Below are 72089 nucleotides of genomic sequence, written 5' to 3' on the forward strand. Positions count from 1 at the left end.
CATTATCAAAGCATTGCAATATATATGTTCAGTGAAATATACTATACAATGACCTTTGGTGGGCAGCAGTACATATTGCAAGAGCCAGAATGGGGCATATCTGACAAATAGGGAATCCAAAGGGTACAGTCAGTGTCCATAGACAGAGGGTAAGAGGCTGCAATGTACAATATCCAAAAGATTACTGAAAAGTAAAGTTAAGTTACAGTCTCTTACCTGTGTGTCACTGGAAGTACTGCTGGATAATGTTTGTTCTGTTGTCCACATCTTCTTCATCTGCCTCCTCTTCCTCACTGTCCACAAGCTCCACCGCTGCCACAAGACCATCTCCAGGCTCATCCTCCTGCAGAAAAGGCACCTGACGTCTCAAGGCCAGGTTGTGCAACACACAGCATGCCACGATGATCTGGCACACCTTCTTCGGTGAGAAGTACAGGGAACCACCTGTCAGATGGAGGAACCGGAACCTGGCCTTCAGGAGGCAGAAGGTCCTTTCAATAATCCTCTTTGTACGCCCATGTGCCTCATTGTAATGTTCCTCTGCCCTTGTCCTGGCATTCCTCACTGGGGTCAGTAGCCATTAGAGGTTGGGGTAACCAGAGTCACCTGTAAATTTCGAGGGACAACTGTTAGATACACACCAACCCTCAGGGACAACCTCATGCCCAGACACCTACTTTTACTGGGTGGGGACCTTGGGCTCACCTATTAGCCACACCCGGTGCCTCTGGAGCTGGCCCATCACATTAGGGATGCTGCTATTCCTCAAGATATAGGCATCATGCACTGAGCCTGGGTATTTGGCATTGATGTGGGAGATATACTGATCCACCAAACACACCATCTGCACATTCATCAAGTGATAGCTTTTTCTATTCCTGTAAACCTGTTCATTTCTCAGGGGGGGAACAAATGCCACATGTGTACCATCAATGGCACCAATGATGTTGGGGATATGTCCCAGGACATAGAAGTCAGTTTTCACAGTGGGCAAATCATCCATCTGGGGGAACATAATGTAGCTGCGCTTGTGTTCCAGCAGGGCAGACAATACTCTGGACAACACGTTGGAGAACATTGGCTGAGATATTGCTGATGCCATGGCCATTGTAGTTTGAAAGGAACCACTTGCCAGGAAATTCAGCACTAACAGAACCTGCACTACAGGGGGTATTCCTGTGGGCTTGCGGATAGCTGAAATCAGGTCTGGCTCCAATTGGGCACACAGTTCTTGAATTGTGGCACGATCAAGTCTGTATGTGATGATAATGTGTCTGTCCTCCATTGTCAACAGGTCCACCAGGGGTCTATACACTGGAGGGTGCCGCCATCTCATCATCTGCCTCTGCAATTGTACCCTATGTAGGAGAACGGTGAGCAGAAGGTCATATTTCCACATAGAATGCACAACCTTTGCTGAATTTAGGTCACACAAGCAGTATGTGAAGTCTATTGTCAGTTGATGGGCCAATGTCTGCTCTGACGCAGTTAGGTGCCATGCCATGTGCCCCCCTGAAATGGGGTCTGCTTGCCCTGGGAGGAGGGACAAGTGGAAATGAGGTAAGTGCGCTGGCATTGTGTGCCGTCGCGGTAGGCGATCGATGACTGCCGATCAGATTCACTTTGGTTATTATTGGGTCCTAAGGGTTCCAGGAGCCAATGGCGATGTACGCCGGCGGTGACGGTATGCACCGCCGAGGACGTCACCGCCATTTTCTAACTATTCACTCACTTGATACCTCACAGTCAACAGCAGAGGACCTACACTGCAAGTGCTGCTGTGACCTGAGTCTGGAAGTGACAATGGCTAGAGTGTCTGTGGAAAGGGCCCCTGCCTTCACTGCGGAGGAGTAGGAGAAACTGGTGGATGGGGTCCTGCCACAGTACACGTTACTCTACGGTCCTCCAGACAAACAGGTGAGTACACTGCGAGCATGATGTGTGGGAAATGCATGTTTGGAGTGGTGTGGATGTAAGCCACATGTTGGGGGGTGCTGATGCATCCTGGCCTGAGTGCTGCATGAGAGGTGGTGAGTGTATGTGCGTCAGGGCATGGGTGGGAACTGGGGAGCAATGAGTATGCCGGTCCGGACGGGTGAGTAATTTCTTTTTCTGCTGTATTTTCCCTCTAGGTCAGTGCCCACTAGAAAAAGAGTATTTGGTGTGCCATCGCCAAGGAGGTGCGGACCCTGGCAGTCTACCACAGGCGGAGCACCCACTGCCGCAAGATATGGGAGGACCTGCGCTGCTGGACCAAGAAAACGGCAGAGGCCCAGCCTGTCGCACCATCACCCCCCCCTGATGTTCCGCATCCTGTCGGTGGCCTATCCGGAGTTGGATGGGAGCTTGAAGGCATCACAGCAGCCACATGGGGGTGAGTGCAGATCCTGAATCATGACTTTGCACGCTCTGGGAGCTAGCTGGGTGGGGGATGTGGGCTGTGGGTGCCCCTAGGCCAGGGCGATCAAGGATGAGTAGGTCCCTTGTGTGCCGATTCTGTAGCACTCCAAACCCAATGGTGTTAGTGGGCATCTACTACTGGGCAGGGTCCTGTGGGTGTCAGCTGTTCAGATGCTGGCATTAGGCATTGTACCCCATGGGCTTGTGACTACCTTAGTGACTGGTGGGGCATGGCCAAGCACATAGGGCAGCTCCCTGTGTGTTGTGTATGCCAACGGTGGTTTTGTTGCTGACATTGACCAAGTGTATCCTCTGTCTCTCCCCCCACCTTTTTGTTTTGTCGCCCTGTCCTTGTGTGCATTAGCATCATCTGGCGGAGGAGCAGAGGCACCGGCGACAGTGGGAGCTGCATCCCACATGGGCCTGGAGGCTGAATCCACCGAGGGTGAAGGTACCAGTGGGACGGAGGGCGAGGGGAGCACCACGACGGGGACAGGAGGGGAGACCAGTGACAGCGACTCCTCCTCCGATGGAAGCTCCCTGGCGGTGGCGGACACCTCTGTACCCACCCCAACAACAGGTACAGCCGCAACCCCTTCTACCAGCACCGCCCACCCAGCAGCCCCTCAGCGTGTTTCCCGTGCCCGCTCACCCAGGAGGGTGGGCATCTCCTTCGCCCCAGGCACCCTAGGGCCTGCCCCAGTCAGCCCTGCTGCCCTCAGTGAGGAGGTTATTGACCTGCTGTGATCCCTCACTGTTGGGTAGTCAACCATTCTGAATGCCATCCATGATGTCAAGAGGTATTTGCAACAAACAAATGCATACCTGGAAGGAATTAATTCTGGTGTGGTGGCCCAACAGAGAGCATTTCAGGCTCTGGCCTCAGCACTGATGGCAGCCATTGGCCTGTGTCTAGCCTCCCCCCTACAACTTCCTCCTCCCAGTCCCAATCCCCTCAACCCCAGCCTATCCCAAGCACACTTTCAGACCAGCATTCACCCAAATCAACACACAGAAGTGGCTCAGGCAAACACAGGCACCACACTTCATCCCACAGGTACACACACAAGCACCATGCCCATGCAGACCCACCAACATCCACTACCTCCACTGTGTCCCCCTCCTCCTCCTTGTCCACCCCCTCCCAGTAGCATCTCCACTCACACGTGCATGCACTACATCCTCATCCACTACGTCCATCACCAGCACGCCCATCACAACACAGCCCTCACGAGCAGTCACCACCCCCACAACCCTGCACACGTTCCCTGTGTCCTCTCCCAGTGTGTCTGTGACCCCTCCTCCCAAAGTACACAAACACAAGCACCCACCCACCCAACAGCCATCCACCTCACAGCAGCATCCAGCCCATGCACCTTCACCCAAACTCAGCAGACGTACACCTCCTACAACCACTCCCTCTTCCTCCACTCCCAAACCCTCTCCATCTTCCCATCCCAGTGTGTCAAAAAAACGTTTCCTAGCAAACATTGACCTCTTCCCTACGCCTACCCCCTACCCCCTTCCTTTCCCTTGGGCGAGTGCATCAAGATCCCAGGCCAGCACCTCAGCCACCAAGTCGGCGTCCGCTGTGGTGTCAGCAAGTCCCAGGTGATCAAAGGGGGCACCCGTCAGGGCTGCCAGTGTGCCACTGACCCCTGCAAAGGACCAACCCATTCCGCCACCTGCCAAGGTGAAGAAGCTGCCAGCATGCAGCAGGGCCCTCCTCCAAAACTGCATCTGCCAGTGCCAAGGTCCCAGCAGCATCTTCCAAGGTGGGGAAGTGGAAGAAAACCCAAGGCAAGGCACTTCAAACCTCGGAGCCTCCAGATGAGGGACTGGTGCACACCATCAGTACAGACAGCCCAGCAACCTGTACCGCAGAAAGCACCACCGCAGGCACCGCCATCTGCACCACCCCCTGCACCGCCACCTGCACCGCCGCTGCCACAACCACAGTCAGCAGCATCATCCCCAGTGGGCAGCCGTCCGAGGCTGCAGGAGACAGCCTGGTGTCTCCCTCCAGTACTACTATCACCTGCACCACGGCCAGCACCGGCAGCATCACTGCTGCAGACGCCGCCGCAAGCACTGCCACCTGCACCGCCATCTGCACCGCCACATGCCCAGCCGGTGCCACTACATCTGTCATCAACAGCATCCCCAGTGGGCAGCACGCCGGGGATGCAGGGGGTGGCCTGAACCCTCCACCCACCACTTGAAGCACCACCACCAGCACCGGAAATACCAGAAGTTTGCAGCCTAAGTCGCTGCTTGGTGGAGTCTGCCTCTGCCTACATGGAGTATCATGCTACCTGTTCCCTGCACACCTCGTGCCTCAGAGACCCAAGTGAGGGAATGGGAACTGCCACACCCCAGGTGCAGCATCACTGGGCACAAGGCCCCCTCCAGAACCAGTAGAGCTATGCATCCACTATCACTTTCGTTGGCAGGATGAAGCAGACTAGGCACAAGGCCCCATCTAGAACCAGTGGAGATATGCATCCACTATTACTTTCCTTGGTAGGATGAAGCACACTGGGCACAAGGCCCCCCTCCAGAACCAGTGGAAGAAGGCATCCATTTGAGAGACTGTGGCTTTGCACTCCCCTGGAGCAAGCAGTGGGCAAACCACCCACTTGCGAGTCTTGAGAGACTGTGGCTTTGCACTCCCCAGTACCAAGCAGTGGCAAACCACCCACTTGAGAGACCTGAGAGACTGTGGATTTGCACTCCCCAGGACCAGGCAGTGGGCATACCACCCACTTGAGAGACTGTGGCCTTGCACTCCCCAGGACCAAGCAGTGGGCATGTTGCCCCCTCCAGGAGCCGTGGCATAGTACCATCTTCCGGCTGAGGTGCCACCCCTCCCCTTCCCCCTAAGGTGCCTGTGTGTATTCGACCTGATGCCCCTGCAGTGTTCTCTCCGTTTTGAGGCAGGAGTCAAGTGTGGGCTTCGCCCATGTTTTTTCTGCCCACTGGGGCATGAACTTTTGCAAAGGACAGTGAACGGCCTTCTGTACATATTGTAAATATTTGTATATAATGTTATTTACAATCGTTAACTTTATCTGAATATTTCTAAATATCACTATTTGCACTCAATTCCTTTTGTCCTTGCGTTCTTCCAGGGAGTTACGGGGTGGAAATATTCTCTTGCTGCATGTGTTTGTGTGTGTGGTGTTGGGGAGGGGGAAGGGGTGGGAGTGTTGCGTGTGTGTGTCACTTTCTTTTTCCTCCCCCCCTCCCCTGTGTGCTAGGTGCAGTACTCACCGTGGTTGTCGCCGCCGCCTTCTTTGGTGTTCCTGGTGTATTAGCAGATACACCAGCATCGGCAGGACCTGTGGTTTAGGCTCCATGGCATCCTGGTTCTTCGTTGAGTGTCGAACGGTGAGTGAAACACTGGGTACTGTTTCTGCCATGCTTTTGATGGCGTTCGTACCGCCCCGGAAAAGCTAGCAGATTGGTTGGTTGTGATAGGGTGGGCGGTACATTGTCTTCCGCCTGTGTGTTGGCGGTGACCACCACAGTGTTTGTTGCTAACACTGTGGTGGTCGGAGTGTTAGAGTGGCTGTCTGTGTTGGCGATTTCTGCCGTGGTCGTGATCCAATTTTTTTACCACCGGCCTGTTAGTGGTATTACCGCTGCTTTATCACCAACCACCAGGGTTGTAACAAGGGTCAAAGTGATGTAAAGAAAGAACATGGCAACATGCCTTCTCCATTCATTTACAAAGGATCCGGAATGCCTTCTCAGTAACCATTTTGGTCATCGCAATCCTCTTCCACATTTGGAAAGAGGTGAAGACACCTCTGTTTAAAGAACGCCATATCACAACACAATAACTATCCTCTGCTCTCAGAACTCAGCTATGCTTCCTATCACTCATTGTCATTTTCTATGCTTTTGACCCTGAACAGCTCCTCCTTGCATTAGGTTTGTGCTATACAAATACCTCAAACAGTCATTCAAACTGATGAAAAGATGGCGGCATGGAAGTGTAAGAGGAGATATCCTTACTGGCACAGAGAGCTAGAGGAATAGGCAGAATCAGTGGAGATGAAAAAGGTAAGGAGCCCCAAAGATGCCAGGAGAGGTAAACAGGTTTAGAGAAACAGTACAGGAGAAGGTGGGGCAAATAGTGGAGTGTCAAGAGATGTTAAAGAGAACTAAAAATAGGTGACGTGGGCTATCACAACATGTCCAAGCAAGGTACACAGCCACAATACGAGTGGGTCAGAAACATGGCCCAGTGTTGGACTTGGCCTTTTCTGCTGGTTCATCCCCAAACTTTTTGTCTTTATCCTCCTGTTTTTTTAACCCATTTTTGTTGGCTTTAGGACTCAGTGCACTTTATCAATGATATTCGGCGCTAACGTGCTTGTGTTCTCTCCTTAAAACATGGTGAAATTGGTTTACTCCCAAGAGGCAAAATTATTTTACCTGTAAGGCCCTAGTAAAGTAGAAGTACATATATCCATGGTCTGTAAATTAAATGTTATTAGTGGGCCTGCAGCACTGCTTGTGCCACCCTCTTAAGTCACCTTTGAAACATGTCTCAGGCATGTCGGTGCAACCTGTTGTAGGAAAGTACCATCTTTCTTGGAATGTTACCCCCAATTTTACATGTATGTCAGTATGTTTTTGCCTGTCTCACTGGGATCCTGCTAGGCAGGACCCCATTGCTCATAGTTTGTGGCCTAAATGTGTATGCCTGTGTAGTGCTTAACTGTGTCACTGAGGCTCTGCTAATCAGAACCTCAGTGCTCATGCTCTCTCTGCCTTTAAATTTGTCACTATAGGCTAGTGACTACAATTACCAATTCTAATTGGCACATTGGAAACCCCTTATAAGTCCCTAGTATATGGTACCTAGGTACCTAGGGCATTGGGGTTCCAAGAGATCCTTATGGGCTGCAGCATTTATTTTGCCACCCATAAGGAGCTCAGACAAAACCTTTACAGGACTGCCATTGCAGTCTAAGTAAAATAGTGTCCACACTATTTTACAGCAATTTTACACTGCACTTAAGTAACTTATAAGTCACCTATATGTCCAACTCTGGATAGGTGCAAAGTTACTAAGTGTGAGGGCAGGGTTGCCCCCAAATTGTTCGGGCCATTTCCCTGAACTTTGTGCCTGCGGGGATACCATTTTACACGTGCACGACTTATAGGTCACCACCTATATGTAGCTGCACAATGCTAACTAAGATCACAGAATTGTCCCCCATTCCAGATCTGGTATGGGGGGGCAATCCCATGCACCCTGGGGGCTCCACTATGGACCCCCAGTACTGCCAAACCAGCTCTCTGGAGTTTTCTCTGCAGCTACAGCTGCTACCACCCCACAGACAGGGTTCTGCCCTCCTGGGGTCTGAGCATCTCAGCCCCAGGAAGGCAGAACAATGAATTTCCTTTGGGAGGGTGGTGTTACACCCTCTCCCTTTGGAACTAGGTGTTACAGGCTTGGGAGGGGTGGCCTCCCAAAGCCTCTGGAAATGCTTTGAAGGGCACAAATGGTGCCCTCGTTGCATAAGCCAGTCTACACCAGTTTAGGGAACCCCAGTCTCGGCTCTGGCACGAAACTCGACAAAGGAAAGGGGAGTGACCACTCCCCTGTCCATCACCAACTATGGGGTGGTGCCCAGAGCTCCTCCAGTGTGTCTCAGACCTCTGCCATCTTGCTTGCAGAGGTTTGTGGACGCTCTGGAGGCCTCTGAGTGGCCAGGGCCAGCAGGTGACGTCAGAGACCCCTCCTGATAGGTGCATACCTGGGTAGGTAGCCAATCCTCCTCTCAGGGCTATTTATGGTATCTCCTGTGGGCTTCTCTTGAGATTTCGACTTGCAAGAATCCACCAGGACTCCTCTGCACTTCTCTCTTCGACTTCTGCCAAGGATCAACCGCTGACTGCTCCAGGACGCCTGCAAAACTGCAACAAAGTAGCCAGAAGACTACCAGCAACATTGTAGTGCCTAATCCTACCGGCTTTCTCGACCGTTTCCTGGTGGTGCATACTCTGAGGGCGGTCTGTCTTCACCCTGCACTGGAAGCCACAAAGAAATCTCCCGTGGGTTGACGGAGCCTTCCGCCTGCTCCAGCAGGCACCAAACTACAGCCTCACCGGTACTCTGGGTCCCCTCTCCACCTGATGAACGTGGTCCCTGGAACACAGGTCATGGACCCAAGTGACCCGGGCTGTCCAGAGGTCCAACTATCCAAATTTGGAGGAGGTAGGTCCTTGCCTCCCCTCCCCAGACAGTACCACTGTGCACTGTGTAGTCTGCAGCTACAAGGGCTTCTGTGCTCATTTCCAAGAAATCCTGCATGCACAGCTGAGCCTAGGTCCCCAGCACTCCGTCCTGCGATGCTAAGCTCCCTGAGTTGACCTCCAACGTCGTGGGACCTCTTTATACAGTGTTGAGACGACCACTGTGTTCAGTCTTATTGAACCTGTGTTCAAGGACTCCTGCAGATGCTTCCCTTCTTCCAGTGTGCTCTGTACGTTTCTGAGGGCCCCCTCTTTCTCCCCTCCTGAGTGGTGACATCCTGGTCCTTCCTGGCCCCGGGCAGCACCCTTTTTCTTCAACCACGACTCTTGCGTGTAGCAAGGCTTGTTTGCGGTACTTTGCCAAGAAAACCACTCTGCATCTGCCAGCACGTTGTGGGACATCTTGTGCACAAAGCAGAACCTCCTACCTCACTCCGTTGGTGCAGAACCAGCATCTTCTTCCAACTGGGGGCAGCCATTTTGCACCTTCACCCGCGTTTAGTGGGCTCCTGCCCCCCCGACACATCAGCGACTCTTAGACGTGGTCCCCTTCATTTACAGGGTTTCAGGTCCAGGAATCCGTCTTCAGTGCTTTGCAGTCTTGTGTGGTCCTTGCAAAATCCTCTATCATGACTAGTGTGTTTTTGGGGAAATAGTAGTACTTTACTCCTGCTTTCCAGGGTCCAGGGCTGGGGTCTCCTCTATACCCTTGTTGTTTTCTGACACTCCCAGTGACCTTCTACCCACTACACTTGCCTAGGGGTGCATTCATGGTTCGCATTCCACGTACTTAGTATAAGGTTTGTGTTGCCCCTAGGCCTATTGCATTCTATTGTGTTCTACAGCGTATGCACTATTTTCTGATTGTTTTACTTACCTGATTTGGTTATTTGTGTATATTCTGTGTACGTTACTTACCTACCAAGGGAGTATATCTACTGAGATATTTTTGGCACATTGTCACTAAAATAAAGTACCTTTATTTTTAGTAACTCTGAGTATTGTCTTTCTTATGGTATTGTACCTATATGATATAGTGGTATTGCAGGAGCTTTGCATGTCTCCTAGTTCAGCCTTGGCTGCTCTGCTATAGCTACCTCTATCAGCCTAATCTGCTAGAGCACTTCTACACTCTACTAATAAGGGATAACTGGACCTGGTATAAGGTGTAAGTACCATTGGTGCCCACTACAAACCGGGCCAGCCTCCTACACCTGTGTATGCCATTTTAAACTGCCATTTCTGCATGGCAAGATAAACCGTTGGATGAGTCAGAGAGAGTCCAATGTTCTTCCATTATAATCCTTATTTCTTCAAATGCCTTATTTCACTCAGAGGCAAGAATTCAAATCTTAAATGTTGATGCAATGCCCATCCAGGCCTTTATCATCAGTTTTTAGAATCCCCGTACCACCTTATGCACCCATATCCACATATACTCAATGCATTTCTGTCTACACACCCTTCATCAGGGGTAGCTGAAAATATAAAAGGGTACTTTTCAAAGACCTTATATGATCTCGTAAAACAGAAATGTAATACAACAATAAACCATTGCAACATAAACCACCACCTATTGTACCACGAAGTTTGTGCACTATAAAAAACTAAGGGGCATATTTAAAAGAAACTGGCGCATCAGCACTGATGCTTCAGTTTCGTTGCATCGCCCTTGCCCCACCCAACAAAACCATGGGTGTTATAATACGGTGCACCATGGCAGTCGTTAGGGCAATAGTGTCAGAATGTTTAATGCTATTGTGGCGCTTTGGAGCACTAGCGTCAAAATGTTAGACGCTAGTGCATCAAAGTGCAAGGAGGCCCATAGGTTACTATGGGTGTGTCCTTTTAATGCCTGCTTTGATCAGTGTTAGAAAATGGGTCTTTGGTTGGCATTCAGGTTACGCCCTGTCCAAGCAAGGAGCCTCACTCTAGTCAGGGTAAAGGAGAATCACCTTCAGTTAACCCCCGTTCGCCCCCTTGGTAGCTTTGCACAAGCAGACAGGCTTAACTTCAGAGTCTAGGTGTAAAGTATTTGTACCAACACACACAGTAACTCCGTGAAAACACGGCAAAATGACACAACACAGGTTTAGAAAAACAGGTAATATTTAGCAAACAAGACAAGACCAAAACATCAAAAATCCAACATACACAAGTCAAGTTATTAATTTTAAGAGCAAAAGAACCTTAAAACCTTGGGGAAACCGTAAAAACACTGTTAGCGTTGAAAAGTCCCTGGGTAGACTCAAAATAACATGCGCATACGAGTGTGCATCGGAAAAGGTAAGCAATGCATCGATTTCTCACCCGCAAGAGAGACCGTGCGTCGTTTCTCCTCCTCCGGTCAGCTCAGCGTGTGTCCTTCTTCCTCTCTGCAGGAGAGCGATGCATCAATCCGGGCAATCACTCAAGGCCACGTAGGCTTTGCATCATTTTTCCATGCCCAGCGAGGTTTGCGCTGAAAATCCTGCCGCACGGTATCAGAAAAACCGTGCTATTTGGGTTGCGACATTTTCAGCATCTCTCAGCGGGTGTGGCGAATCGTTTCTACTGCTGCGTGCGTCGATCTTCCAGCCGCGAAGTCGGCGCGCGTCATTTTTCAGCCACGTCTCAGAAGGTGCGTCAATATTTTCCACCCACGGCAGTCTGTGCGTGGATTTTCAATCTTGGTCTGCCAGCTTCACTTGTTAAGGCCCCAGGAACTGGATAGGGCACACTTAGCAGTGCAGGAGTCCAGATGCTGGCAGGAGAAGTCTTTGATGACCCTGAGACTTCAACAACAGGAGGCAAGCTCAGGACAAGCCCTTGGAGATTTCATCACAAGCAGGAGTGCACAACAAAGTACAGTTCTTGTCCCCTTGCACAGGCAGAAGCAGCAACTGCAGGATTGCTCCACAAAGCACAGTCACGGGCAGGGCAGCACTTCTCCTCAGCTCTTCAGCTTTTCTCCTTGGCAGAGGTTCCTCTTGATTTCCAGAAGTGATCTAAAGTCTGTGGCTTTGGGTGCTCTTCTTATACCCATTTTGGTCTTTGAAGTAGGCCTACTTCAAGAAAGTCTCTCTTGTTTGTGAAATCCTGCCTTGCACAGGCCAGGCCACAGATACACACCAGGGGGTTGGAGAATGCATTGTGAAAGGGCTGGCACAGCCCTTTCAGGTGTAAGTGAGCACTCCTCCGCTCCCTCCTAGCACAGATGGCTCATCAGGATATGAAGGCTACACCCCAGCTCCCTTATAAGCAAGAAAATGCCTACTTTGTAAAAGTGGCATTTTCAAACACACAATCTCAAAACCAACATTACTAAAAGATGCATTTTTAAATTTTGAGCTCAGAGACCCCAAACTCCACATGTCTTCCCGCTCCCAACGGGAATCTACGCTTTAATCATGTTTGAAGGCAGCCCCCATGTTAACCTATGAGAGAGAGAGGCCTTGCAACAGTGAAAACTGAATTTGGCAGTATATTACTGTCAGGACATATAAAACACATTAGTATAGGTCCTACCTTAAACATACACTGCACCCAACCCATTGGGCTACCTAGGGTCTACCTTAGGGGTGTCTTATATGTAACAAAAGGGAAGGTTTAGGCCTGGCAAGTGGGTACACTTGCCAAGTCAAATTGGCATTTTAAAACTGCACACACAGACAGGGCCCGGTATGAGCCATGTTTACAGGGCTACTAATGTGCGTGGCACAACCAGCGCTGCAGGCCCACTAGTAGCTTTTGATTTATAGGCCCTGAGCACCTCTAGTGCACTGTACTAGAGACTTACTAGTAAATCAGATATGCCAATCATGGAAAGCCAATTAACAATACCATTGTATACAGAAAGCATATGCACTTTAGCACTGGTTAGCAGTGGTAAAGTGCCCAGAGTTCAAAAGCCAACAAAAACAGGTCAGAAAAAATAAGAGGAAGGAGGCAAAAAGATTGGGGATGACCCTGAAAAACGGGCCAGGTCCAGCAAGCAGGCTTTCAAAATGATGCCAAAAATGGTGCAGTGAAATGTTGTCAATTTCACAGAGCCATTTTTGCGGGTCTCCTAGTTTTGGAATGCCACCCTTGCATACATTAGTTGTGGCACAGGCATTATGTGGCGCAAGGGGTGCAAAGTGGCTCACTGAATGCATTGCACCAATTTGTAAATACGGTGTGGCATAAATTCCTTCTTAATGCCACATTAGCGTAAAAAAATTACGCTAATTGTGGAGCGAGGAGGCTCTGGGATATGCCCCTGAAATTGTGTTAGTAAATAGAAAATAGGTGCTAACTACATGTTCTGTTACACCAATGCAACATAAATAAAGTGTCATCATGCTAAACAAAACCATTGGTGAATAAATGTGCAAAAAAACAATCATAACCAAGCCACTGAACTCACAATGCTCAGAATGTGTAATCTGCACCTCCAATCTCTAAGTGCTGGAACCAGCAGCATGATCTCTCCATATAACCTCTAAGAAATCCTCACATTCAAGCAACAGGGACAGAGAAGGTTCCATTCACCTTGAATCCAGCACCTAGACTCTGTCTGCTGTGAATCGTGTCCTCCCCAAGTAGTGGAACCACACTCCTTGACCTCTGGAAGTGGCCTGAATGTGCTCTGCCAGGCCAGCTATGCTCAGGTGGTTGTAGCCCATTTGGGATACTATAATGACATTTACTCTGTACTACATGCTGAGACCTCTATTGTTCTCTTAACAGTCATAGAGATGTTCTCTAACAGTCAAAGAGGTCAGAACAATATAGCCAGGCTTGATCTTCAGTTTCAAACCACAATAACGTGGCTCATATGTAAAAGACCAATAACACATAACTGTCGATTATTGAATGATAACATTTGAAGCGTTCATGGCTCATTTAGAGTTGAAGGAGCTGCCAAATTTCTGCAGCTGGCTTTGCCTTTTGAAATTCCTTGACAGTGGTCCTTCAAGTCATTCAAAGCCCTGTCATGTTCATGCTGTTCACAAACGGTCTCAACCATGGGACTGACACTACCCTATCCAGGGCTGGACAAACATGTTTTTCTCATGAATGCAAATTTGCTCAGTATATGAGTCCATCACACCCCTGATATCATAGTAAAAGCTTGTTTTTTTTCCTTTATACATTTTTGCTATCTACATGAATTCTCTGTTGAACCAAAAACCTCTCAATGTCTTCAGAGCTGTTGCACTGGCTAAGATGACTTGAATAATATTTGCACTATCTATCTTTTAGGTTAGTACTTGGAAAAAATGGTGAGAGGATAGGTTGCATGGCGTGGAGCTCTGTGCAACCAATCCTCTGCCTATTATACTGTGAGGCTCCTCTAACCACCTTGGGTATGACCTGCTCTTCTATATCAACTGCGAGGATGGCTGGGTGACAGGGGTCTATCTGCGAGCCTGAGGCAGTCACTTGGAGCGGCCTGGCATTGAGGAGCCTAACACTAACAGTGGTGCCACAGATCGAAGTAGAGTCAAGGAGTGCCGGAGCCGCATACCTCAGGAAAGCAGCTGGCTGCTGCTGGGGCCACTACAAACAACTTCTTTGTATTTACTCCCAAAGCTGAATGGGGAGAGCCCTGGAAAGGCAGTTCAGGCTCTGGATGAGGCATCTCCTCTCCCAGCTTTGCGCAGCATGATTGGGGATGACATACAGCCCACACCCGAGACTCAGGCTGAATGCATTTCTGATTGTGGCTCTGGACCTCACAACTACCTGGGGGGGGGCGTTGAGACCCCCTCCACCATCTCTCCCAGCTGATCACTGCTTGAGAATATTGACATTTGTGAGGTTTGGAGACTACCTGGCCATAAACAGTGATCCTGGGTCCAGCTGCACCTATAGGCCAACAATCCCACAACCCTGCATACCGCAAGTGGAGAAGGCCCTGTGACCCCCCCCTTCTAGCGGCATGGTGACCCACAGAATGGGGGGCCTCAGGGATTGGAGGTCCCTCCCCGACATCAACATTCTGGCATACTGGTGATTGCAGTATACAGAAGATGTCAGGCTGTTGTGGGGCATAGACCCTTGCTGGCCGTCTTTTTTTGCTTCAGGACCCTTCAAATGCTAATCTAACTGGTACTTGCGACCCCCTGCTGTCACCCTGTCCCTCCCCCCTCCTCCTTTGCTTCCATTAGAGTAGGGGAAAACTGAGTTCGATCATTACCAAGGATCCAGGTTGAGATGAGAAGCTGGGTGCCCTGAGATTCTTATGGTAACGGACACACCTGCCTCCCACCCCTCTACCACATAGTTTGGCGAAAACAAAACAAGGCCTTGGAGGCAATGGCCGATGTGAAGGACAGCAGAATGGCGGGTGAAGCTCCACATATCAAAAAGGTGACACTCGACAACATGCTGTTGGACTATTCTCATAAATTTGACTACATCCTGAAGGCAGTCATAGACATCAAATCCACCCTGGAACCCAAAATAGATGACCTAGGGATAGACATGAAGGACCATAAGAATGTAAAGGACCAAGATGAATCAACCCTGCTGTGCTCAGGCCGGCAGTGGTGGACACAGTGTCATGTATTAAAACTCTACAAGGAAAAGTCAGTTACCTGAGGATTAGGAAGGCTGTTTTCACCCAATAATGTGAGGATACACTGAAAGCCCTAGAATGGAGCTTTACCTCAAAGGCTGACTTGCACAGTCAGTGCTAGGGTGCAAGCTATCTTCCGTCTTCTGTGTGGAATGAGTCCCCAGGGTGCCAGGGAGACCACCCCCTCCCAGTGCTCCCCCGAAACCCATAGTTACCCGCCTCTTTAACTACTGGGTCAGAGACCATATGCACAGGTGGCATGCACCAAGAGATCCTGGATGATTGGCAATCCTCAAGTAAACATATTCCCTAACTACACCATGGAGGTTCAGAGGCTGCAGACCTCCTTCCTGGAGATGAAATGTCAACTCCGCAACCATAACATTGAGAGTGTTTGCAGGTTCCTGTTACCCTTAAGATAATACACGAGACCGCATCATCTTCTGCGCTGCTCCTGATGAGGCCTGGCCATGCCACAAATGAAGAGACATCGCCCTACATCCCATGGGAGAGGGGTGATCAAATGACTAGAAGGTGTACCATCAGAGCAGGCCCAGCAGTAGAGGCAGGAAGGCAGGCCCTTAGAGAGAGCCCCAGAGGTCACTGTGGCAGAGCGATACAAGCAACTCCATCTCCCCCTGGGACTGAGGAGGAGGGACCCAAAAATGATGCTTCTGAATCGGAGCTGGCTTTGGCAGACTCCATGTTATGGGACAGTCCAATCACCACTCTCCTATCAGCATACAATTTTATCTAGGTCTCCCAACTTGGTCATGAGCCTTGCCTCGCCTGACAAACTAAGTACTGTGAATGGAAGGTCAATGGGGGACTGCTAACTCAAGCCGTCGACTGGACACATAAGATCCTCATTCGAGTAGACACATTGACGTGCACTACCCTAGCCCTGATTGGTACAGTGGCTACTATAAATTACTGTTACATTTTTGTGATTCTTTGCATCAAAGTGCAACTGGCTGGGCACCCGTGGGTGCACTGGCCTGGGATAGAATGTTGGGTAGTTGGATTTACCTTTCTTTGGTACATATGCTTTTTGTTTAAGTATAGATATGCACAGCTGTGGAGTGGGGGGAGGGTATGGGGTGGAGGAGGTGAGCAGGATGGGGGGATGGGGATCTCAGGTCATATCACATGCACAATGCAGGAATGAAAACTGCTAGCTGGAACAAGGTACCAGCCCATGGCTTGGAATGTTAGAGGGATGGCGGGCTATATAAAGAGGTATCACATACCTTAGTACTTAAGGAGGTAAGGGGTACACTTAGGCGCTTATTTATAAGCTCCTTGCACCACCATAGCATCACTTTGTTTTTACACTGCAGCAGTGCAAGCAGTCCTTTACACTGCACCACATTTACAAACTGGCACAATGGGACCATTGCCCCAGTTTGCAAAGCCTTGCACCACATTATACCGGTGTCAGGTATAATGGATATCATGGTAGCGTTCCCCCATATAAAGCCAAGCAGAACTGGAGCATTGAATCCTACAAGACTTCACTGCGTCATTCTGTGTCTTCACAGCATCAATATTTTAATGCCTGCTCAGACAGGTGTTAAAGTGACGCTGGGCTTTTTTACATTGGACTCCCTCTCATTCCTGGAGTAGCATCATTTTTCTGGTGTTAGTCCAGCAATTAATTGGTTTAGTGCACAGATGCATCTGAATTTCTGATGCATCTGTGGAAACGTGTGCCATGGAGCACTGTATCATAAATACAGTGCTACCATGATGTCGTTAGGGGGTCCAGGGCTGTCGTGAGAAAACTGGTGCATAGATTCCGATGAACCAGTTCCTTGTAAATGAGCCCCTTAGTCTTTCTTCTAGAAACCCACCTCACTGTTCCAGCTTTGGAGGGGGTGTGCAAGAGATGGCAACCCATGTGGCTCCTGGCTTGCCAATCTCAGTGCTACACATGCAGATTGACTTGGATGGGACAAGTGTGATCCTGGAGGGCTCATTAGATGGGCTTCCCATTCTCCCTCATTTCTTTGTATGCCCCTAACTCCAGTCAGGCACTCTTTTCTCACTCCGTAAACGCCTGCATTGTTGCAAGACACATTGACACCTTGGTACTGGGTTGGGGAGAACAACTGTGTTCCAGAGGTGGGGTTGGACCACTCCCATTTGCTGCTCCCTGGAACACAGTCCACTGCATTATTGAAACACCTATGACAATGGACCTCTTACACCCAAGGAACACTTGACCAGGAAGCACTCAGAGGGTGACAGGGCAGGCAGGCTTTTGGTTTGGCTCCTTTGTTGTGATTGCCCCAGGGTCCCTATTGCAGCTATACTGGGCGTGACAGGCACAATAGTCAATTCTCAGGATGCAATTAACTTCACCTTCCAAGCCTACTATACTATGCTACACGCTATCCCAGTGGCAGCTGATACTGCAGTGGTACAAGTAATCCTGGATACTCTGCATAAAGTACCAGCATCTCATTGCACGAACCAGGAGGTCCCACTAACAGAGGATGAAAAAGCCCAAGCACTTAAACAGTTGTCACGAGGCAAGGCTCCTGAAGCGGATGGGTGGCCTGTGGATTTCTTCTCCACCTTTGCATCTCGACATACACCATGCCTTCTTTGAGTTTTCAACTCATTATACATGGCAGGCATACTGCTCCCCATCCCAGCAGGAAGCAGTGGTGGTGATCCTCCTCAAACCAGACAGGGAACCCTTGTTGTTGGAGTCATATTGTTCCCTCTCCCTTTTGAATACCAATTACAAGATCCTTGGGAAGGTACAAGCCTATTGGCTGGTACCTGTAGCACAGCACATTATAGACCCTGACCAAAACGACTTTATGCCCGGTGGGAATATCTTTTTAACCTCTGCCACCCCATCATGCTTATGCATAGGGTGAAGACATCAGGAACCAACCCCTGGGTCACCTCCCTGCATATAGAGAAGGCATTCAATACATTAGGGTGACACTACTTAAGGACTTGGCCATAGCCTTGGAGAGGGACTGAGGTTTCTGAAGTTGATTGCAGTGCTGTATAATACACCACTGGCACAGGTGAAGATGGGTGACACCATCTCTGACCCGCTCTACATTGAGCAAAGCACACAGGGAAGGTTGCTCCCTATCCTCAATTTTCTTTGTTCTGGCTATGGAACCCCTTACATGTGCACTCCGCATGAGGGCACCAAAATGGGGGTATTCCAGTTGGTGACAGGTATCATATTATGTCATTGTATGCTGTTGATGTGCTGGTGTACCTCTGCAAAGGAGAGGACAACAGTCACCAACTGATGGAACTACTAAACCTATTTGGAGATGCCTCTGGCCTGGAGGTGAATTTGGACAAGTCCCATCTTTTTCCCTTGACAGAGACTTTGGGTAAACAGAGGTGGAGATTCCCAAGTGCCTCTTTCCGCTGGAGCTACAACACCTTTAAATACCTGGGGATCAGACTGTATCATAATGACAAAGATTTAGTAGACAGTAACATAGGAAAGGCACTGACTGAAGCACAAGGCTCCACACCATTCTGGATGTCCCTCCCGCTCTCTCCTGTAGTACAAATAGCCATAGCTAAAATGTTACTACTCCTGTAATTGCTATAATTCTTCACAGACATCCCTGTCCTAACACCCAAAACGTTTTTTTTCTTTTTACAAAGCTTCACTCGCTCCTGATCACCCTGATACGGGGAAAGGGAAGAAGACGGGAAACAATATCTGTATTATATGCCCCACTAACTGAGAGTGGCCTTTGGGTACTGAATTATGAGTACTATTATGCTGCAGCAAAGCTGCAGTGGCCGACACACTGGCTGGTTGGAGACAACTTTTCTGAACAGAGAGGCACTGGCAGTGATATTAAGAAGGCTGTCAGGCCCTGAAGCATTGGTCTCCAAGAGGAGGGGAAATATCCTTATGAGAGTAGCCAGGTCCTGTTAGAGATCCTAAATGGTAAAGCACCATACACTTGTTCTATATGCACTGGGCCTGCCCCTCTGGGCAATGGTGGGGTGCGTTATGCTTCAGTTGAGGCAAGACGTAGCCAAGTGGGCAGAGGCCTGCGTCACCACATGCAGAGAACTTTTCAATGATAAGATTCTATACACCTTTGAGGGCTTGTTTAGGACTAGGGTATTCCACTCTTTTTTTTCCTCATCTACACTACCTCTATGTGCCCCCCTACGTACCCCAGATTTGGCACGGGGCACATGATAAGCCAGAGGTCTCACAGTTTCTATGGTAATTCTTCACACATGGCTGGACCCATTGAGCGGTCATGTGCCTGCATGGCTCATTCTGCACAGACAGAGCAATACACTGCTTACAACCTTATGGACATACTGGTACATTACACTATCAGTCATACTTACAAACAAGCAATGTACATAGTGTGTGGGTATGCCCAAATGGTCTCCACCAATGCTAGGCTTAAATATATCCAGTTCAATGATCTCCAACATACCTATTCCCCCCTCCCCCCCAGTGGATAGCACCGATGTACACGGGTGCCGGAGACACATTGTCCTCAGTGCTCCACCCCTGAGGCAGACTTCACACACATGGTTTGGTCCTGTCCATTGGCCACTGTTTGGAAGCCCTGGACTCCCACCTCCAAAAAGATGTGCTCCATTGTCTACTGGGCCTCAGCATGTGTATAGCTAAATGAAACACTCCCAAAGAATTCATCAAGTTGGCCCTAATTCTCACCAAACATTCAATAGTTGTGAGTTGGAAGTCAGCTCTCACCCCCACATACTGTTGTGAATCTGATCTGTGGTCTAAGGTACTGACTGAATAAGACACACTGAGCAAGGCAGACGTGGCATGTGTTGGTTCATCCACATACCCAGACTGGGAATGGTACTTAATCACTGTGGTGGTCAAGTCACACGAGTGGCTGTCCTGAACCCTCGGTCCCTGTATTAGCCATGAGTGGCCACCACCTCCCGTAGATCCTCCCCATCACCCAATCACATCACCATCAAGTAGGTCCTGAAGCATTGGTCTCCAAGAGGAGGGGAAATATCTTCATGAGAGTAGCCAGGTCCTGTTGGAGATCCTATATGGTAAAGCACCATACACTTATTCTATGTGCATTGGGCCTGCCCCTCTGGGCGATGGTGGGGTGCATTATGCTTCAACTGGGGAAAGACGTGGCCCAGTGGACAGAGGCGTGCATCACCACATACAGAGAAGTTTTCAATGATAAGATTCTGTACACCTTTGCCTTGCTGTAGTCCTTGCCTCTAAGGGTAATAATTCCAGGACACATAGAATTCCTGCTGTGACAATTTGCACCTCCCCCACCCCTTTTCACCAGGATCCCTGCACTTGGCTCACCCCACCAGATGTCATGAACCCTGTACTACTTGCCCTCATGGTGGCCTCTCCCAACTTTCCCTCTACCGCTTAGATGTACACTCACATCTGCATACCTCTGTTTGTTTAACTCAATAGCTGTTGATTTTAGTTAGAAAATAGTTGACTAGATTGTGCATGACCACGGAACACGAATGATGATACCTACAAAAGGTTCAAAGAAGGGGGATTCTATAATTCCGGTAGTGAGGATATGCAAATGTGGTTCTTCCTCCATGTCATGATATTTATGGAAATGGATAGCTTTTGCTTGACCTCTATGATGCTGGTGTAAAATCTGTACCTGGTTTTAGATGTTGTTAATGCATGTGAAGATTTATTCAATTAAAGAAAACAATCTTTTAAGCGCAAATCTAGAGTTATCATGTTTAGAAGATTATGGTGTCCACATAACAATAAATTTGACTTAGCCTACTTTTGGTGGCAGTTACTGCATCCATTGGTGCCCCAGGCCGCTGTGCACCTGAATATCAAAATTACTTTCACTCTGACTGGATCATTCTGGAGTATGAAAATACCCATCGGTGCCAACTGTTGATCCATATATTCTTCAATAATCAAAGATTATTCCTGGATGTTGCTTGGCCTTAACTTTGTTTCCATGGATCTAACACACCAGGAGAACTGTGTGCCTTCCTAGGGTTGCTCCTACCCTCACAGGGTGCAGAATAATGTTGTGTGTAAATTTGAGTCCCACTGTTTCTGACAATAAATAACAATGTGCTCAGACAGAATGCAAAGGTGTACCTTTATTCTGCATGAACTGCAGCTCTTTACACATTTTGGCTGTATAACAGCCCTGCTGACGGTCAAGAGGTGTCACGATGCCATCACCCATAAGTGTACAGTGAAAATGAAAGTCGACTTACAAAATTCATAGCTGGGCACCATTTTGGAACAGAGCAGAACACATATTGAATGACAAAATGTCATTGTAAACCTAGAGGCAGATAATCATTTGAATCTGGACTGTGAGAATTGCCAACAGTAATGTTAACAACAACTCATTGTGAATTCATTAAACATTGTCTAGGTCGAGCCCAAATTGGCAGACATTGTGTGATTTCTTATGTTCCTTTGTACATGGTTTTAGCTTACATACAAGTATCTAAAATTGAATACTGCTACGCACATTCTCCTACAGGCTTCTGACAATACAGACAGGCAGTTTCTAGACTGCAAGAAGAAATTAGACATGTATGGTTAGGCTGTCTCTTCAAATAATCTATGTATCAAGAAAATTAATGTACAAAAATTGTAGATAAAGTTTCAGGCGATCAACCTCTTTAGAAGGTAGAATGAACCTTAGTAGGTATAACATATGAGTAAGCTGTGGTCCTACTCCATACTCCCCAGTTCAGACGAGTTACCCTAGTGCTGGTAAATAAACGTTATCATAGCAAAATATTGTCCCAGCAGGCATAATATCTCACACGTGGTCACGGGACGCTATTAAAAAATATCCCACTAAAGCTATTGCTTCCCCACCACATGAGTGTCTTTATATCAAAACAAACAGGAGCGTATTCTAAAATGCCCAGAAAACATACATAGTGAAAACTAGTTTCAAAAGGTTAAAAACATGTTCCCGTTTCCTTATTCTTTACCATAGGGATGTCTCCACCCTGCTGGTGGAAAAAATAAAAAAGCGGGAACGGTAAAAATGTTTATGAAACTTGAAGATTTGTACAAAAAGTTTTATCTTAAATATTAATGTAAATTACTTTTGTATATTTATTTTAACTGTGAAAACAAAAAAGTGCTACAGCGCTATTACATGTATTTTATTTAAAAATTGAATTATTTTCAAAATATTAAATTAAACTAAAATTAAATTTCTGAAGTTTAAATTGAAAGGAAAGTCACACCTAATGTAATAAAAGTAATATGTTTAATTGTGTATTAAATGATTAAACGTTCATTTAGAATTAATTAAAAGTCATTTAATCACATTTTAATCAAAATATTGTTTACATTATTCATTCAATTAAAAAAAGGTTGTTAAATATTCTACAATAAAATGATTAATATACTTGAAGTCACTTAGTGCTCTACTGTACTGGTTTCCAACCTGTTGTCCGGGGACCCCTGGGGGCCACAAAGCCTCCTCAGGGGGTCCGCAACTGCTCAGAAAATTGAATAACGTTAACTGATTAGGACCTCAGCTTTCAGTAATGACTCCGCGGGGGCTCCCCGTATTCCAAAAATGATTCAGCAGGGGTCCCTGGGTTCCAGTAATAATAAAGTGGGGGTCCACAGAAGTCAAAAGGTTGGGAACCACTGCTCTACTCATCAATTTCAGAATTAAAAAGTCACCAATATGCTGATGATATGCAACTCTATCCAGATATCTAAAGTCTCAAACAGTGTCTGCACATCATATAGACCTAGATGTTCAGCACCTACCCGAAGCCCAAAAACATCAAGACAGAGGGCCATATTTATAAGGAGCTTGTGATGCCGCTGCATCATTGTTTTTGAAGCAGCGATGGTGCATTCAATGCTCCATATTTACAGGAGTGGCACATTCGGTGAAATGTGTCACTTTTCTCTGTCCTGTGCCGTTTTTTACTTGTGCAACTACCAACTGAGTTAGGTAACGTTAATCATGTGCAAGGTAGATGTTCCCACTAAAATCCCACACAGAAGTAATGCATCCAAATTTACAAGATTTTATTAAAGTGACGTATCGCTGGCAAATAACACGCAGACTCCAAAATATGTCAAAATTCCTGCGCATCGGCAACCAAGAAATAAACATAACGCATTGACACTGGTACATAAGCAGAACATACCCAAAACACACCAGCAAGCAGCAGCAACTACACCATAGAGGTACTCCTACTCTAGCTCCAGCTCAAAGCACCGAGAAGAAGACGGCCACCACCCCCAACCCCACAGAGGCAGTGCAGGAGAAGGGATCAGATATGCTGGCAGAGGACTACCCTCATTGAATTCAGGGAGGAGGACGTCATCACCTACTATAGGCTAAGCAGGGAGTCCATTGTCCAGCTCTTACACCAGATTGCCCCAAAGCTGCAGACATCACAGAGGTCATCCAACATCCTTCTGCAGGGCAATGTGATGGCAGTTTTACACATTCTGGTGTCTGGCTCATTCCAATCCACAAATGCCGAAGTGGCAGGATTATTACAACCATCATTTTCTGCATTCCTCCACTCCATCCTAGATGCCATCATACACTCACCCAACTACAGTAAATCATGTTGCCTAAAATTGCCATGTTTTTCTTGGGTGAATGAAACAGTGTATATGTGGCAGGAGTACGCCTCATACTTGAAGAAAAACACATGGCTCAGGTGCAATATAACCATACAAGTCACACATGCCAAGACCTGTGAAACCACTGTGTGCTTCATGTACAATCCTGTACTGCTGGGGTGTCCATTTCCATGACGCTCCGGTGAGGCAGGTAATCCGAGCTGAAATATGAGGCAACGCAAAGTCACCCTATGTGCCTTTGCATAGTCTCATAGATATGGACAAAGGCAAGGCATTGCAAAATGCTGCTTTGTCTTACTCAGCATCAAGGATGTGTCCCATGGGCCTTATGTTGAGTTTACCCATGCAACATCTAATGCATTTAAAACAATCCCAGATGCCAAAAATGTGTGCCTGCCCAGGGTAGGTGTAAGAAGAGTAACATAACTTAATTTTCATTGTTAGTCACTCTTCCTGTGTGTGCTGCATTCTGCTGCACACATACAAAGCATCAAAAGCCCACCATGTTTGTCCGTGTTCAGGAAAGATTCCCTTACGGCAAAAAAACAACTGAGCCCACAATGCAGACACATCAGCACTGTGGTGCAAGGGGGCATGTGTTGTCACTATTCACCATTCGGTGATATTGTGCATCCAGAAGAAGCACAAGTGTGCCATATTTCATTTATATGACACATTCATGCTCTTTTCTTTTGGAGCTAAGTGGCTCCCTGTCTGTCTTGTGGCAACAACCTGGAAATGAGGCCCTGTGTGTGTTTCAAATTGGTGGCAAGATCCTGAACAACGCAACAACATGTAAACTGCTGTGTTTCAATATCAGGTTGAAGGAAGGAGCTCAATTTTTGATGTCTGTGTGTCCACAGGTAACTCCCATGGCCATGGGGCATATCATGTGACCAATACCTGTGAAACCTAAAGAGGATCAATTATTTGACCATACTCAGCTCATGTGCACTATGGAAAATTACCTTAATCATCATATTAACACACCTGCCATCCTATGTCTGGCCCATTTTGTGATACAAAAACCTACTCAAATAGTCAATCAAGGGTTCACAGTGTGCAGCAAGGTATGCCCTTGTATACAAAGCTTAGCTAATAGACTAGGCAGCTACACATTCACCATTCCCATAATGTGTCTTTCTTGGTGCTATGCTGGCCATTATCTGCAAGTGCAGGTGGAAAACCGAGGACACTGCACCAGGTAAAAACATGTTTCCTACACTGTCCTCAATCAGTGAGGCAGTGAAGTTCTGAGAGTTTGACAGTTGCACTGTACAGTGCAAAACTCCAAGTAACCTCTCCCCTTTTGTACTGTTAAATCAGTGGGCATAGTCACTGCCATGTGTAGACTATCATGTACCACAATGTCATGCACTCATGAAGTTTACATGGCAGTAGCTAAAGAACAACAGTGACTACTACTATCATATCCAGAAATGTGTGAATGAATGGAACAGCATCATTTGCACTGGCTACACCTTGAAAAAACAGCCATGTTTGAGTTCAGAAATGCCAACAATAGTCCCAAAAAACATAATTTAGAAGTGTGAGAGAAGTGTCTGCTCAATGGCTAAATTACTCTCCCTTCTCTCCAAGACTCACCATGGTCATATCATTGCCACTCACAAGTTAGACCAATAGTAAGTGTAAAACACAAGACATTACACTTGTATGTGTAGTACAGTGTCAGTCATAACAAAAATGAAAGTGCATGTGTCAAACAATGCAAGTATACCTCTCATATTGTTTGAAAAGTGATTGGTTCATTCCGGACAGAAAACAGTATGTAAATGAGTGTGGGCACAGCAACCATTATGAACACTGTCTAATAGTTTACCTTCTGTCTTTACAGCTGACCAAGAACATGGTCAGCAGCCATGGGTCATTACTCCATATGCACATCCCCAGACGGAAGCACAGCACAACTACAATCATTTCCTCAGCAGGACCCGGTTCATTGTTGAGTGGACATTCGGACTACTAAAATCATGCTTTCGCTGTCTTGATTTGTCAGAGGGGAGCACCCCAACATGTAAGAAAGGGAGTTTCCTGTGGGCAGAAACCTTGTTTACGAACAGCATGATGTCAACAAATGAAGAACATTCCTGGCTAGATCACCTACCATTATGTGTCATCATTGCATCCATGCTGTTACACATCCATTGGACGAAATGTCCAAATACAATCCAAAAGCCAGGGAAGGGGCAATCTGACACACCTTGTGTGTGCCTAAAAGACATTTCTAAAAATCTGCGTCAAGTGCTGCAATGCATTACATATCGTTCTGTAAGGCATTCCAAAAATGTTACCATGCATGTCCCCTTATTAACACAAGGGGCTGTATCAGAGAAGTGCTGCTTTGGTACCCCCCCAGGACACTTTGTAAATCCCAGAGGGGCAGCAAACGTTAATGCAGCCCTTTAAGAAGGAGTAATATACCTGGGCCATTTATGTTAATAGTGCTATCAACAGATGGTGGTTAATCTTTTGCAGGGGTATGTGGCCCTACACAAATGAGCGAATCACCTTGCCACTGCATATGTGCTGTATCAAAAACGTTAGAGCAGAGCCAAAAAAGGTGTCATGCAGTGTGCTGACAGTTCACTCCCTGTTTATGGCTCTCTGGAAGGGGTGAAAGTGGTTCCTATGGCCCCACCCAGACATACACTTGCAGGTGATTGTCGTCACTAATTGTACTTGTCTGCAAGGTATAGGAAAGTCCTCCTTTTTGCCCTGGTCACCCCCAAACGTTTTGGACAGATACTGGTGGTTACTGACTCTGGGCTTTGCCCTGGGTACTGCTCACCAGTCCTATAGCCAGTGATCTGTGTAAAGTGGATATGCAAATTAGTCTAATTAAAATTGGCAGTATAAACCTACATGTAAGTCCCTAGTATATGCTAGGGCATGTAGGTTTAGGGATCCCAGCATAAATAGTGCACCCATGGGTACACTGCTGAGGTGCTCAGTGTCATTTTAAAGGCAGGCCTGCCTTGCTGGCTGCTTTTAAACTAAAGTTATATGCAAATTTGACTTTGGAATTAAAAGTACTTCCAGAGTCTTCAACTACCCTATGTTTACATATAAACCACCTTTAAGGTATGCCCTATGTGCCCTTAGGGTTGGGAGTAATTATAAGCAGGGACCTTATCGAAATTGTTTTAAAAGCACTGGTGAGGTAAAATAGCCAAATTTGTTTTTCTCTCACTGTAGTGAATGGCCTCCATTGGCTAAAATGTTAATTTTAATTAACAAAGTCCCCCTAAGTGTCAGTTTCCTCAAGTTTGGTATCCAATGCATTGTTATAATACATCCCACAACTTATAATTATTGGATTTAAGAAAACTAGTTCAGATAAAGATTTTTAAACTCTACCTGAAAAGTTGCCAGCTTCAACTCTGTAGTTCCCTTCTCTGATTGGCCAGCCTCTGGCAGCCTGGCCAGGCTGCCATGAGGAGGTGTGAAGTGGCCTAGGCTGAACACAAAGGATGTGCCTGGAGGAGGAGATCTACCTCAGTCAATGGGGAAGCAGTAAGGGGGGGCTGTCAAACTGATTTTCAAATACGGGAAGGACACTTGGAGCAACCCAGCACCTCCCTCTTTGATGAATTTGGCTCCCTGGGATTGATTTTTGCCACACTTTCCAGGAAGTGGTCATCACAGGGGGAAGGGCCCTGCATTTGATTGGAGAACTAGGACCCCCCTGTTTTTCACCCAGGAGCAAGGATACAATTGGCAGAGCTGTACCTACACCTCAGATTCCTACAAGAAAGAACATCAGAAGAAGAAGGACTGCCCTGCTGGACCCCTGACCAGCACCTGGACACTGCACTCTGAAGGACTGCACTAGCTGCACACTTGGTCTTCAACACAAGAAGGACTTTGCCTGGCTTCAACTCCATAAAGGGACCTACTCACCCTGGCAACTCTAGCCGGCTTGCCTCAACCATGACCCGGCTTGACTTGCGGGTTCATCCCGCTGATAAAAATCTCTGAAAAAGAGACTAAGTCCGAACGTAGAAAGTTGACCTGGACCTCCCAGGAAGTCTATCAGAAGAGAGCTCCAGGGACGTCGGATCAAGATTCAGGTTTGCTCCAGTCAGATCGGACTGACGACTTTGCCCTGCTGAAGAAAATCTTCAAGAAAATGACTAATTCCGAAGGTAAACTTTTGACTGAGGCCTCCTGCTTGCTGTAGCCGAGCAGGGTTCCATCGCAGTCAGCCTCAAACTTTAACTTTCCCCCGGTCGAGGTGCAACCAGATGACCAGATTGGTGCCATTCGTTTCTAAGCGCTAAAAAACACTAATTTTATTTGTTTTGGTGTCATTTTAAAGCTAAAAATATTTCCTATTTTTATAAATTGGTTTCTGATTTTTAAACTGTTTCCTGTGTTTTATTTAATTATTGTTTTGTGATACTTGAATGCTTTACGCATTTGTCTCGTAAGTTAAGCCTTGACGCTCGTTACCAAGCTACCAAGGGTTGAGTTGGGGTTAATTTATTGAGACCTAAATGAACCCATTTACCTGCCCTTACCAATAATCCACTTTCCAACACAAGGGGATCTGTAATACCCTATGACTTTGCAGACAGGGGCTGCAAGCACAGTGCAACATGGAGTTGTTACTAAAACTGCTCCATTTAACAATTCAATGTGCAGCCACCAGGGCAATGTAAGTCTCCCCCAAACCTGGGGATAGTGCAGAAATTAAATTGTGTGCATTTTTAGCACAGGGCACACCTCTTGTAAGCTGTGTAGTCACACAAACAGAGGACATTTCCACTATAGGGAGTGACTCACCAGTAATGCAATGCCACACATATGTGCACTCTCAACATGCACATGCAACACATTCATATACATCAAGCTTGTCCCCTCCAATAGCCCCATGCAACACATTGATCTATGTAATTGCCTACATGCATTTCAACACATACTACACTGTAAAACACACATTTGCCCCATTGCATCAAAATAAAAGATGCATTAGTTTAATGCATGATTTTCTTCACCCATTCGAGTCTGGCAGATGCGATGCTTCCCAGCTCAGGTGTCAGAACTACTTCATGGTGCCTTGTCACTTGTCATGCCTTGTGTGAAAATCACACATTGCCCATTTTACCATTGGAAGCATAAAAACATGGGGCATTTGGTAAAAACGTGATGCATACACCCAGGAAATGATGTAATGGCTTTGCCATGCTGCAAACCAGGATGTGTGAAGTTACTTTCACTTTGCCGCCCAGTCTTTCTGTCAGTGCTTGCTAGAGGTTACATGTTATCTTTGCTGGAGAGTGTGTTGGTGTATTTTGGTACTGTTATAGTGTGCTGTCCCTGCTCTGTCCCAAAAGTTTAAATTGTGTTTTGTAATTGTTTCTTGTATTGTTTTGTCCTGTATATTGTTGGGTGTCTGATTTTTGAGGGTTTATTATTGTTAGAGGTAGTTGTGTTTTTTTAAATATTTGTGGACATTTTGGGGTAAGATTGTGTTTGGGGAGGGACATGTCTGGAAAGAGCGATCACGAAACGTGGACGATCAGGAGTTTGATGGGTTCCTGTGGCTCATCACACACTACATCCTGAACGTGATAGTCAGTGGTGGCCGGGTCTTATAGAGCTACCCAATGCAGGAGAGGAAGACTAGATGGGAGAACGTGCGGTAGCACATGATTCGGCTATTCAAAATAGAGTGGACAATACACCAATTAAAGCATCGCTGGATGGATGAAGTCAGCTGGGAGGGTAACCTCCTGAGTTACATTGGAGTCACAGTTGGTGGAGATGTTTGTAAGCACACATAGGCCCTGATTTATACTTTTTGACGCAAACTGTGCTAATGCAGGTTTGCGTCAAAAAGTATACTGCCGGCGACCGCCAAACCTAGACTCCAGCCGGGCATCATATTTAAGGAATTATGCTAGCTGGCGCTGAGGCCCTGTTAGCATCAAAATAAATCATGATGACTGGGTAGGGGAGGCGTAGGGGAGACTGGAGGTTGTGTGTCAAAGAATGGCGCTAGTCAGGTGAGCTTCAACAATATTGATTCCAACCTGACTAGAGTCATTTTGTGATGCACAACCCCCAGGGACATGAGTCCTGTCTTAGCAAAGACAGAAGTCATGCCCCCCAGCCCAATGTCCATGCCCATTGGACTTATGTCCGCTGGGCATGGCATTGGGCACAGTGCCATGTAGGGGGGCCCCAGTTAGGCCCCCCCTATGGCACTTTGTAAAACAAAAATAAACACTTGTCGGGACTTACCTTGGATGGGTCCCCCATACTTGAGTGTCCTCCAGGTGTGGGTGGGGATGGCTGGGGTGTGCCTAGGGGCAGGAAGGGCACCTGTGGACTGCTTCCATGGTCTCCGACCAAGGAAATGTGCCCACAGTTCCCATAATGCCTGCCCTGACCCAGGTGTTAAATAATGGCACTAAACAGGCTTAGCACCAATATTTAAGGCCCTCCTCCTCCCGTGCATGATTTTTGCACAGGAGGATAAATAAGGCGCAAAGGCCTAAGAGTCATTTTTTGCCCGGGAACACCTACCTTGCATCTCATTGACGCAAGGTAAGTTTCCACTGTAAAAAAATTACGTTAACTCCAATATTTTGATGCTAGACAGGTCAAAATATAAATATGGAGCCAGGTTTGCACCCGATTTGCGTAAACAAAATTCCGCAAATCCAGCGCAATCATAGTATAAATATGCTGCATATTCTGTAAGTTCTTCCCCGTGTCTCATTTGCCTATAGATGCGTTGTATTCAATGCATCTGTGGCTCACATAAGTTTTAGACTCAAAGTGCCATGCCCCCATCAAACTATGTATAAGAGACAAAGCATGCCACAAAGTCATTAAAACACTGGGCTGTCATTAGCCCACACAGACCAGTGGCGCTTTTATACATAGGGCACACTTTCTTTTTTTGCATCTCGGCACACCTTAAAACAGGTGTGTTGTGCGCAAACAGATAAAGTGTGCCCTATACATGTAATGTGCTGCCTAAACAGCAGCTACAAACTTGTGCTGCTCTGGAGGCATCACTGTTTAGTGAAAAATTGAGCTGCTTTAAAGCAGGCACTCTGTGTGTCATTTTGCAACGGCAAGAGACCTACAATTTTAAGGGAGTTTTGAGATCCCCTTGCAAGTGGGTGCAGCGACTGACTTCACCTGCCTCTGAGGTGGTGTCTGTGGGGTCCAGAGGACCACCTTTACCTCCTCCAGAAGGCCGCCATCAAATGTGCACTGTCAGTGCATCTCCTAACAAGTGCCTGCAGCCCTTTTGGTAATATGAAAGTGTCCCGGGGCATACAAAGCAGCTGCGCATGCCCAATGGACCCACGGGATACTTCCATGTTCCAAACCAGGAAGTGCAGGGCAGCCCCAGAGGAGCATCTTGCACCACAAGCATTTGGCAAGTAGTGTTGTCACTGGGCATTACAGATTATATCTGACACACAAATGTTTCTGCAAAAGTCAGTGGCAGCTCAATTCTCATTTTATGGTGCAGGACAGTTCAACAAGGCTTCTGGCTGTGCTGGCCAGCATCAAAATAAAAGTGCAGGATTGGCCTGTAGTCATGAAATATGAGGCATTCCTATAATTTCTGCCTGCACAGGTGCCCCAATTGGTGGCTTTAGCGAACACAGGTACCCTTGCAACACGGTGCAGGGGTTTCTGCATTGCTGGTAAGATTGTTAATGTATAAAAGGGACCCCTTCCTCCACAAAAACATTTAATGGATGTGTTTTCCTTTTTCTCAGTGTGCAGTGGAATGCAGCCAACATACAGTACTGAAAACACAAAGATAATTGCATATGATCCTCCTCGTTATGCTTCACCTGGGCAGGCATGCAGTATTGATGCCTTCCCTGGTTTAAATAGTCTTGCAAATCAGAGAAGGTGTCAAGGCACGTTTTTGTTATTTTTGGACAGCAATCACAACACACATGAAATACCTCCTTGATGTAGAGTATGGCTAAGCTTTTCTTTGCACTGCCTAGCCTTACTTCATACCTATGAAGGCATGCCAAGCCAAGCAGGGTGGTTTTCCATGGCCTCATAGATATGGTTGAGAGGGCGGATCCAATGGAGCTGTAAATATAAATAACACTCCAGTTGTTCAGGCCTCTTGTAAAGGAGACCCAATGTATTTTACAGGTGAACTCAATGACATGTAACTATCTCCAAATCTCTGACAGGCTGATTGAGAGACATCAGAACATATCTCATACATGATGGTGTTCAAATTTTTGCTATTCATCGTTGGACCTTCAGAAGGCATGGTTGGACAATATCTGTTACTATGCAGCACCTACAGGTACTGCCCTCAGCTAAATCAATGAACAAGGATGGCTACTGACTGAAGTCTATAGCACTGTCATGGACATGTAAAGATATGTAAAAGGCACAGGTATTGTAAAACATTGCATAGTGTGGTATGTAGGTTCATTAGGTGCACAAAACCATGAAAGTCAGGTATCCTTGTGTCATTTTGTAGTGGTGAGGTATTTGAACTGGTTCCACAATCTGGCCAGTAGATGCATCATTTGGCTCATCATATGTGTGTACACTTCACCCTGCCTTACCTATGTGTATCATTAATGCATGTCAACTGTGCTCTTTGTTTCTTTACAACCTGAAGACTTACATAGCCAATTGCTATTGATAAGTACTGTGCTTCTCTTGTCCACAGTGCATGTGTTCTACATTCACAGTGTAATGTATCATGCTATGCCTTGTAGGTAGACCAGACCCATACAGAATGAGTGAGGTGGAGATCTTCAAAGATCCAGATATTACTCGTGAGTGTCATCCTGAATGCTTATTGCGTAGTGCAAGGATTGTGTGTGATGTGGGATGATGTTTGCAATGCCATGTTCAATGTGAATCCCTAACCTAAAGAAATCATTTGTGAGAGAAAAAATACTTCATAATTCAAAATTTCATTTGTCGCATGTGCATTCACATCTGACTAATGTCAAGGTACCAATGTCAAGGTAGTCAATGTCAAAAATACCTTGCCAATCTCATCTGGACCACATGATAGATGGGCTGACAGAGGAGTCATAACCAAAATGTCTTAGTCTGTGAAAATATGTGACAGTGGATTCATAGGTGAACGTGGCTGGGGATGGTTCACCTTCGAAATGTAAGTCAGATGCACAATTCTACTGTCTTTGCTCACATTGCATTCTTTGTCCAATTTGTATGGCATGCATGCATTCACACCACAGTGAAGGAAGAGAGAGTAAAGGCGATATATTCATGTTTTTGGCGCAGGGCAGCACCACAAGCCTTCTTGCTGTGTTGCCCTGCATCCAAAGAAAAGGTCAGGAATGCACTGTAAGTATAAGATACAGCACAGTCCTGTCATTCTCCCTTGCACTGGGGCACAGTGGGCTGCCATGTGCCAATGCAGGTGCCTTTGCACCATGGTGCAAGGATGTCTGCATTGCAGGGATGGTTGTTTTGTGCAGGAAGGGACACTTTCCAGGACAAAAACAATCAAGAGAGGTGTTTTCCTCTTTCTATGTGTGCTGTAGCACACATAGAACAAGGTAAAACAAGGAGTAATAAAGGTATTTCTCCTTGCTGACCCTGCCTTACACCTCCCCTGGGGAGGCGTAGGATTTTGACACATTCCCAGCTTTATAAAATATTGTAAATCTGGGAATGCGTCAAATGCCCTGGGGGTTACTCTGGAACACCCACCGTAACACCCACGTCACGCCTCCCTGTCGCAGAGGGGGGTAACACAGCGACTTGAGCTGTGTTACGTCAGTCTATATTTACAAGGCCATGAAAAGCCACACAAGATGGCTTTATGTGCCCTTGTAAATATGGGCCTGCAGTGTGCATCGTTGGACCGTCAACTAAAAGTGACATTCCAGCAGGGCAGAGGGGCTTATACATACGCCCATAACTATAGCAGGCCTAGATGACACCATTCCACACATGATGTAGCATTTGAAGGCTTCACTCATGTTGTCAATTGCCCCATACTCAATTGTGGATACATAAACATACTTTGCCCTGTCCTCATAACAGAAAAGATGTGTTTGACCAGAGGCATGTCTGCACAGCATAGTCAACCAAAAGGCCATTGCCCAATCCAACTTCTGGTTCTGTTACCATTGATAGTCTTCCAAATTTTTCACAAACAGGTTTACACTTTGGACCAAAATTGCTAATCACATCACATGATACCTGGGCAGATGAGATGTATAGAATGCACACAAACATCCATCACATGGATGCGCTGAGTGCTGATGTGCAGCAAGATGACATAAATATCTGACATGTAGGGATAGCCACTAGGCTGTGTAGAGGGACACATGCTATTACATTGACTGCATGTAATGACCAATGGAGTGGTGCACCATGGGATTATATCAGTTTATAAATGAGATGTTTACTATATCTTTGATGAGAGTTAGCTATTCACCTTCCATTCTTAATTCGAATACCTGGGACATGGTAAGTCTATGTAGCAACGTATCCATACATGTGTCCATGCCATAAAAGGTACCCAATGTTGTGACGTAACATATGCACTTTGCAGGCATTGCTCATCTTACTTTGGGCAATGCCAATGGACTCCAGCCCATTGCAGGCTACAGAAGGGACACTAACGATCAGTAATAATGATATATGTAGCATACCATGTGTATACAACAACAGCAGTGCTCCTATGCATCCTCTCTAATGACATGGTTATACCTAGATGTGCCAAGATTATGCAATTGCTTTGGCCAACATTTGCTAAGCCTTGGTACTCTGGCCTTAGTGAATTTGGAGATTAGAAATATTAGGTAGATATATGTTCACTTTATCCTTACAGATCATTTTTGGGTTTTGGCAATGAAACATGTGATGTTTGATGCTAATTTGATTAGCATGATGATTGAAAACGTTCCTGGTTACCCTTTGTCTGACAGATTTTCAGTCTACTCAAACAGTCAGCATGACCCTGGAGCAGAAGAAGGCCCAACTCATTCATGCAGAACGGTATTGCCACATAGGGCTAGTTGCCAAGTCATACAAGGGAATGGGAAAACTTTTTTTGAAGGAGGGGGAAGCTGGAAAATCGTTCCTCACACCCCAGGAACTATCCAAACCTGAAAAGCCAAGTAAAGTTCAGGATGTCACAGATGACCAGGGTGGCTGTGCCAAACCTATTTCTAGTACCCCACCAGCCAGCCTACAGGACCAGCATTGCCCTAGGCACAGACCCCTGGACAGGGTATACCCTTTGAGCAGCTGATGTTAAAGGACATGTCCCACCTCAAGTTACGGATGGCAGGCCTTGAGTACAAGATGGACAAAGGCATTCGGGTACAACAAAATTTTAGATATTTTTAGGATAAGGTAGCGTTGTTTAGATAACATAGTTTAGATTAGGCGTAGTTTATTTAATGTAGGTTAAGGTATTGTAGATTTGGTAGTTTTATATAGGCTAAGTTTTAAATTTACATTAAATGTTGTTCAATTCTACATAAAAGTGTACCTCATGTTTACTGTGTTTAGCATATGTGCCTATGTAATGTTAACTACATGCATCTGTCTTTGCTAGCAGTGTTTTAGACATGTGTGACTTGGTGAAAGGCCTATGGAGAGGAATATGTCAGGTTGAGCATGGAGTGACATTAAGATTGGCAAACATAGTTGTGCTCTGTAAGTGGCATTCTTAATGTGAAAGGGGAGACAGGCCAAAACAGGTTTTCCCATTTTTTTTGCTGTATGTATGTCTGTCAATCTGAGGCCTTGGTCAGTGTCACACTAAGTAGTTTGCTAACACTGATAATCATCCTAGTTTACACTTACCAGATTTGACTATATGCATAGGATGACACATCCTTCAACTCATGGCCACTCACTTGTACATGTACAGGCCTCCTCTGCCAATCCTCATTTAAGCCCAGGGACACAACGTACTGCCACAAAGTGATTTAACCCAGGTCATACATTGACTCTCATGTGCCTACAACAGCAACAATATGTCTGACTGTGTTCAATGTATTGACATATCTGACTATAATTATGGGCTGTGGATCAAACTGTACCCCAAATGGTAGTAGGGCTGGAATTAGTGACATGTATCTACCCAGTTTTGCAACATGACTGGTCACATCCACCTCAGCCTCCAACCATTGCTAACTCATGCCCTTTGTGTTGGAAGACTAGTTTTTCATATCCGTTGACAGATCTCTACTTCACATCCTCTTATCAAGACAAATGTGGCAAGGTGATTCAATTTCCCTTCAGACTCCTTCAGGCCAGATGCTACATCTTCACTGAGGTTCACATGACATGTAGGAAGTTGTACCCCAATAGACTCTTGTCTGTCATCCCTTCCCAGCTGCAACACAAGTGTGACTGTCAGACACAGCAGTGCACGTGCATTGGTTAGCTTATCTGGTGGAACACATATCCATTTTGAGCTAATTGCTATGCAGTGTCTCCACATTCAGACATAGTGACAATACCACCTACTCAATTATCACTTAAAATGCACTGCACAACCATGGGCCCACCAGGGCCACATATCATGTTTGGTTTCAACTCACATGGTCCTCTGATGTGCATCACACATTTACGCTGACCCAGCCAGATTTAGAGCATGGCATTATTTCGAATGGGCTCTACCATGGCAGCTGACACCTGCGTGGTCTCACTAGCACACCCGGGCAGGTGTGTGCTATGTATTGCCATTGTATCGCCATGCCAGTCAATGCACATGAGGCTCTTGGTATGTTTCCTATGTGTTCATACTTCACATACACCACACCTGACCAACATCTCAGGTGAGCTGAATCTCTTTTCTTTATTAATGGCAGGTTGTATATAGGTCATATGTCCATGCATGATGTGTGGTTTCAGTCCCATGGGGCATATGTTGATGCAGCTTCCACTGCTGCCACCTCACTTTTTGTGACACACCAGCGGCGCAAACTGAAGACCCATTTCTACAAGGCCACAAGAGGTCACTTTGCACGGTTTTCCTGGAATTTGAGATGTGGAGTGAGCAAGGCAGCACAAGTCACGGTGTTGCCTTACTCTGCATCAGGGTGGCAAAGCATGGGCATTGTGGTGGGATTTGAGATGCAAAACACATGGGTTTAGTTACAGTTAGGATCACATTTCAAATGTAGAAAACCATAGAAATTCACCAGTTATAGTAAGAGTTACCTCAAGTAACTATAACTCGTACCCTAAGATAACTATAACTCTCGCCCTCGCCATGCACTGCTAATTACCCTACAAACTACAGCACTAAAGACATCTTAGATAATATCATTGATAATGTCAATATAATAAGCACATTTTTTAAAAAAATACAAAAAAACATGCATGGCAAGGGCACGAGTTACAGTTACTTAACGTAACTCTAACTATAACTGGTGAATTTCTATGGCTTTGTACGTCTAAAATGTGAGCCTAACTATAACGTCCCTGTAACCTTTGTTTTTTTATGTGAAAATATATTATATATGTATATATACACATACATATATTCTCTTTTTTATCGGCTCCCGCTTGATGGATCCCCCAAAACTTCCCATGCAGAAACTATCTAAAAAGCAGCAATTTTTTTAAAGTTTGGTGGCATAAAATAGAAAAACTAATTGAGATTCCTCAAATGGTGCCAAAGTTATTAGCAACACAAAATAACCTTTTCCTTTGTAACAGCAGACGTAGCTATAGCTATCTAGTAGTGACTGTATTGTGTGGTTAGCAGGCTGATAAGAGTATGTAATGAGGTAAAGTGGTCCGCTACTTATAATATTTAGAAGGTGGTGGTTAAATTGCAACTGAAAGTTATAATTATAACTTTTGTGTAGTTTCAATGTGGTTTTAATAGGGAAAATACATTTTCCGGACCATAATTAAACTTTAACCTTTGTTTTCTTACAGATTCCTTCGTAAGAGTGAAAAACGGGCACCAAAGCCCTGTGAGTCTTTCGAACTGTAAATGATGCATGCGTGAGGTGTACCCTCATGGACGTTAGAACAGGCTGCGTAAGGAGCAGCATCTTTGGTAGAATTTTAAAAGTATATATATATATATTTATATATGGATATATACATATATATATATATATACATTCAATTAAAAAAACAAAGGTTACAGGGACATTATAGTTAGGTTCTGATATTACTCACACAAAACCAAAGAAATTCAGCAGTTATGGTTAGAGTTATTTCAAGTAACTATAACTCATGCCCTAGTGTAACTATATCTCAATCTGTGAGCGCCTGCCAAATCAGAGCAAACAGCTCTATCCCAGGGGTGGGCACTCTGGGACATAGCAGGAGCCGTCCCTAGGGCCATCAGTAACTTTGTGACGGGGCCGTGTGGCCTCCTTCCAACATTTAAAGTATCCCTGTTGAGGTGGCGATCCCTGGAGCAGGGTGTCCTCAATAGACCACCTATCTTATCTTAAGTCAGCCCCGGGGATGTGGTGGTCCCCAGAGCTGCAGTGGGGCAGGGTGGCCCCTTGCATTATTTAAAGCCCTGGGGAAGTAGTGGTCCCTACGGCTGCAGGGGCCCACCAAGCCCCTGACATTATATTAATTTAAAGCCCCAGGGAGGTGGTGGTCCCTGGGCTGCTGGGGGGGGCCGCAGTCCCCAAATTCATTTATTTAAAGCCCTGAAGAGGTAGTGGTACCCGGGGCTGCGGGGGGGCCAGGTGGTCCCACCCCACTTTTAATGAGATTTTAGCCCGGGGAGGTGGCAGTCCCTGTGGCTGCGGGGGATGGCGGCACCCCATACATATGATCTTTTTAGCCCCTAGGAAGTGGTGGTCCCTGGGGATGGTGGAGGGGCATAAAAATGCCCACGGGACTTAATTCACTTGAGGGCTTCAGAATTAACAAATGCGGAAGACTGTGTTTATTTCTTTTTTTGTTTGTTGCCGCAAATCCATGAATTTGTCACAATTTCGCAGCAACATTTTTTTTTCAAAAGTGTGTTTTTTCCCTAGGGGTTCATCCCTAAACTTTCCATGCACAACAAGATTCTCAAGAACACTTTTTGGGAAAAGTTTGTTAAGATTCGTCAAACGGCGCCAAAGATATAGGCAAGTCAAAAAATGCTTTTTCTACGGAAACATGGCCCTACCTATGAGTACCTATTGGCAAACGCCAGTAGGTTTTATATATAAACATATATATATATGTGTATATGTGTATATGTATCCTCACTTAGGTAGGTTCACTTCCACCCAAAAAAGCTGCACCATGGGGTCAGATTCCACATCGTGGTCTTTTTTCACCAAGAACATGAAAATGCAGAACTCGATAATTTCATACATTTATTCAAAGATAGTGCTTCCTCAGACAAAAAAGTCAATGTTTTTTGGCAAAAAGCCTATTCCACTATCGATATTCTCTTAAAAAACAAAAGTTACAGGGACTTTATAATTAGGCTCCCATTTTAAATGTACAAAACCATAGAAATGCAACTGTACGGTTAGAGTTATCTCAAGTAACTATAAGCCATGCCCAAGGTGACTATAACTCGCTTCCCTGCTATGCACAGTTATCCCATCAGTAATTTTACTCCAGATGTTACAGTTATATTATCAATGATGTTATCAAAGATGTCACGAGTGCTGGAATTTGTGGGGTTATTAGCAGTGCATGGCGAGGTTGGGTCTCATCAGCAATTGACAAGAAAGAAACCACTCGTCACAGTCAGTACATGAGTTATTGCTCTCAATTTTTTTATTATAAACAGTTGCTCCAGGGAGGTGGCGGTCCCCGGGGCACAGGGGCAGCTGCACCGCCTCCCACATACATAAAGAGCACTGCCCTAGGGAGGTGGCAGTCTCTGGAGCTTTCATAAGCTCCAGGAGAGGGGCCCGATGTGCCCCCTCCTATTTTTATGCTCACCCTGTGCAACCTGGCCCACCTGAGGGCAAAAGAAAACCAAGCACGAGAGGCTGCCCTTGCTTTTGAAAAAAAAAAAATCTAAGCAAAATTTGACACAATTTTCTCTGTGATTTTTTAAAAAGAAAATACTTCTAAGCCTTGGGGGTGGAGGGCAGGGTTCTTTGGGGACCCATTCATAAAGGGTATGGGGGTAGGGTAAAAGTACCTTGCCCCCTTTTCTTCTTTTTTTTCTTTTTTGTGAGACACGACTAAAGCCGAGTTTCAAAGTGGCTGTCAACACTTCCGGGTTGAAGTGTTGTCAGCCAATCAGATCTCTGCACGAGATCAGTAGTATTCGCAAAGCCTTCACTCCTTCAGATATTCATATTTGGTTTTCTTTTATTAGTCCAAAATCTCCTGAACCTACTTATACCAAGAAACCAAAAGCACAAGCTGCGTACCAAAATTGACCTTTCTGCCAAATTTGGTGAAATTCCGTCTAGCAGTTCGAGCTGTAGTCGCGTTAAAATCACTATTGGAATTGAAATGAGAAATGCACATTTTTGACCCAACCTTTTTCTCAGCCCCTGCTTAACGGATCACCCCGAAACTTCACATGCACAACAAGATTTCAGGGCTCACCTTTTTTGGAAAATTTTGTGAAGATTTGTAAAACGGTGCTAAAGATATAGGCAAGTCAAGAAACACTTTTTCAGTGGAAACTAGGTCCTAACTATAACTACCTATTGGCAAACGCCAGTATGTAATATATATAAATATAAATATTTGTGCATGAGTCCATATTTGTGACCTTTACATAATGCTCCTGTTACTGGCCACTCGTGCTAAGGGCTTACATCCACAGAAAGCCGTAATCCAAAACCATGGCCCAACCTGCAGAAACACAGTGTTGATCGGGGTTCAGATACATTGGTTTTGGAATACCATATTTTTCCCATGTTTTACTGGTTTATTCATTTACATTTTCTATATCCCTTTTATACCATTTCATATTGCCACATGCCCTTTTCAATTCACAAATGGTTACTAACACTTTCATTATTCAGTACCAAACATGTTTTGCATTGTTTGTCAGCTGTTTATTTATAGAGCTGATGGACAAACTTTTGTGTTTTATCTATTAGGAATTATATGGTTAGCTATAAAACAACACTGATTGTAGATTTCACATTTTCTTGCTTTCCTATTATCAGTTTGGCACAGATGATTACAGGTGTTATACACAGCCCCCATTGCAATTAAAATATGATACAAAGCATAGAGCTAGATGTGTAAACAGCTGTCATCTTTTATAGCACATTAAAGATTTACACTTTTGTTTGAAATGAGAAAACTCTGCTAAGAGATATAAAGGTAGGAGGCAAAGCAAATTGCTTCTGCAGCCTCTTTATTATTCTTGGAGCATTGCAATCTTGCGCCAAGCCTGCAGTAGTGATTGTTGTGTATATTTTGTTCAGTATTTGTTGACAGGAGTGAAATAGTTAACCTAACTATTGATACTCATTCTTACTGAAACTCATCATTATATTCAGATTGTCATTGGTCTGTTCGCACATTAACTTGTATTGCTTTGCATGCATTGTCAGATAGTTAGTATCAGATTTGTAACACCAAATATAATCAGTATTTCAGTTTCTTTTGCCCTCCTCCTAGGTCATAAAACGAAAGGAATACAAAATTAATGTATGGACATGTATGTACAGAGATACATGGTTGCTGGTAATATCACCTACTTTACACTCTACTTTCCTAGCTAGTCACTCATTAGTCTATCTGACACCCCCTTTTCACTACGCACACCTTCCACCCGTCTTTCCCCCATTCCCTATTGGTAAAAAAGCATGCATTACCATGACCTTTGCACCTGATGCCTAGCACCTTAATCTCTTATAACACCACACCCATCAAGAATGTTATAATGTGCACACCACTTTAATTACCTGCCTCTCTCCTCCACTCACCAACCCCCACACCAAACATGCATCAGACACACCACTCAGGCACAGATGCAAATCCTACTCTCATCAAAACCTGCCTTCGTGAAAAGTCAGATCCCTCCTGTTTAACCCTCCTAATATCCATGGGCAAGTGTTTTATCCACATTGTGTTGATCTGCTGGAGGTTCTACTTCATCAGCCTTAACAGGTGCAAAATTTGCACTTCAGGTTGCTGGAGGACTGAAAAGAAGTGAACACATTACTTCAACCGGAATCAGCTTCCATTGGCTTCCTTCAAACTGCAGAAATTTTAACACCCTTCAGCTTATACACAAGGAGGCATATTTACAAGCCTCTTGCTCCACCTTAGAGCCTCCATAGCATCATTTATCTTACGTTTAGGTGGCTTTTCTGCCGTCCCATTGTTACAAAGTGGCACAATGCTTACATTGTGCCACTTTGTGACGCCTTGCACCACATTATCCCTGTGTCAGGGATAATGTATGCAAGGGGGGTGTTCTGGCACAGGGAGGCCCAAAAAAATTGGCGCTGTGAAATTTATGGTTCACTGCGCCATTTTTGCTGACATTTTTAACGCCTGCTCAGAGCAGGCATTAAAATGATGCACCCCTTATATTCAATGGGCCTCTCTGTGCTTTGCTGCACTAGCATCAAGATTTTTTATGATAGTGCAAGAAAAGTGCCACAATAGCGTCCAAACTTTTGGACACTATTGTGCTAACGACCACCATGGTGCACCGTATTGTAAAGGTGCTGGAAGGGGGAGCAAGAAAAATGGCTCATCATCTTTGATGTACCACTTTCTTGTGAATATGCTGCAAGGTTTATTATGAAACTGAAAAGTCTCCTCTGGTCGCTCTGCTTCAATTTTACACACCTCCCCCAAATCTTCAGCCTGGAAACACTATCGGATATATTTAATGCTAATGCTAATGCCACCAGAACATCACTTTTTGTGATGCTCCGGTAGCACTGTGCACTGCACTATATTTACAAGGTGGCTCTAAGCCACATTTTGTGGCTTAGCGCCGCCTTGTAAATATGGGACCCTCTGATCCAGTTTTCTGCAGCAGAAGGGTGTGCAATAGGTGTTGCTGTGGGCGTTCCACTGCAACATCCATTGCTTTTGATGCTGCCCCAGATTTACAAGAATTCTTAAATCCATGACAGCACCAATCACTAACAGCACCTCAGGGGTGGTGTTAGCATGGCGCAATGAGGAGAAATACTTTTATTTCTCCTCCTTTTTGATTTATCTCTTTGTGAGCTGAATTCTGCAGCACACACAGAAAGAGCAAAATGCCATGAATGATTGTTTATGTGCAGGAAGGTGTTCCTTTCTGCACATAAACAATCATTCAATAATGATAATTGGCTACTTCTATGTGTGCTGCCTTCTGCAGCATACATAGAAGTAACAAATTGCCATTGTAGATTGCTTATGTGCAGGAAGGGACACCGTCCGGCACATAAACTATCATTTCCTTCAATGGAGACACCCTTGCACTATGGTGAAAGGATGCCTGAGTTGGCACTGGCAGCTAAATTTAGCACCAGCGCTAGGGAAACACAGGGGTGCGCCGTATTGTTGTAAATATGGCTCATCCCTGCATTTCAGAAGTGGTGCTGTGCTTTCAATGTTGGCGCAGCGCCACCCTGCACCACTTCTGTGTAAAAATGCCCCCATGTTCTTCTCAGTTCCAAGAGTGAGGAAAGCTAGAATTGACAAAAGATCATTAGCTAATCGAGGTCATCAGTTGTGGAATGCTTTATTGATTAAGTTAAAATACATTGTTTATCACATTAATTTAAAGAAAGCTTTAAAAGTATATCTCTTTTTCTACTAGGTCTTGCTGCATCCTAGCTCTCTAAACGGTTCTTATTCATTAATCCATTATTCATTCAGTAAGCAGGAATGGCTTGACAGTTCAAAAGAGGGCATGAAAGATCTGATGCACTTAGGATGAACTTGGGAAGAAATGCACAGCACCACAATGCACCAGTGAGAATACACAAATATTTAACTGCCTGCCCCTTGCAGACCAACCAAATAAACTTGGGGCCTGATTTAAGAAAAGTGGCGCTGATAACTGTGCAGTGCCACTTTGCTTGTGCCCAATATCGCCCCCCTAACGCCACCATGTGTGCGCCGTATCTAAGATATGGCAGACCATGGCGGTAGTTTGGGGAACTAGCCTCAAAATTGTTGACATTATTTCTGAGCTTTACAGGATTAGCGTAAATTTTTTGATACTAATCCTACAAAGCCCATTGAGTCCCATTATAAAAAATGGTGTGCCTCCTTTTAACGCTTGCTCTGAGCAGGCGTTAAAAGTGCAGAAAGAAATGACGCAAAGAAATCTCTCAGATTTCTTTGTGCCATTATTTTGGCCCTCCCTAACCGAGCAATGCCCCCTTTGCATACATTATGCCTGGTAAAGGCATAATGTAGTGTAAAGGGTTAGAAAGTGGCGCTATGCCTGCCTTGCGCCACTTCGTAAATATGGCGCAGTTTTGGCCATCTAGCGTAAAGCAATGATTCTGATGTGCCATTAGTATGGATCAAGGGGCTCTTAAATCAGCCCCCTATTCTCCTAACACTTAGGTGAAACAAAAAGCTACAACGGTCTTACTAGACCACCAAAGAAGAAAATGTTTTACTCGCCTTGTAGGAGGACCAAACAACAAACCCGTTTCTGAAACCACTGATATTACACACTGAAGAGTTCAATATACCATTAATGGCAAACATTCCACTACATGAACAACCAACATCATACTCTGCAAAAAACAATAACTTCAACAAAACACTGAATGGAATGGCACATTCACTCTAAACATGGGTTAACCTAGTTAAAACAGTAACTAAACGTGATGAAAGAATTAATTAACTAATCTCAGCTCCAGGTAAGATCCTAGGTCATGTTCTAAGCCACTATTTTTGCTCATTTTTCAAACTACCTCGAGAAATCTACGATTTGCAAATCAGTGTTGGCCATTTCTCCTCTGTAGTCTGCAAATAAACTCAAGCAGGGACAATTCAGCATTGTTGGGTGTCATCTGTGAGGTACAGTTTAATTTCTGTGTCACTGTGACCTGTGGGATCTCTATACCTGCATACACTTCAAACAAAGGCTTAGTCACTGAGACGAATACAAAGGTGTGCATAAAGTATAAAGCATTCTATCAAAAAGTTTATTTTATTTGATCTTTTTCGGATAGTCGTTCCTAGGCAGCAACCAGGAAAGCGGGTTTGTAGCAGGTCATAGATCTCAGAGCTCGCCGTTTCATAGTCACCTAGGTTGCACCTCTGTGACATAGCCCAATGACGACAAAACTGGTCTCGAGTTGCTGGTATTTGCATTTAAAGGAGAGATGAGATGGCCTACCAATTTGCAGCACTGGGTTACACTCCTGGATTAGTTGCGCGCTATACAAATACACATAACACACCATTTCGTAGGCTGCCAAGTCTAGGACAAGGTCAATAACGAGTTTATTATATCTGGTTACTATCTCTAAAAACCCTGTCAAAACAATGATTGATTTGTATGCTACTCCGTGCAATGTTTCTGTAATGGTTCCTTTATGCATTACAGCAGCGGTTCCCAACTTCAAGTCCATGACACACCTCCAGGAGGTCCGCAGGCTGGGCCGGCAGGAAAGCACTACCCCAGCTGCGGCCTTTCAGAAACACTTCGTGTTTTTACATTATTTACTTTGTGCAGCAGTTTTAAAAGCTCTACTCATTTCCTTGCACATCCTGCAGCTTTTGGACAAAAATAAATGCACAGTATAACTCTAGTGATTAATATTCCTGCTGTAGAGAGATGGTCGTTATTTCTAGTGGCGGTTTTGACTCATCTAGTAGCAGATGGTTAATATGCCTGCTGCAAAGAACGTGTATCATGCAAAGAACTGTATTTTATATGCATAGCACAGTGGGTATTGCTTTTGTGACAGATTCTTCTGTCACTGTGCAGTTCAAAAGTTACAATCGTAATGTAGCAAGGTGAGCTATGATCTCCCATCAAAGAGCTGCATGCAAACTACATGGCACCAATTAGCAGTATGGACCTCATTATGACATTGGCGGTAATTCCCAATTACCGCCGCATGGTGGCCGTCAACATACCGCCGCAGTGGGAAATATCCATTCGCATATTATGACACACACACACCAATCCGACAGAATACTGCCACATACACAAATCTGCCAGCCCAAAGGTCAGTGCTAAAGTGGCGGTACCAGCACCCATACCGTTACACCAACAGAACAAAGCCTACCACATTATGACCCACAAATCACCACAGCGGACATTCAACGGCGGTAAACCATTGGCGGTACATACCGCCGCGCTTAGGATGGACACCCAGATACAAAACAACACCACATTGGGCAATACTAAATACACACACCTGACACTCATGCACAAACCACATGCCCACCCACCCACCCACAGCACTATAAAACACACACCCACATTACCCACAACCCTTTACAAACAATTACTGCCAGGAGATTGACACAAACAGCAAAGAGACAACTAGACACACACACCACATACACCCATACATCCCTCATGCACCTCACATCACACGCCCCACCACATTACTCAACGCACTCTCACCAACACACCCCACACAACACCTAAGTCCCCACAAAGGCACCCCCGTTTCACTGATGAGGAGTTAAAGGTTATGGTGGAGGAAATTGTCACTGTAGAGCCACAGCTGTTTGGAGCAGAAGTACAGCAGATATCCATTGCCAGGAAAATGGAGCTATGCCGGAGAATCGTGGACAGGGTGAATGCCGTGGGACAGCATCCAAGAACAAGGGACGACATCAGGAAGAGGTGGAATGACCTACGGGGGAAGGTATGTTCCGTGGCAGCAAGGCACCAGCTCGCCATACAGAGGACTGGTGGTGGACCCCCACCTCCTCCCCCACAGCTCACAGCATGGGAGGAGCAAGTCTTGGCATTACTGAGGACTCACTGGAGTAGCTGGAGGACTGGACATTGGCAAGTCAGCTTTTACCATTTATCACCCCCATACCTGCATACCAACACACCCCTTCACCCTCACTCCCATCACTCCACTCCACCCCACACACTGCACCAACGCAGGTGACTAACCCCAATGCCAAGCCCTGAATGCCATACCAATGCATGGACAGCCCTCCCAGCCCTCCATGGACACCCATCACCAAAGCATGCACAGCATAGGGAAACTAATAATTACACAATACATCACCATACACAAACAAAGGTGGCAGGGCAACAGCAATGATAGAGGGGAAGTCAGGGATGTAGCAGATACCTCACTTACTTCCGCACAGGTGCCCCAGCCAGTCTCAGCAGAGAGGAGGTGCCACGACTATCCAGTCCCCCAACAGAAGATGCCCCCAGTGATGACAGTAACTCTGGACTTCAGGATCTGGACCAACAACCTGGCCCATCAGGGACCACTGGACAGTCAGTCACCCAAGCCCACTCACAGTCCACCACAGAGCATTCCCCATCATTATCCAACACCACAGCGCCCACCCAGCTTATCTACACCTCTGTCTCCAGGACACGTCAATCAGCAGTGTGCTCACCAGTACAGGGACACCAGTCTACACCTCACCCCCAAGACAATCATGGACCTAGGGTCAGTGGCAGTGGGCACACCATTCAGGGGACAGAAGAACAGGCCAACAGGGACACTGGGAGGACTGCCGTGTGCCAGGGGGAATACAGGACAAGGGAACTGACTCTCCAGGAGGCACTCACTGAGATCCTGGGAGCCTACCAACATTCCCAGGACATGATGGGCCAGATCCTTAACAACATGCAGGAGAACAGGCTGCTGCTGGAGGAACAGTATCAGGGGATCAGGGAGGACTTGCAGGCCAATAACACCACCTTGATCTCTATAGTAGGGGTGGTGGCAGACATGGCCAACATCATGAGAGAGGCAACAGCACAGCAGCGGGCCCCTACCATTAGCCAGTCCGTTGACCACCCCTCCACTTCCGTTGCAGCTAGTGGGAAGGAGGCCCTGCCACAGGACCCACAGGTCACCAGCACCCCTCCCCCTGCAGAAGGTGAACCACCCACAAACATTCCCTGCAAGCCAGATAGATAATTAGATTCTTCTGATTGCCCCCGTTGTGTCCCACACAGTCATCTTGTCCACTTTGAACTGCCTTTGCTCCCCTTCCTATGGCCCCTTGGACACTGGACCTGTGATACAAACAGACTGGAACAATGCCCTGGACTTTCCTTCATCATCACCCATTCCATTGCACTTTTCCCTCAATTTCATAGCACTGCAATAAACACCCTTGAACACAACTTGACTACTAGTATTTTATGTGTTGAAAATGTGCATTTATGGAAACAGTCACATCTAGTGCAAATTATCTGAACACTGTGAGAGCATAGAAATAAGGACCTGTAGCTGTCTGTAGTCATCACATAAGTACACAGTTGTTATCTCACCAGTATCTGTAAAATGACAAGCTATAGGTGACAGTAAGTTGAGATGCAATGGAAGTTAATGCCATCATGCTACAGCCACACAGAAAACATCAATAATCAGAAGAATGGTCAGTTGCACTGTCTCACCTGTGTGTCACTGGAAGTATTGATGGATAACTGATGTCCTGTTTTCCTCATCCTCAGTCTCCTCATCCTCACTGTCTTTAGGGTCCACTGCTGCCACAGTGGCATCTCCAGTCTCCTCCTCCTGCAGAAAGGGTACATGCTGTCTGAGGGCCAGGTTATGCAATATGCAGCATGCCACTACTCTCTTGCAGACCTTCCCAGGTGAGTAACACAGGGATCCACCTGTCAGATGGAGGCACATGAACCTGGCCTTCAGGAGGCCAAAGGTCCTCTCGATGGTCCTTCTGGTGCACCCATGTGCCTCATTATTACGTTACTCAGCCCCTGTTCTGGCATTCCTCACAGGGGTCAGCAGCCACGATAGGTTTGGGTAGCCAGAGTCACCTGCAAGTATTGAGGGACAACATTTAGCCTCACACAATGATTTGGGGATGACACCTGAAGGCATACACTAACATACAGCGGTGGGGACCATCGCTCTCCTATTAGCCACACCCTGTGACTCTGTAGTTGGGCCATCACATTTGGGATGCTGCTATTCCTCAGAACAAAGGTATCATGCACCGAACCAGGATACTTAGCATTGATATGGGAGATGTACTGGTCCGTCAGGCACACCATTTGCACATTCAGTGAGTGGAAACTCTTCCGATTCCTGAACACCCGTTCATTCTGGTTGGGGGACTAATGCAATATGTGTCCCATCAATGGCCCAAACAATATTGGCTATATGTCCCATTGCATAGAATCTGGCCTTCACAGGGGCCATATCTGCGACCTGTGGGAATGCTATGTAGCTGCACATGTGTTTCACCAGGGTAGACAAAACTCTTGCCAGCACGATTGAGAACATTGGCTGTGTCATTCCTGCTGCCAAGCCCACTGTCATTTGGAAAGATCCAGTTGGCAGGAAATGGAGCACTGATAGCACTTTCACAAGATGGGGGATCCCACTCAGATGACGAATGGCAGGTGTAAGGTCAGGCTCAAATCGGGCACACAGCTCTGTGATTGTGGCCCTGTCCAGTCTATAGGTGAGTATAATGTGCCTGTCCTCCATTGTAGCCAAGTCCACAAGGGGTCTGAACATGGGGATATGTCTCCTCCTCCTATTTATCCGCAGCGGTAGCTAACTAAGGGACACCAGAGTGAGTAGGCTGTCACAATTTGAACAATGGAACCACAATCTCAGTGTACATAGTGCATTTATGTGATGGGACAGTGGGAATGGCGAGGTATGTGCTAATCTAGGCTGTGACACAGTTAAGGTTGATATGACCGTTGTCCGCCACCATGAAGTGGCGACCACCTGTCCTGTATGTAGGGACAGGTGGAAGTGAGGCAACTCTGCTGACGTTGGGTGTCATGGCGGAAGGTGGTCTTGCACCACCATGCAATTCCTCGTTGGAAAATATGAGGCTCTTTGAAGTTCAGTGGCCAATGGGGATCTACGCCGGCAGGATGGTGTACACCATCGCGGACGTGACCGCCATTTTCTATCTGATTCCTCACTTGTTTCCTGACCTTCAACAGGAGAACACCTACACTGTGTGTGCTGCTGTGACCTGCGTATGGAACCTACCATGTCCCGTGTGACCGGGGAAAGGGCCTCTGCCTTCACTTCAGAGAAGTTGGAGCGATTGGTGGATGGGGTCCTACCCCAGTACAGACTGCTGTATGGGTCTCCAGACCAACAGGTGAGTACACCTTGGGCACTATGCATGTGTGAAGGATGCATGGAGATGTGTGTGCAAGCATCATCTCATCGGAGGGGTGAATGTCTTGTGGTGGTGTACATGGTGTGCGCCAGCCGATGTGTGTGCCAATGGTGATGGCAACTGGATTGGTGGGCCATATGTGTGACAGGCTGGATTGTATGTGTAATGGTGTCCTCCTGTCTGTATTACTTCTGCAGGTTAGCGCCCATCAAAAGAAGGGATTATGGTGTGCCATCGCCAAGGACTTGTGGACCCTGGATGTCTATTGTAGGCGGAGCACCCACTGTCGGACACAGTGGGAGGACCTGAGATGCTGGGCTTGGAGGACCCGGAGGCCCAGCTGGGGATGGCCTCCCAATGAAGAAGGGGTGCCCATCGGAACCTGGCCCACCTGATGGCCCGCATATTGCGGTGGCCAACCCAGAGCTGGATGAGTGCTTGAGGGAATCACAGCAGCCACAAGGGGGTGAGTACTGTGGGCATTATTACAATAATTGGCATGGGATCCGGTTGGTGGATGTGAGTTAGTGGGTGCCCCTACGGCCAGGCCAGACCAGACATTGCAGCGTGATTCAACTCAAGGGTAATGGGTGTATGGCAAATGCAAGTAACCTAGCTTGTTAGCATTCCATGTAAGTCAGGGCTTTGTGGGTACCAGGAGGGGTGCAGTTGGGGGTGTGTGGCCCTCATCTAGCCAAATCACTGGCAGTGCAATGCATAGTGCTCAATCCTGATGCTTGTGTGTGATCAAGCTGTGTATGCCAACTGTGGTGTTGGTGCAGTAATTGACCCAGTGTTTCCTTTTTCTCTCTCCCCCCCATTTTCTTCTGTCATCCTGTCCATGAGTGCATTAGTATCATCTGGCAGAGGAGCAGGGGAACCAGCGACTGAGGGAGCTGCATCCCACAGGACCAGGGAGGCAGAGTTCACTGACGCCGAGGGAACCAGTGGGACGGAGGGCGAGGGGAGCACCACAGCAGAGATAGGAGGTGACAACACAGACTCTGATACCTCCTCCGAGGGAAGCTCCCTGGTGTTGGCGGACACCTCTGTGACCACCCCAGCTGCAGGTACAGCCACCACCCCCGTACCAGCACCGCCCTCTCAGTACCCCCTCAGTGAGTTGCCCGTGCCCGCTCTCCCAGGAGGGTGGGCATCTCCTTCACCCCAGGCACCTCAGTCCCTTCCCCAGTGAGCCCTGCTGCCCTGAGTGAGGAGGCTATTGACTTCCTGAGATCCATCTCTGTAGGGCAGTCAACCATTATGAATGCCATCCAGGGGCTGGCATCCCAGATGCAGCAGTGCAATGCATTCCTGGAGGGGATTCACAGTGGATTGGCGGCCCAACAGAGATCGATTCATGCTCTGGCCTCCTCTCTGAGGGCAGCCATTGTCACTGTCCCTACCGCCCTCCCCTCCAACTACCACTTCCCAGTACCAGTCTCCTTCTAACCCCAACCCATCCCATGCACACATACAGACAAGCATTTACACAAGACAACACAATAGAGTGGCACAGTCAAACACAGGCACCACACTTCATCCCACAAGCACTCACACAAATACCCGACAGTTGCAGACATAACAACACCCACCGCCTCCACTGTCTTCCCCTCTTCCTCCTCCTCCACCTACCTCACACTCTCATCCACACTCACACCTGCATGCACTGCATCAACATCCACCACCAGCATCACCACACCAAGCAGGACACACACCTCACTTGCAGACACCTCCACACCATACATGCACGCATCACCTGTGTCCTCTCCCACCCTGTCCTTACCCCCTAAAGGACACAAACACAAGCACCTACACACCCAACAGTCATCCACTTCACATCAGCACACTGTCCATGCACCTGCACCCAAGTCCAGCAGACGTACACCTCCTACAACCACTCCCTAAACCTCCACTCCCATCCCTCCTCCCTCATCCTGCCCAACTGTCCCTAAGAAACTTTTCCTTACCCAACTTGACCTCTTCCCTCCCCCATCCTGCTCGTAAGAATAGGGTCCCAATGACCCAGCCAGCACCTCAGCTAAACAGTCCATGCGGACAGTGGTGGCACCACCTAGTCGTGGTGGCAAGTCAGTGAAGGATCCCACTCCACCAGCCACGAAGGTTAAGGATCCCAGACCTCCTGCCATGAAGGGGAAGGAGCCTGCACCTCCTGCCATGAAGGGGAAGAAGCCCTCGACTCCTGCCCGGAAGGCTAAGGAACACGCACAACCCGCCATGAAGGGGAAGAAGCCCTCAACCCCTGCCAGGAAGGGTAAGGATCCAATGCCTCCTGCCATGAAGGGGAAGAAGCCTTCGACTCCAGCAGAGGCTGTCAGGGTGACACCACCACCAGTGGTCACGGAGCCCCCATCGCCAGCTGAGGAAGTGCATCCCTCACCTCCAGCAGTGACTGCCCAGGATGCACCTCCACCTGCCAACACAGTTGAGCCCTCACCTCCAGCAGAGGCTGCCCAGGAGGCACCCACCTGCCACCACAGTTCAGCCCTCACTTCCAGCAGAGGCTGCCCAGGAGGCACCTTCACCTGCTGACACTATGTAGCCCTCACCTCCAGATGACACAGTGCAGCCATCACCACCAGCAGAAGCCATGCAGGCCACCCTCCAGGGACTGCTGTACAAGGGGCCCCATCCAGGAGCAGTGGGCATGTTCCCACCCTGAGAGATTGTGACCTTGCACTCCTCATGACAGAGAAATGGACATGGAGCCCCCTCCAGAACCAGTGGTAAAGTCACCCACTCCAGAGACTGTGGCCTTGCACTCCCCAGCACAGAGTAATGGACGTGGAGCCCCCTCCAGAATCAGTGGGAAAGTCACCCACTCCAAAGACTGTGGCCTTGCACTCCGCAGCACAGAGTAGTGGGCATGGAGGCCCCTCCAGAACCAGTGGGAAAGTCACCCACTCCAGAGACGGTGGCCTTGCACTCCCCAGGACAGAGATGTGGGCATGGAGCCCCTCCAGAGCCAGTGGGAAAATCACCCACTCCAGAGACTGTGGCCTTGCACTCCCCAGGACAGAGATGTGGGCATGGAGCCCCCTCCAGAGCCAGTGGGAAAGTCACCCACTCCAGAGACTGTGGCCTTGCACTCCACAGGACAGAGATGTGGGCATGGAGCCCCACCCAGAATGTGTGGGCTTGGTGCCGTATTCAGCTGAGGTGCTCCCCCAACCCCCATCCCCCGAGGCGCCTGCCCACTTTCCAACTGATGCCCCTACAGAGTTCTATCCGGATGAAGTCAGGATTCGAGTTGGGCCTTGGACCGTGCCCTGTGGCCACGTGGGACCTTAGTACATTGAACTGGGCATTGGCCCTTTGTGTACATTTGTACATATCTGTTTCTCGTACAATTGGTTTATTTGGTAGCTGTTTATATCAATACATTCTCATTACTGCATTCTTGCTGTCCTTACATTATTCTGCTGTGTATCGTGTGCCATTGTTTTTCTTTTGCAGCTGCTTGTGTGTATGGTGCGTGTGTGTTAGGTGCGTGACGTGTGTGTGTGTCACTCTCGTTTTCCTCCCTCCCTCCCTTGTGTGATAGGCAGCTGTACTCACCGTCGTCATCTTCGTCGGCGTTGGTGTTTCAGGTGGAGCATGACGTAGATGAGCATCAGGAAGACTTGTAGTTCCGGTTCCATGGCGACGTTGTACTTCCCTGTGTCTCCGATGGTGAGTCTTAGCTCTTCTGTGCAGTGTTTCTGCCAGGCTTTTAATGGGAATTGTGGCAGATTGAAGGGTCAAAGTATGGTGGGTGGTACTTTGTCTTCTGCCTGGCTGTTGTTGGCTACCGCCGTGGTGAGTGTTGTTTACGCCCTTGCGGTTGGTGTGGTGCATTGGCTGTCTATGGGAGTTTTCTCCGCCATGGTCATAATTTGACGGTAATTACCACCAGCCTGTTGGCGGTATTACCACCACTTTATCACTCACCAACAATGTCATAATGAGGGCCTGTGTATTTTTCACCGTCTTACATTATCCTTATGCTGCTGAAAAAAAGGTTGGCTTGTGCAGAAATACATTATTATTATTAAAGTCAACTCTGACCACCGTGGAATGTTCTGAATCCTGAGTTTGTGCTTTTCCAGACCAAGCACTCTTAGAAAATGCCTACCAGTATGGATGACCTGTATATCATACAGCTTGTAGAACCCTGTAAAGTTCTCTGACACCCTACGCTGTTATGAAAGGTGCTATAAAACAAATGAGTTACATTTGACGGAGAGGTTAGGAGAGAAGAGAGGCCCTTATGGTTTTACTTCCTTTCCTCACACATATTTATGTGAAAAAGCTTTCTTATATCTTATTTACCTAAAAAATAAAACAGAAATCACTTGGGAAATGTAGAGTCTGACCTGAGGATTCAGCTTTCCTAAATAAAACCAAACATTGAAGTTAGTAATTGAGGTGCAGCGCCAACGTTCCAATTAAGGTTTTTTATTTTTGTCTATTTTTTCAATATTAAATAATTTTATTTTTTTAGTAATTCGAGTATTTGTTTGGTGAGTACTTATTTGTGTATTTTTTGTGAATTACTGTTTTAATGTTTGTAGTGTAAATCATACAAATTGTTTGAGGGTCTGCAGCTTCCAGGAGTGATTCAGTGGGGATCCTCAGGAGCCAAAAGCTTGGGAACCACTGCATTACCAAAATCATATTTTAATATTACATATATTGAGAGTTTTATAGGTGACACCCTACAAGACATGATCATAACCTAAAATGAAAGTATAAAAGGAATGCAAGCTGTGCCTTACTTATGAGGTTCATTTCAGTGTTAGCTGAACTTGCTTGTGCTATTGTTCAGATGAGCTCTGGTCCTGCAGTTTAGACCACTTCACTTCTAAAACAATAGAGTAGGGGGAAAGCATTAGAAGACGTAGGCTTATTGCATAATTTTTCAGCTAGAAAAGTTATTATGAACCACAAACAAACAAGAGATATTGTGGCCTCCAGTTCCAGACTAGAGATTGCACAAATCACCAGAGCTAAAATGGATCTCAAGGAAAGAAACACATAGAGCGTCGGTCCACTAGTTACAATGTTTCAAAACCTGGAACCAATCAGGAAATGCATGTGAAAAGCTATAGGCCTGGGGACCTTGATATTACTTACCTAGTGGTGCCTGACAGCAAAAGCTCTCACAACAGACAACATTAAAGATGAATGATAGAGCACCTTGAGGGCCTGATTATATGTTGGGTGAAGCAAAATTCCTGAGTGCAATTCCACTTTGCCCGATCAACACTGGCCCATTCTTGCCACACTCATGTTTGAGTGGGTGTAGAAACAATACACACAATTTTACTGGCTGGAACTTCTTGCTGGGAAAATTGGTTGAGAATTTGGCCTCAAAACCCATCCCCTCTTTACTTTTTCCTCTGTCAAAAGAGGTGCATTAAATGCTGCCACCTGCCAGAACTATATTTCCCCTTCCCTCCGCTACATGCCCTGCCCTATCACCCCACCCCTGTGCCACACACATACTCCCCCACACCTTTATATCATGCTTATACCTGGTGTATAGTGTGTGAGTTAAACCCTTCAGAACATGTAATACCGAGCAGAATACCTCATGGTAATTCCATGTCTGTGCGGTTATTCCTCAGTGCATTGGCTTTAACCTGTAATTGCACAATACCTTTGGAGAGTTACCACAAAGTACCAGTAACTACATGTGCCGAGTTTATGCACAGACAGTAAAATGCACTGTTAATCAGGGCCTATGAATGTCCTCACCTCTTAAAGTTCCAGATACTTGCAACACTTACAAATAGGTGATTGCTGTTTGTGAATGTTTGCACTTTACTATGATATGCAGGGAAAGAGAAGACTCCCACTACGATCCCACATGGAAGATACAGTATAAACACACCTTGTTTTTGTGAATATTTATAAGAGATATACTGTTTGAGGTTGCACTCAAGCCTGTGCCCCAGGACAAAAAACACTACTACTTGAGCGTCTGGATGCCCCTTGGGTGAGAAGTGTGCTATACAAATCATCTTAACATGACATTGAGCTATTTTACAATGAGCCATGTAATTGTGATGCAAAATGGATCAGCCCTCAAAAGTGGGGCACTCTCTTCATGCCTTTCTAAATGAATCCTTCAGAGACACGGAGACAAACCTGGCCGGAGCACCCTACCCTACCCCCAGGAGCTGTGGGTAAATAGTAAGAAACAATATAATCCATGACTACAATTGCTATGATGTAACTTACAAAAAATGCACATTTAGCAGTATCAACCTTCCAAGGCTCCCACTCTACACTTGTGCATGTGTCAACAAGCCTCACATTGCTGACTGGGGCACGGACAGTCTGCAAAACGATAGTTGATAAACTTTGAGAATCAATTTGTGAGACTGCTTATGGCTGTATTGACTTTCTTCTGCAACACATAGCTTTAACCAAGTTCTTTACAGTGACTGATCTTATATATTGAAATGTATTCAAAGATCCCAACTCTGCCTCCCTAAGTGTGCTAATTATTCCTCTGACTTTGAGTTACAGTTTTACACCATTTTATCTTTCCGCCATAAAGACTTATTAGCTAATTTGACACAGAGTCCCGCACAAAGAAGACCTGCAAAGTATAGAAACATCATAAGTGATAAACTCAAGAACACGGACAACCATAATATGACCTTGGCTAAGAGAGCTGAAACTGCAATGGCCCTAGGATTGTGTAGGCAGATGTTATACATGAGGTCCACAATGCCAGTGAGGCAGTGGGTTTCATCATGTGTTTTAGGAACAATCTCAAAGTTGAGCGGAAATCATGGTTCAGGCAAAGACCACAGACAGCACTATGAAGGGCTGAGTCCACAGATATCAAGGGAGTAAAGCACAGACATGGAGTGCTCTGAAGGAGACAAGGATGGTGAAGCTCACAAAAGGCAATGTCTAGATAAATAGCCAATGTAAAGGGTTCTGAGTACTGTAGCAAACCAGAAGAACAAGACTGTTGGGAGATGGCACAGCAACAAACACAATAGGAGTCAGCAGTTCAACGTTACAATATGTAACATAAGGAACAATCAGTGAGACTCATGAAGCAGTGACTGCAGGCACACATTTGATAGACATGGTTTTGGATGTCAATCCAGAGATTTGCCGGAATTGGAGGAAATGCTTGATGGACTGTGAAGGCATATGGGGAGAGACAGGTTCGTTAATTTTATATTGTCAGCAGGTATTCTAAAAATGAATACAAACATAGTGGTTATTCTGTTGCCAGCAGTTTCATGGGTCCTTGTGCATTTTTAATGTTATGAATCTGCAGATCTAGTGTGACTGGCAGACCCTGATGACCAAATTTCCTTCAAGTCAGCCCTCATCGAGTACCACCAATGCATCAAGGACACTAAATGAGAGCTGTGGTGGGTTCTTGTAGGCACATACACACATAAATGGTGTAATACCTAGTAGCTGTTTATTGGAGCATCCAATTGTCTTCACAGCCAGATCCAACAGACCACCAAGACTTAGAATTTAGAATGTTCTTTGAACAACCACAAAGCTCAACTGACAGGGCACACAGTAATTACATTACATAGATTCATACAGGGAAGCATGAATGTTACCAACTACAGAATGGACAGCAGCCTATACTGTAGCTTATAGCTTACTGCAGACCTCCCTTCCACATAAAATACAAAAAAGGATTACAAATAAATACATACTTAAATACAGTATTACAAAGAATCAGTACATAACAAAATCCTCAAATTTCTTTGGCAACTTAGGGCCAGATGTAGAAAGCATTTTGCATGGTGCAAACTGTGAAAATCGCAGTTTGCGCCATGCAAAATGCCTTTTGCGATGCACATTCACAATTTGCGAGTCGGTACCGACTCGCAAATTGTGAATGCGACTCGCAAATATGAAGGGGTGTTCCCTTCCTATTTGCGACTCGCATCGCATCGCTATGCTAAATTGCTTTGTGACCGCAAATGCGGTCGCAAAGCAATTCGCAGTTACCACCAGTGTCACACTGGTGATAACCCATTCGCAAAAGTGAAGGGGTCCCCATGGGACCCCTTCCCCTTTGTGAATGTTGCCAATAAGGGTTTTTCAGAGTAGGCAGTGGTCCAACGGACCACTGCCTACTCTGAAAAACCGAAACCAAAAGGTTTCGTTATTTTTTTTATTTTGCAACTCGTTTTCCTTTAAGGAAAACGGGCTGCAAAATAAAAATAAAAAAATGCTTTATTTAAAAAGCAGTCACAGACATGGAGGTCTGCTGACTTCAGCAGGCCACCATCCCTGTGAGTGCAGGGACTCGCTATGGGGTCGCAAAATGTGACCCACCCCTGCTTGCAGGTAGGTCGCTCCCGCTTTTTGCCCACCACGCCACCACCACCTATTGCTGTTCTCTCTTGCTTCCCTCCTTTTTCCCAGCCGCTGCATCCCCTGCGGCCCCTCCCGCCTCCCCCATCGTTCTCTCACTGATTTCACTTCCCTTTCCCAGCCGCTGCATCTCCTGCAGCCCCTCCCGCCTTCCCCCTCGTTCTCTCACCAATTTCACTTCCCTTTCCCAGCCGCTGCGTCCCCTGCGGCCCCTCCCACCTCCCCTCTCGTTCTCTCACCGATTTCACTTCCCTTTCCCAGCCGCTGCGGCCCCTGCGGCCCCTCCCACCTCCCCCCTCGTTCTCTCACCGATTTCACTTCCCTTTCCCAGCCGCTGCGTCCCCTGCGGCCCCAGCCCTCTCATTTGACGAACCCTCCCACCTCCCACCTGCCACTCCCACCCTCCCCTCCTCCTATGGCAGCCGCGGCGTGATAGCAGGGAGCAACCTTTGACCCTGCTTGCAGGTAGGTCACTCCCGCTTTTTGCCCACCGCGTCACCACCACCTTTTGCCGTTCTCTCTTGCTTCCCTCCTTTTTCCCAGCCGATGCGTCCCCTGCGGCCCCTCCCACCTCCCCCCTCGTTCTCTCACCGATTTCACTTCCCTTTCCCAGCCGCTGCGTCCCCTGCGGCCCCTTCCGCCTCCCCCCTTGTTCTCTCACCGATTTCACTTCCCTTTCCCAGCCGCTGCGCCCCCTGCGGCCCCAGCCCTCTCATTGGACGGACCCTCTCAGCTGCCACTCCCACTCTCCCCTCCTCTTATGGCAGCCGCGGTGTGATAGCAGGGAGCAACTTTTGACCCTGCTTGCAGGTAGGTCGCTCCCGCATTTTGCCCACTGTGCCACCACCACCTTTTGCCATTCTCTCTTGCTTCCCTCCTTTTTCCCAGCCTCTGCGTCCCCTGCAGCCCCTCCCGCCTCCCCCCTCGTTCTCTCACTGATTTCACTTCCCTTTCCCAGCCGCTGCGTCCCCTGCAGCCCCTCCCGCCTTCCCCCTCGTTCTCTCACCAATTTCACTTCCCTTTCCCAGCCGCTGCGTCCCCTGCGGCCCCTCCCACCTCCCCTCTCGTTCTCTCACCGATTTCACTTCCCTTTCCCAGCCGCTGTGGCCCCTGCGGCCCCTCCCACCTCCCCCCTCGTTCTCTCACCGATTTCACTTCCCTTTCCCAGCCGCTGCGTCCCCTGCGTCCCCAGCCCTCTCATTTGACGAACCCTCCCGCCTCCCACCTGCCACTCCCACCCTCCCCTCCTCCTATGGCAGCCGCGGCGTGATAGCAGGGAGCAACCTTTGACCCTGCTTGCAGGTAGGTCACTCCCGCTTTTTGCCCACCGCGTCACCACCACCTTTTGCCGTTCTCTCTTGCTTCCCTCCTTTTTCCCAGCCGCTGCGTCCCCTGCGGCCCCTCCCACCTCCCCCCTCGTTCTCTCACCGATTTCACTTCCCTTTCCCAGCCGCTGCGTCCCCTGCGGCCCCTTCCGCCTCCCCCCTTGTTCTCTCACCGATTTCACTTCCCTTTCCCAGCCGCTGCGCCCCCTGCTGCCCCAGCCCTCTCATTGGACGGACCCTCTCAGCTGCCACTCCCACTCTCCCCTCCTCTTATGGCAGCCGCGGTGTGATAGCAGGGAGCAACTTTTGACCCTGCTTGCAGGTAGGTCGCTCCCGCATTTTGCCCACTGTGCCACCACCACCTTTTGCCATTCTCTCTTGCTTCCCTCCTTTTTCCCAGCCACTGCGTCCCCTGCAGCCCCTCCCGCCTCCCCCCTCGTTCTCTCACTGATTTCACTTCCCTTTCCCAGCCGCTGCGTCCCCTGCGGCCCCTCCCGCCTCCCCCCTCGTTCTCTCACTGATTTCACTTCCCTGTCCCAGCCGCTGCTTCCCCTGCGGCCCCTCCCGCCTCCCCCTCATTCTCTCACCGATTTCACTTCCATTTCCCAGCCGCTGCGTCCCCTGCGGCCCCACCCCCCAGCCCTCTCATAGGACGAACCCTCCCGCCTCCCAGCTGCCACTCCCACCCTCCCCTCCTCTTATGGCAGCCACGGCGTGCCAAAGGCAAGCCCGTCTGCGCCCGTCCACGCCTGGACCGCGCCCAGCACCACCCCCCCTGGTCCCCGAGACCCCTGCGCCTCCACACACCGCTACACGGCCGACCAACTCATCGCCCTCAACCCCAGCAGCACCACAGCATGCTCCAAGTCCTCACCAAGGACCACCCACGGACCCTTCGCCTGCCGCGCCTGCAAATTCACCTGCGACAGAACAAGGAATCCTACAAAGACCGGAACAAACCACCTCCACTGCTCCACACCCGCTCCGCACGCAAGCACGCCATCGAGCTCTGGGACCTTCTCGACTCCACCGCCTCAGACGTAGCCTTCCTGACCGAAACCTGGTTGAACGACTCCTCGGCGCCCGACATCGCAATAGCCATCCCGGACGGCTACAAGATCCTCCGTAGGGACCTCAACAACGGAACTGGAGGAGGCATAGCCATCGCCCACAAATCCTCCCTCAAAGTCGACACCCACACCCACGACTCCCTCAAGACCGCCGAACACCTACACTTCCGCATCCACACCAACCCCAACACCACTCTCAGAGGAACGCTCATCTACAGACCCCCCGGACCACGAGCACCATTCAGCAAATCCCTTGCCGACCTCAGCAGCACCCATTCACTCACCTCAACGGATTACATCCTCCTCGGAGACCTAAATTTCCACCTGGAGAACAACAACGACAACGACACCAACACCAACTCCACTACTCTGATCGCCAACCTCGCCAACCACGGCCTCAGACAACTCGTGAACACACCAACCCACATCGCCGGCCACACGCTTGATCCCATCTTCTCCTCAAGCGCCCACATCACCTTCAACCATACCACCGTACTCCACTGGACCGACCACCACTGCATCCACTTCACCTACAAAAAACATACCGAGCACCATCGCACCCAACAACCACCTCGCCGATGCTGGAACAAAGTTACGGAAGACCAGCTTACGAACGCCCTCGTCCAGAACCCGCCCCCGACCCCACCGACCCAGACACCGCCGCCAACAACCTCACCCAGTGGTTCAACGACTGCGCCAACACCCTCGCACCACTCAAAAAACCCACCGACAACCAAGCCAGAAGAAAAGCCACCTGGTTCACCAACGAGCTGCTAAATTCCAAACGCGACTGCCGAAAGCTGAAAAAGGAATGGCTTCTCAAACGCACACCCGACAGCCTCACAGCCCACAAGGACACCACCCGCAAGCACCACCAACTCATCAGACAAACCAAACGATCCCACTTCAAAGACCGCCTGGACAACAACGCACACAACAGCAAAGAGCTCTTCAGCATCGTGAAAGAACTCTCCAACCCCAGTGCCAACGTCAACGACATCCCTCCATCCCAAGAACTCTGCAACGCACTGTCCACCTTCTTCCACCAGAAGATCATCGACATCCACAACAGTTTTGACGCCACTCCCAAGCCAGACCCCACCCCGAACACTCCACCTGTGCAAACCACCTGAGCTCCTAGACCAACGTGAGCGACACAGAGACACGCAAGATCATGAACTCCATCCACTCACGATCTCCGTCAGACCCCTGCCCACACCACGTATACAACAAAGCCGACGCCACCATCGCCCCCCAACTACGGAAGGTCATCAACATCTCCTTCGAAACAGCGACATTCCCTGAAAAATGGAAACATGCCGAAATGCGCCCTCCTCAAGAAACCCAAAGCAGACCCCAACGACCTCAAAAACTTCCGACCCATCTCCCTGCTCCCCTTTCCAGCAAAGGTGATTGAAAAAATCATCAACACACAACTAACCAGGCACCTCGAAGACAACAACATCCTAGACCCCTCCCAGTCCGGCTTCAGATGAAACCACAGCACTGAAACCGCCCTTCTCGCAGCCACAGACGACATCAGACACCAAATGGACAACGGCAAAACATCAGCCCTCATCCTCCTGGACCTATCTGCCGCCTTCGACACAGTCTGCCACCGCACCCTGGAATCACGCCTCCACAAAACCGGAATTCAAGGAAAAGCCCTCGACTGGATCATTTCATTCCTCTCCGGCAGAACCCAGAGAGTCCGCCTCCCCCCCTTTCTGCTCCGAAGCCACCGACATCATCTGTGGCGTCCCCCAAAGCTCATCCCTCAGCCCGACGCTGTTCAACATCTACATGGCCCCCCTCACACAAGTGGCCCGACAACACAACCTCAACATTCTCACCTACGCCGACAACACCCAGCTCATCCTCTCAGTCACCAAAGACCCGCGCACCGCCAAAAACAACCTCCACGAGGGGATGAAATCCATCGCCGAATGGATGAGAATCAGCCATCTGAAACTAAACTCGGACAAGACGGAGGTCCTCATTCTCGGATCCACCCCCTCCGCCTGGGACGACTCCTGGTGGCCCACCGCATTAGGAACCCCACCGACACCGACCGACCACACTCGCAACCTGGGCTTCATCATCGACTCCTCCCTCACCTTGTCTAAACAGGTCAACGCAGTTTCCTCCTCCTGCTACAACACACTCCGCATGCTCCGCAGAATCTACAAGTGGATCTAGACAGAAACAAGGAGAACAGTGACACAAGCCCTCGTCAGCAGCAGGCTGGACAATGGCAACGCACTCTAAACAGGCATCCCGGGGAAAGACTTACTACGCCTCCAACGCATCCAAAACGCCTCCGCCCGACTGATCCTCGACATACCCCGCCACAGCCACATCTCCCAGCACCTGAGAAACCTTCACTGGCTCCCCGTGGACAAAAGGATCACTTTCAAGCTTCTTACCCACGCTCACAAAGCGCTCCACGACACCGGACCAGCCTACCTAAACAACAGACTCAGCTTCTACATCCCCACCCGTCAGCTCCGCACCTCTAACCTTGCCCTCGCCGTCGCCCCCCGCATCCGAAGAAAGACCTCCGGCGACAGATCCTTCTCTTATCAAAACCTGGAACACCCTCCCCACCAACCTGCGACAGACCCAAGACCTACTCACCTTCAGAAGACTCCTCAAGACCTGGCTCTTCGACCAGTAACTCCAGCTCCTCCCCCCCCAGCGCCTTGAAACCCTCACGGGTATGTAGTGCGCTTTATAAATCCTATGATTGAATAAATCCTATGATTGATTAATATTAATGAGGTGGGTCATTGAGACACCGTACTGCATCCGATTTTGCGAATCGGAAATTGCGAGTCTCACCGACTCGCAATTTCCGATTCGCAAAATCGGAAATTGCTACATCTGGCCCTTAGTGTTTCTATTCTCCTTGACCGCTTCTGGTACAACAACATTTTCTGGTGCACAAATAAATACAGCATTACAAAGAATTAGTACATAACAAAATCCTAAACTTTCTTTGGCAACTTAGTGCTTCTTTTCTCCTTGATCACTTCTGTTATAACACCATGTTCTGGTGTACTTCTTATATTTTAATAATGGCTATCATTTACCATCGCAATTGATCCACTAGTAAAATCAGAGTGATTTGTAAAATCCAGTTGATTATTCACATTGGTAACTTTATTATCTGTGTTGAACTCAGCCAACCTATAAGCACCGAACCATTCATGTTTGGTGAACATAAAGCAGTCTTAATATGCCAAATTCCTACACTTTTAAAATAACCATTCAGTTTGCTAGACGTAAATTGTGTTCCATTATCAGAAACAATGGTAGCTAAGAAAACCTCTCTCCTGTAGGTATCTTGAAGAAAATAGGCAACTGTTTCAGCATTGGGTTGGGGAACCCATTTAAATTCCACCCACTTTCAGAAATAATCAAATACAACTAAAATGTATGTTTTCCCAGGACCAACATGTTTGTACGGGCCCAATAAATCAATAACCAATTTTGACCAAGGTATCTCTGGAAGTGTCATTTGTAACAAAGAGGACTGTTGTGCCTTCAACACTTTTTCTGAATTTCGGCATAAAGGACATGTTTCCATAAATTTGATGATATCACCATCCATATAAGGCCAGAAGAACAATTCCCTAACTTTTGTAATAGTACTAGTTTAATTCACATGTCCTAAATGAGCAATAGAAATCAACTTGTTTCTAATTCCTGCAGATGGAACAAAAAAATCCCCTTTAATAATCACATCATTTTCCAAGAATAAGTCATCTGACTATCCAAGATACTTGTAGTTCTTTGGACAAATGTTTCTCCAAAGGCCATCTTTTCAGAACATACTCTTTCGGTTCTTTCAACTTATCATCAGTGGAACTTGCCATTACCCATTCATCTTATCTTTTTACAAACGTGCCCTACAGACAACACTACATCTTACACTGTGGCCACAACACATTCTTCCTGTGACTATTCACTGTTAGCAACTTGAGTTTTACCTGTTAACCTCGATAAACAGTCAGTTTTAAAATTCTGGATGCCTGGTAGATACATAACCCTAAATTTCTGCTCATATAACTTGGCCAGTGACCTAACCAGTCTAGAAGATGCTTTGCCCATTCCATGTTTTGGCAATAATGAAATCAAAGGTATGTGGTCCATTTTCAAATGGAAGGCCTTACCGCACAAGTACATTTCAGTAAGCTCCACTGACTAGGTACATGGTAATGCTTCCCATGCTATTGTGGAATATCTGGATTCAGCAACTGTCAATGGTCTGGATGCAAAAGCACTAGTGGGTTCATCTTCATCTTTAATTTGACTAAACACAGCGCTGGCATCCACCATGATCACATTCACAGCATTGTGGGCGAAAGGAAATAAAGGTTTGGATTGAACAATTTTCTCTTTCAAAATGCTGAAAAACCCCACTCGAACTTTGTTCCCTTCTTGAGAAATAACCATACAGGATGCATAATATCAGCAAAGTTTTTCACAAAACTAGTATAATATTCACACAACCCAAATATGATTTGAGTTGGTCTTTATCAATAGGACTTGTTGCGATTCTATTCCAACTAATCCTTTTTTGGTGATGTGTCAGCAATGACTAGTCAATTTGACCTGATAGCAGGCTGCTTTGATATCAATAGTTGTAAAGTACTTTGCTACTTCTAATTTGGGCAACAACTCATGTATTTTAGGCAAAGGATGATAATCAACCAAAATTTGGCAGTTACCCGATCTCAAAACAACACACATTCTGAGTTCACCATTTTTTTTTTTTAAAGGCAACAATGGGAGATATCCATTCCGTTGAGTTCACTGGCTCAATTATCCCTTCTTCACACATATTCTTAACATCTAAAACAATTCATTGCAAACTGACAATGGCAAATGTCTTAATTTATATTTGGTAGGGACAGCACTTTTTTAATTGTACTTGGTGGGAAAAAGCTTTTACTTTTCCAAGTTGTTTGTTAAGTAGACTTTTATGTCCATATAAAACACTTTCCAAAACCATTTTCCTATTCAATACACTTTGTCCCATCATTTCCTCAGCTAGGCATACTGGTGCTTGAGCATTGGGATTAAGTGTAATACCAAACTTCCCATGATGCCTACAACCCAACAACTGCTGTCCATCAACTGCCACACACACTTTGCAAATGATCGTTTTATAGTTAAAGCTTATTTCTGCCACAAAATAGCCCATCACATTCCTTGATTTCCTTACCACCAAATCTGAACACTTTCACATCAGTAGGTTCCAATTTTTTGTTTTGCCAATTCTTTCAGAAAATAACATTCGAGCTAATGGTATATGGGGACCCAGAATCTGCCATTCCCTTAATTTTCCTACCATTAATCACTATGGCCCTCGTTACAACCCTGGTGAGCTGTGGTGGCGTTCTCATCAGTGACAGGCTGGCAGTGAAGACCGCCACATTATGAGTGTGGCGGTTTGGCCTCTGCCAAACTGCCACATCTGCACTGGTTCCACCAGGGTGGGAGGACAGCGGGATCAGAGGGCAGCACCTCCGGGCCGGCGGTCCTCTGCAGACTGCCAGAGGTATTACGAGTCACCTTTTTGCCAGGGTTTCCACAGGGTTAGCACCTCCATGAAAACCCTGGCGGAAAGGCTGCCGGCAACAGGAAATTCATTTCCTGCCACCTGCAAACAACTCCCCCAACCTGCCTTCAATTCCATGATCCCCCACCCCCTCCATGACAGCACCACCTTCCCTGCATACACGCACACACACACACATGCACCCAGCATACAGGCATTCACCAACACTTACATACACGCATTCACTCACACGCATACATACACTCATTCTCTCGCACCAACAGGCATGCATTCACATAAACATACCAACACGCACTCATTTCAACAATTACACACAGATTCACATATGCATACACACACACATACACATTTACATTCACACATGCATATATACATCAACTCACAGACGCACACACAACACCCACCACCCTCCTACCCCCATCCCCTCTCGGACGATTGACTTACCTTGTCCGGCAAGAAGGTCGTCCACCAGGGAACGGGACCCGGCACTTCCACCGCCAGCAGTGCCCTTCCATCAGAACATCACCACACTGTATAACTGCTCATAATACGGTGGGCGGAGTCCTTTTGGCGTGGCGGTGACTGCTGTCAAACCACCTCTGTGCTGCCTACCGTCAGCATGACTGCTGACAGATTTCCACCCAAATTGTGGCAGAAATCCTGCAGTAGTCATAATATGGCGGTCGGAAGACTGCCAGCACTGGTGGTCTTCTGGTGCCCACTGCTCAAGCGGTCTTTGTAAAAGACCGCCAAAGTCGGAATGAGGGCCTATGTCACACATTGGTGGTAAATATGGTTCAGTGTATACACCATCACACTTTATCTCACTGCTTGCAACTGTGTAAACCTCCTTAATTTCATTACAAGTCTCAATGTTATCTCCATTACACTTTCCTTTGAAAACGTTATCAGGAGTTACATTTCCACTGACACTCTGTTCACTGACATGTAACACTACAATCCTCCAAACCATCCTCAGGTACACTAGACATTCTTTTGGCAATACTTTAACATACTGCATCAAAATGTCAAATTTCCCTGCACTATAGGCACTCCTTTCCTTTACCAGGACACAATTTAAACTGAGCAGCATGCGTTTTTGAACCACAATGGTTGCATTGTATTTTACTATTCATACTACTCAAAGGTGTACGAGGTTTGCTAAATTTACTTTTAGAACCCATGGTATGTTGGTATTTTTCATTGTTAAAGCAGCTACCCCCAAAGAAATACAATCCACATTAATAGCTTTAAAAGAACTGGTGGATCATTCCACACCCTTACCAATATCAGTAGTTTCTTGCAATGTTGGATTTCGCTGATGCAAAAGTTGTTCTTGAATTTTCTGATTGGAACATTGTATAATTAATTGATTTCTAATATATGTGCCAACCTGTGCTTCAAATGCACAATCAGCAGCCAGAATGCAAAGAGCAGAAACACATTTTCATCCAACAACTGATGACATACATAGAATTGATAAAGCTCTATTACGGTTTGTAGATCTTCACTAAACCTTGTTGTAAGTCTATCTAATGACTCTGAAAAACAATTGTAATCATCTGCTTTCATTGCTTGTGGTGGTGTCATTGCCAGTAAATGTTCAAATACATGATCCACATCCGTACCTATTAAATTTAACAGGAGAGTTTTTTTTTTTCCTGCTGCCAGAAACGTAGTATCATTAATGGCCATTAATTAATTATTAAAGTGTCATAACCATTTCTCTCACTTCAACAAAGGTTGGTTGGGACAACTGAAAAATACCGGGGGTGGATTTCCACTTGTAACAGACATGTTCAAATAAAAAACAGGTTATTACTGTGTCAAAATGTGTTAAGAAGTCAAAACAACATACAAAACTGAAGGTTACTTAAATAGTTTCAAAAGGTGTGCACATCACCTTGATGAACACACAATTTGTTGTTGGAAAACTAAAAAATTAATTAAAAACATGTGTGTATCACCACTGTAATATACCTCTGTGGCAGGTAAAATTATGTACTGTATGCAGGAAAGTTATGCGGATCACAGCGATAAATGTACAAAGTTGAAGAGGTCAAGGGTTGTACCAATACCGTAGATATAATCGGCCTCCAAAACACTGCTTGTGACAATGTATTTGACTCAGATTGTATATTGGTGAATGGTGATCTTCCCAATCACTGAAAATGACCGCTGTCAAATCAAGTGCATATATTTCAGCAACCCTCCTGACATGCACATGCGTTCCAGAGATTGCCAACCAGTGCCAAACTCCACATGTGGCCTAAATTCTCCTCAAATCTTTACAAAAGGCCTCCAGGACTAGCCCTTGGCAAATTCAGTCACACGCCACAATCTCCAAGACTGGACAGATCTCACCTCATTTCAAATTGTCATGGTGAGTAGACAAATGTCTGCTGATGTGAACGCCATTACAGACCACATTGAAACAAACTCAAACTGCAGAAAGGAACTCCTCAACATATTCAGGGACTTCTACAGCCCATTAGCCACCAAGAACACAGTCCACCCTTCCCAAGAACTCTGTGACACCCTGTGAGACTACTTCCACAACAATATAGCCACCATCTGCAACTTCGATCCCCAACCTACCAACGATGGCTTCAACAATCTCACTACACACACGGAAACCACCTGCTCATTCATCTCTTGGAATCCAATCACCATGCAGACCACTACAGCCCTCATGCCTTCCATCCACTGTGGAGCACTCATGGACCCCTGCCCAGGCCATTTCTTCAACCTCGGAACCCATGAAATCAGCACCAAACTAACCATCATCCTGAACGCCTCCATCACCGCAGTGGTCTTCCCCAACAGATGGAAACATGTGGAGTTCATACCTATCCTTAAGAAACCCTCCATTGACTCCAACAAACTCAAGACCTACCACCCCATCTCGCTGCTTGCGTACCCCGCCAAAGTCCTCAAGAAGGCCATCAACCACCAGCTCATCAAACACCTAGAAGAACACAACCTGCTCGACGCCTCCCAATCCTGCTTCCTCATTAACCAGAGGACTGAGACAGCCCTGATTGCTGCCACTGACAACATCAAATCCTTCCTTGGCTGTGGTGAAACTGCAGTCCTGATCCTCCTCAACCTCTCAGCAGCATTCAACAATGCATCCCACCACACCCTCATCAACAGACTCAACCACATCGGCATTCAGGGGAATACCCTCAAATAGATCACATCCTTCTTCACGGGACAAACTCAGAGAATCTGCGTTCACGTCTTCACCTCAGAACCCAAGATCATCATCTGCAGAATCCCCAAAGGATCGTCCCTGAGCCCCCACCTTGTTCCCCATCTGCATGACTCCCCTCGCAGACAACATCAGAACCCACGGACTCAACATCATATTCCATGCAGACAACACACAACTCATCCTGTCACTCACTGAAGACCCCTCCACCATCTGAACAGACTTCCGCAATGCCATGACCAGTGTCACCAACTGGATGAGAACCAACTGCCAGAAGCTCAACCCAGGGAAGATGGAATTGCTGATCTTCAGGAAAAATACCTCCCAGTCGGACAACAGCTGGTGTCCCTCCCAGCTCAGATACACCCCCACAGCTACAAACTTCACTTGCGACCCTGTTGTAATCCTGACAGCAAACTCACCAGGAAGCTGCAAATCAATTGAGTCACCTTCTCCTGCTTCCACACCATCCGCATGCTCCAAAGAATCTTCAGATGGATGCCTGTCAACACCAGGAGAACTATCACCCATGCCCTTGTCGCCAGCCGGTTCGACTATAGGAACGCGCTCTATTGCAGAATCACTACCCAACTCCTCTAGAGACTCCAGACCATACATAACGCAACAGCCAGACTCATCCTAAACCTCTCCAAATGTACCCATATCACTTATCGTCTCAAGAACCTCCATTGGCTCCCCATCCCAAAGAGATGCCAGTTCAAGCTTCTGACACACGCCTTCAGAGCCCTACACAACCAAGGAGCAGCATACATCAGCCACCACGTGAACTTTCATCAAACCCTCAATCAATCAATCAATCAATTAGGGAATTTGTAAAGTGCACTACTCACCCGTGAGGGCCTCAAGGCGCTGGGGGGGAGAAGCTGCTACTGCTCGAACAGCCAAGACTTGAGATGTCTCCTGAAGGTAAGGAGGTCCTAGGTCTGATGCAGGTTGGTGGGAAGAGTGTTCCACGCCTTGGCGGCAAGGTGCGAGAATGATCTGCTGCCGGTGGTTGTTCTGCAGATGCGTGGGACGGTGGCGAGGGCAAGGTCGGCAGAGCGAAGCTGTCGGGTCAGGGTGTAGAAGGAGAGCCGCCTGTCGAGGTATTCTGGTCTGGTGTTGTGCAGTGCCTTGTGTGCATGGGTGAGGAGTTTGAAGGTGATTCTCTTGTTGACAGGGAGCCAATGCTGGTATCTCAGGTGGGCTGTGATGTGGCAGTGGCGGGGGATGTTCAGGATTACGCGTGCGGAGGAGACCTGGGCTTGGGTGACTGTTCTTCTGCTTCAGTGGGGATCCATTTGTAGATCTTACGAAGCATGTGTAGGGTGTTGAAGCAGGAGGAGAAGATGGTATTGACTTTCTGGGTTATCGATAGTGAAGAGTCCAGGATGAATCCCAGGTTGCGTGCGTGGTCTGTGGGTATCGGTGCGGTTCCCAGTGTAGCAGGCTACCAGGAGTCGTCCCATGCGGAGGGGTGGAGCCGAAGATGAGGACCTCATTCTTGTCAGAATTCAGTTTAAGGCATCTGTTCTTCATCCATTCGGCGATGGCCTTCATTCCTTCGTGGAGGCTGGTCTTGGCGGTATCCTTGATGAGGGAGAGGATAAGCTGGGTGTCATCGGAATAAGAGATAATGTTGGAAAGTGCTGTTGGAAAGTGGATTATTGGTAAGGGCAGATAAGTACCTACACTTAGCAACAAGCCACTAACCTCCACTTAGGTCCAATGTAGGTTTCAATAAATTAAACCCAGCTCAACCCTTGGTGGCTTGGAACCGAGTGTCAAGGCGTTACTTAGGAGACAAGTGTGTAAAGCATTTAACAATCAGAAAACAGTAAACAAGTAAAACACAGAACACAAAACAAATCCAACACCAATTCATAAAAATAAATTATATTTTTATCTTTACCATGACATCAAAATGGATAAGTGGAACCAGAGATAGGAATTTTTAAAGAATGAATGTTTTCTAGTGCATGGAAGCCACTAGTGCTCAAAGGGTTAAAAAAGGTCACACTGGAAAGGGACGAAGTCCAGAGTTCAGGCCACCTACGACGTACACTGTAACACTTACTTTCAGAGGTATTTCTTGATTCAGGACAGTGGTCCACAGCACCAGCCAAGAGTTCAGAGGCTCTGGTTTGCCTCTGGGGTCTGGGACTACAACTCACACAATGCACCTCTCCAACTATGGAGTTGCTCCAAACGTCTCCAAACTACTGGATCTTCTTCCAGAGGTCCTTTTAGGGTCGTTGTAGTGTACACTACTTGATCCAAGGTTCTGAGTTGCTCCCTGAGAGTTGGGACTACAATTCCCAGAATGCACCTGTTCAGAATCCTCAAATGGCCACTGGATGCTGGTCTGCTGGGCTCTGCTCGCAGGACTTGATACAGGGGGCTTTGGGCAGCTCCTTTGTACCTGTAGCAAACAGGGAGTCTCTTCTTGAAGCAGTAGAAGACAGGCAAAGATCTATTAGTGGTAAAGCC

The sequence above is a fragment of the Pleurodeles waltl genome, chromosome 11 (genome assembly GCF_031143425.1).
Source record: "Pleurodeles waltl isolate 20211129_DDA chromosome 11, aPleWal1.hap1.20221129, whole genome shotgun sequence".
Lineage (NCBI taxonomy): Eukaryota > Metazoa > Chordata > Amphibia > Caudata > Salamandridae > Pleurodeles > Pleurodeles waltl.